Genomic DNA, 65,808 nt, shown 5'->3' with positions numbered 1-65,808 from the left:
ATTTCTCCTCCCTGAAATGCAGTCGGTATTATATATATATAGAGTATGTTGTGTTTTTATGTTTTAAAAATATTTTTGAAAAATTTAAATTTAATTTAATTTATTAATTTATTTTTTTATGTTTTTAGATTATTTTAATATGCTGATGTAAAAATTAATTTTTTAAAAATAAAAAATATTATTTAAATACATTTCTGACTAAAAATATTTTAAAAACAATCACTACTATATTTTCAAACATCTTCTTAGTTTACAGTCTACTAAGGCTAGCTTGTTCTTACCCTTTAGTTTTTGATTTAAAGCAAAAAAAATAACATTTGACATTAATGAAATTTAATTCAATCCTCTAAGAACGTCTTAACTATTAAGGTTCGTGATTTCCAAATAAAAGGTCTCGGGTTTAATTATCTTTCATGAGCCTATTGCTTGATCACGATCTCATTCATTCTACTATATATATATATATATATATATATATATATATATATATATATATATCAATCGAGTGACTTGTGTGTGTATAAATGTGTGTGTGTGTGTGTTAATCGAGTGACTTGTAAATCTTGGCGCAGTTTCTTGGACAAGGCAGCAGTTGTGACAGATCCTGAGGCCGACACAAGGAACCGTTGGAGACTTTGCACAGTAACACAAGTAGAAGAATTCAAGTCCTTTATAAGAATCCTCCCAGTATGGGCATCCACAATTGCACTCTCCATATCCTTTGCTCAGCTCTCAACCTTCTTCATCAGCCAAGCAAACATCATGGACCGAAAACTCGGCTCCAACTTCACAATTCCAGCGGGTTCTGTCCCCATCTTCAGCGTCATCAATGCCCTCATTCTTGTCCCCATCTACGAAAAAGTGATAGTCCCTATCCTCCGTAAACGCACAGGCCATTCCCGCGGCATCACATCCTTGCAACGTATTGGAGTTGGTTTGTTCATTTCAATATTTGCTGTAGCTTCTGCTGCATTGGTAGAAAAAAAGAGACGCCACAGCCCTAACCCTTCAGACATGAGTGTGTTTTGGTTGTTTCCACAGTTCTTTCTAATAGGCAGTGCAGAAGTTTTCTCCTACGTAGGACAGCTAGAGTTTTTCTACGATGAAGCAACCGATGGGACAAGAAGTATTAGTAGTGCAATGTTTCTTAGTGAAATTGGGATTGGAAGTTGGTTAAGTACTGCAATAGTTAAGATCATTGAAAGAGCAACTGGCGGAGAAGAAAAAGGGTGGTTAAGGAATAATCTTAATTTAAGCAAGCTTGATTATTTCTACTGGGTGTTAACCTCGATTAATGCAGTTAATTTGGCTGTTTATGTGTGGATTGCTGTTCTTTATAAGGGTAGGGGTGGTGCAGTTGGGAGTGTGAGAAGTGAAAGTGTGTTTGAAATGGGTGACGGTGTTTTGCTGGAAAAAGAGGATGATAAAGGTGAAAAATTCTAAAGTGTGGCCTTTTAGAACAATTGCATTTGCTTGATTAGATTCCTAATTTCGATGTCTACTGTTTGATTTAATCGTGTATGTTTGAAGACATTAATTTGTTTCACTTTAATGTAATATTTTATTTATAGTCTATTTTCAAACTAAAATTTTAGCGTTTGTTTATTAACGCAACGCACCTTGTGACTGCGATTGCGTTGATAGTTAAAATATAAAAAATAATATTTTTATTACATTGTAACTTGTAGTAAACCGAGTTGCTAGTTTGATGTTGAGTGAAACTCGAGCAAATCATGATAATGCTACTTGCTGGGATTTAACTTTTGGGATCGAGATTTTCTTTTCTGATCTCAATCAGGAAGACTAATTAGACACGAATTTCATTTAAAGAAGGGAAAAGTTGTCGAGATAATATGGATGCCATTCACATCATGATTAAGAGGGCAATAGAGAATTCTGTTCTAAAAATTAAAAAGAATTGCTTTTGGAAAAGTAATATGATAGCTATGGATACTAATGATTGATTAACCTCTTTAATGATGTGATCTTGGGATCCGTTAATCCTCCCTTAATCTTACCTAGAATTTTGTCAGTTTGCTTGTTTTTTAGCCTCGGGTTATAGGAAAGGTCATGTTGTAAAAATGGAGAGGGACAGGCACTTCCAGCTGGAGATTGACTAGAAATAGTCTCCGAACACAGGAGTTTCTATTTGACTGAAGCTTCAGAACAAGGGGTGATCAGGAGCTTATATCAAATTCTATGCTTCGTGGGGAAAAAAATCGAAAATATGTTGATGCCTAACATTATTATCTATAGAATCAAGGAAAATTATTTCATGCCTTTCAAAAATCCGAAGGCATGGATCTGGCTTTGAACCGGATGTTTTTCATATTTATTCGTGTAATTCATGGTATGTAATGTACTTGTAACATCCGGCTCGGGATCAAAACATGAGTATTAGGTTGCGAGCTAGTTTCATAACTTATAAATATATTAAAGAATGATATAAATCATATTTTAGAACTTTACTTATCGGTTTGAATTTTTGAATTGAGATGATTTTTTGATAAAATCAGCATATTAATCTAATTTTTAATTTTTTAAAAATAGAATAAAATAGAATAACATAGTTCTAATAAACAAAAAGCTTTGAATGAGACAAAACCTAAGTCCATATCATGTTTCGAATCGGTCAGGCCACTGAAGTTAGCCGGATAGCTTTTATAAATATACATGTAATGACCATTTCAATTGGACGTAGTTGTGGGGGACCGAGGCAGGATTACTACATGGATCCTCCCGAATCATGACCGAGTCTCGGGGTCAACTGGAAGTGCCAAACGGCCTACATACTGGAAAGCTAGAATTTAACTAGGCAAAAAGCAAAGTCAAATTCGACATGGTTGCGAGTCTGAATTGGCTTAAATAATGCTTCTGGCACTATGGATGTCCTTTCTTTCTTTCTTTTTCCCTATTTTCATGTGCTAATGCTGGGGGATTCTTACATAGCCAAAAGCTTGAGAGTTATTGTAGAGTCAGCGGGCCTAATGGATTGTGCTGGTAGCCATCAAGGTTGGCTCGAATCATCAGTGGCATGCAAGATATTTATAAAATTGCATCAAATGCTAGGGGTTTTTTTCAATGACCCACAAAATAAAAAAGGCTACTTCTTTTCGTGCAAATAGATGTTTTTCTAATTTAGTTGTCCCAAAATGCATGTTTATTATATATATAAAAAAATGATATACCAATTATCCTAATTTCCTACTGCAGTTCCTGATTCCTTTCAAAGCTCTTAATTAGCCATGGACGTCTTGCAACCATCATGAATGCATCAGCTAGCCTAGACAAGACTTAAAATATAATTCTAATTAAGGATAAGTTGCGTTTTCAAAGAAGACTGTTATTGGGTTGGTTTCAGGTTCGGCGATTATCACAATGATCGTTAATTTTATCTCTATCTATCATTAGACTGCCGATTTTATTTTTTTGTAATTTTCTTATGTCCTATCCTATCTTAGAAAATCATAGAAACTTTGATGAAGGGAGAAGGTATAACAACAATATTAATAAGGAAACACAAAAGATTTGATAGAGTAAAAAATATTGTAGATATAAATTTTAAATTCACCTTTTTATTCTTTAAAAAATAAATGCAATGATGATTGTTAAGATTCATAATGCTTTTAAATAGTTTAGAAAACTATAAATCTATTATAAAACAACTAAAATTCTGAAATTATAAAGAAAATAAAATAAAATTGGAATTAAAGCAATAAATACAGAAATACCTAAGAAAATAATAAAATTGATCCAAACAACAACTTATGCGTCTAATTCAAGAAGACCCAACTATCCAAATAATGAAGGAGGGGCTTCTCATAAGAAAATTACTGTAAAATCACATGGAAAAATCTAAACCTGATCCAATAATCCAGTATTTATTAGATTTGTTTCGCTGTTAATCATAAGTATTTATTAAGTAATTCACATAATTTATCAAAATCAAATCTATATATATATATACTTATATTAGATACTCACTCCAATGCTCATACCCCTTAATTTTCATAAACATGGCTGCATCAATCTTGCTTAAGCGATTTTAGTTCTTTCAGGCCATAGAAGAATTTGTAGCATCAGGCTTCCTGCCAAAAAAAAAAAAAAGCATAAACGGTGGTCATGAATACTGAGTTTTTCCTTAACTTCTTTGACGTCAAAGCAGGTGGTCATGATTTATGTATAGGCTCATGCTAGACAAATTTCCTGATTTATTCGGCATAAATACTTCTCCAGCAAACTTCTAACTATTCTCATTGCTTGTCACTCTTTCTGCTGGAGACATCCGTATATAGAATGTCATGAGCCAGAATAGCTAAAGAGATACTGTACTTTTCACTCTTAATCAAGGAGAAGTTAAATAGTTCATCTGATTTTAAGGGAGCCAGAGCTGATGCAACTCGTGCAAGCTTTTGTGTTTTTGGAGTCAGGTGTTTGTGCTTAATTGCTTGAATCCAAGTGTAAATTACTGAAATTCGGTTTCCATATGGCCAAGAGAAACGTCCAAACTCCAAATAAAGCACTTTACCATGTCTCAACTCAAAAAAGATTGATTAAAATCACCACTGATCAAAAGTGGAAAAGTAGTGAAGACTTGGCATGCAAATTCCGCACTCAGTTCTCTCACGTCAATTCTCGTACCCCCTTGTGGAACATGCTGAAATATATTCTTCATTGTCCTGTATGGAGACTAGAGGTTAAAGGGCCTCATCCCTAAATAATGTTCTTGATATTTTACATGTATATCTATCTCTATATACACACCACCATGATCAAATAAAATGATCACTACTTGCGACCAATGTTATTGTTGATATGGGCAACGTTATGATGGCAATATGAATATCAGCGTGCTTGAAAACTGAAAATGGCTATCAAAATTAGTAGAGTGGTGTCATGTCCATGAAGTCCTTCGAGCATTAGCCTTTCATAATCTTCATATCTTAATTTCGTAAAACAAACCATGATTTTAACTTGCAAAGAAAGCATAGGGGATTTCAGGCCTCGAGGGCCGCATTAGTGATGGCAACCATCAAATTTATCCCCTCAAAATCTTACCTATCTCGACCTCCTACTAACATGAAAGGACTGGACATGACAAAAATTTTAAAAGAACATCTCCATACACACACAAGCCATCTTAATTAATAGAGAGGTGCCATTTTTTTTTATGGGATCTTGGCTCTCCAGCAAACTGTGTAGTCAAGAGTCAGGGGGTCTTGCCAGTCAAACATTTTCTGTTGACGAAGGGAGCAGTGGCTGAGTGAGGGAAGTCTTGATTTGGGTTTGAGCCCTGCTGATTCCGTGCTCAGGAGCGGCCTGAATTGCAGCCTTCTCCAATGCCAAGAACTTCTTTTCTTCGCTTTTGCCCCATAGGACCAGGTACAATCCTGCTATGATCAACACTGCCCCGATGATCCTGTACACACAAAATCATTAACAAGTATAAATACACACTCAATGTAATCAAATACTATTCTCTTGTACCCTAGCACTTGTCTCACCTAACTTTACCCCACTACCCTCGTGACCTTGTCCTTTGAGGAACGATAAACAACAAGAACCCCTTTATATGGCAAGGATGTTTTGGTCATTAAGGCTAGTCAAAGATTAGTCAAGATCCCAAATAATGTTGTTAATCCTATGGCTGGGGATGGACGTGGAGCCAATAGAATGCATGACTAATAGATAAATAGAAGATTTCAAAGATGATAATTAAATAAAAAAGAAAGGACCCACCCTCCTAAATAGAACTCTTCTCCTAAAGCAATGGAGGCCATGATAGCGACAACAAGGGTCTGTACAGGTTGATAAACAGCCACGAAGACAGGGCCCCCTCTGTCAATGCACCATATCTGTACAGCGAAGGCAATCCCTGATGCGACCACTCCCTGCAATTTTCCACCAAAAAAAGAAGCTTTTTGCTCATTTTGTTTTCATAACACCCCACCACTCTACATTTTTACTCAGTAACTGTGTTCGACAATAATATTTTTTTATTATTAAAAAGTATATTTTCAGAATAACATCTTTTTGCTCATTTCATTATTTTTAAATAAAATTATTAAAGAATAACGGAGCCAATATTACAAGGCAGGAAAATAAATGGCGTATCAAAGAAGATAAAGATGCATGACTTACCAACATGTCCAAAGGCTACAACAAAGTTAACCTTTTTATTTCTGATCGAAGACTTGGCAGGCTTTTAACAGTCTAAAGTACACACTGGACTACTCTTTCAGTTCAATTTGATAAGCCATCTTTTCATCATTTTTTTAAGCAAAAACAAATTCATTATACCCAAAAGTAAATTAATATTCACGCAGGACAGGATTTCGTATTTAAAAAAAAAAAGAAAAAAAATTATCTAATTATCAAGTGTGACCAGTAATTAAATTAAACCATGACCCTAAATTTATCTTGTTTTCTTTCGGTTGTCATGATTAATGTTCCCTAAAACGAAAACCCAGGAATGCTTAGGTCCAAATTAATTAAATTTGACTAATTTCATGCTGTCTGAATGTATAGGAGACTGAATCTCAAAGAGGAAACAGGGGTGAGATACTAACTGCGTAGAGAATAGTGAAGAGTTCTCCACCAGAGTGGAAAATCCAAGCCTGTGGATCTCTCTCCATGAAGGCAGCAATAATAATGAACTGAATAAGCCCAAAGAAACAAGTGTAGGAGGTGACGGAGAGCCTAGCAGGGTACTTCTTTAGAACTGGTGCCTGCAACACAAGCCACCCAGACCAGGACAAGCAATGGCCAATGAGGTAGAGGCAACCAAGGGTCCAGTTCTTGGCCTCAGCATCTCCAAGTGAAACAAACATTGGTGTGGGTCTGTTTAGATGTTTAGCTGGGCTGTATACCACTGGACCTGTGTATAGAGTGATCACTGAGGCCCCTGCTACACAGCAGATAGTTCCGAGTACTTTTGCTATTCCATCTTTTCTGTTTATCCTCACTTTCTCTATCCTGCATCATCAAAGAAAATAACACGTTTCAGAAAACGAAAATTAGGTGTAAAACGATGCATTTACACGCTCCGCAGATCATATGTATGTGCATAAAATTAAACGTGTGATGCAATAAGAGTCTAAAAGAGAGAGAAGAGAGGGAGAGGGCTTGCCGGAGTAGAGCTGCCATGAGAAAGGTAATAGCAGGGACAGAGTTTTGGATTGCTGATGCGAAGGTGGGTGAAGTGTTCTCCAGACCCAGCAAGTAGAATCCTTGGTTTGCTGTTATTCTGTTCACATGGGCAACAAGAAGTGAAAATGAGTGGTATTTGTCATTGTTTTTTATTTTTATTTTCATTTCAAATTATTTGATATATTTTGGGTCATACCCAACAAGTGCAAGGAAGAAGAACTGAAGGACAAAGTTGAGAGTGAGCGCTGGCCTCTCCTTCCTGATCGAACAAAGAGAAAAGAATAAATACTCCTTGAAAATATATAAAGGATGACTGAAGAGAAAATGAAAGGGTTAGATTAATGGATAGCAGTACTTTTCTAGAAAATATGCAAAGGGAAGGAGCAGAAGCAAAGCGATGATGTTCCTATATACTGGGAAAACAAGCTTGCTAACTCCCATATTTAGGGCAGCCCTAGAGACCACATGGAACCCAGCATAACCAAACTGCAAGGCCAACATGGCCAAGTGCAGTTGGAATCTTTCAGGAACCGAACACCACATTCTCCTTGAAGAAGCTGAACCACCAACGTCAGGCATTGTAAACCAAGACTGAAAAAACTAACCCTAAAAGGATAGATTCAAGAAAGAAGTGAAGGGAAGCTGTGGAGAGCAAAGGAGGAGTTGGGGTGGTATAAATAAGCTGGAAGCGAGTGAGAGAAAAGGGTAGGGAGTGTCATGTGGAAGGCAGTAGCCCACAAGGGCCCTAGTATTTTAGGGGAAGGGCCTACATAGGCCCTTAAAAGACGTTATGTCGACTGTTAATAGCCTTCAAATGTTTTCGGTTGTCTCCCACATTCTTTTCTCTTCCACCATCCTTAGATGACAAGACAACCTCTATTCCACGTAGAGAGGTTAAGAGAGAGATTATTATCTAACAGGTTTTTGTTTTTGGCACCATGCCATTAATGATGATAATTAAGGGAGAGATGAGCCGCAATTGATAGATAGCGCGCACGAGTGGAGGTGGTAGTACCCCATGCGTTTTCATCCCTCATCGAACCCTTCAACCCCACCATATCATCTCCACATCTACACACTTACTAGACCTTTACATTTCTTGTATTTTTCTACATATTATTAAACATTATTTCTAATTAATTAGTATTTTATTTTTTGTGTGCAGGTAATTAAGAAAATCACTTTAAAAAAAACCTTATATATCATTGGCAATGATAAATCTAAATTTAAAAGCCCAAAAAATTATTCCCGAGGCTTGATCTTTCTTGAACTCAACCAAGAGAATGACTCAACTTTTCTCGAGCTCAACTACATTTTGATTCTTATTCTCCCCACACTCAATAAGTGTATAAAAATTCATCAATGACCTACCATATTTTTATCGATTTTAATGTTGTGTTAGAAATGATATGTAAAAGTTCTTTAATAGCCCGCCATATTTATATCTATATTAATATATATACCAGTGATATTTTTTTTCATTAATATATACAACAGAGATATTTATCATCAACATTAATATATATATGTTAAGGATATTCTTTTTTTTTTAATACTATTATGGCAATATTACACTTTAGCCCCTCCAATCCATAAAAAAGACTTATGGACTATAAATAAACCATGAATTCTTTAAACAAAGAATTTGAGATCTTCATTCTCTGTAGCATATTTATTTCCAAAGTATTTCTCTATAATATTATTGTATTTTCTCTAAAAAATTTATTGATTTAATCATTGAAGAATCCATAAATTCATCAAAGTGAACCTTTGCAGGTATTACGTATCCGCCTACAACCATCTTGGCTAGGGAGAATAGATCAGATTTCCAGAACCAAGAGATTAACCGATTATCCAAGACATAAGCTTTGCCCCCAGGCTGTTTGGATTTTTTGGAACCATCATCATTGACATCATCTATAAAAAACTAATAAAAAAGCAGTCAGTTTTTTTCTAATGACATTTCCAAGCCATTCCAGGGCACACAACCATGACACACCTAAGCTAAATTGCTTAATGGATCTACCAATTACAACAACCACTTTTACTTATTCAAAATTCCAACAACTTATTAACCAAGTGAAACCCCTCACTTGTGTTGGTCGTTCAGGTGCAAAATTAGACTTTGCCACCTCAGCAAGTTTTAACACTCGTGGCAGGCCCACCCTCGAAAGGGATTGACCATGGGTCTCTTTAGTGCAATAGCACCACTCTTCAAGGGATGGATCAGAGAGCTCCTTAGAATCCAACATATCACTTAAGGATATATTATCCTTGATAGGAAGTACATTTATTTTTAAATTAAAAGCATTGTCTCTTTGACATACATTTTCTATTTACAAATCTTCAATGAGAGCTTTTGGATTCTTGCACACTCTCATTAGAATGGGTTCTCTCTAGTGCGACCGTATACTTTTTTTGGAAGGAGTTCTCCCTGATACGATTGCACAATCTTCTTTGAAGGGGTTCTCCCTAGTACAACAACTTCACCCTCTATGACAGCTTGAGATGGTCAACCTCAACAAAGCAACAGGACCCCTGGAAATATATATAATTAACACAACTCTCTAGATAGGCTCTCAGACCTTATGTTATCTCCAGAGATGATATCAAATCTCTCTTTTCTAGGTTTAGTCTCTCTAGTGGAGGGCTTTCACTCCCCATGGCATCACTAGGAAGGCCACAAACCTCCAACTCTTAAAAAAAATGCAATAATTCTCAAAGAAATGAAATAACTTGGTCTTCTTAGTACAATAGCATTGCCATAATTGGGTTTCTCTCCGACCCTTAGAAAATTTTCTAGGGATGGGTGTTGACATGAGTCTGTCCCCTTCGCCCCTTAAGAGTTTTCCAAGCATGTGCGTCGATAGGGATTCGTTCCTTTTAGTCTCTTAGAAAATTTTTCTAAGTATGGGCTCACCCTCATCAGATTCCCCTCAACCACTTGAAAATTTTCTAAGCATGGGATTCGCCCTTCATGGGTTCCTCTCAACCTCTTAAAAAATTTTCTTAATATAAGCTTATCCTTGTTGGGCTTCTCCACATATAAGAAAAATTTTATAAGTATAGATATTCCTCTATGGTTTCACCTCACCATCCTGGAAAATTTTATAAGTATAGGTTCCTTCATGTTTCACCTCTACATATTTAAAAAAAAATTCAAACATGGAACATACCTCTACACACAAGCTCTCTGGTATATTAATCGAGGTCTTCACCCCGCTTCTTATATAAAAAAAATTGATAAACTCATCATACCTAGTACTTTTACAAGTCTTTGTATATAAATATCACAAAGATCTGGGGAGCTACTGATAAACTCAGATTTAAAGGCCTAACCCCCCCTCAAAAAAGCAAAACAACAATCTCTATTGGGGCCCGACCAAGGGAAGGACCAACTTCCTTTGAGCTCGACCAAGGACAAGTCCAAACCTTTCTTGGGCTCAATTAAGGGAAGGATCTAACTCTCTTAGACTTAGCTATATTTTGGATCCTACTCTCTCTGCGATCTAACTCTCTTAGACTTAGCTATATTTTGGATCCTACTCTCTCTGCACTCATTAGATATATAAAAGTCCTCTAAGAACTCATCATATTTCCATCGATATTAATGTTATGTAAGAGATAGTGTGTAAAGTTCTTTAAAGGCCTATTATATTTTCATCAACATTAATACATATCTCCATGATATTTTTTATTTTTAATATTATCAAGATAATAATATTACACTTAGTCCATCATCTCCATAAAAAGACTCATGTACTACAAATAAATTATAAATTCTTTAAATAAAAGGTTGGAGATTTTTATTTTTTACCACATATTTATTTTCAATATCTCTCTCTTTAGATGCAGGTCCACCATTGTTAGAAAGGTTAAAAAAAAAAAAAACACATCACTTTGGTAAAGGACCATAGGATAAATAAAAAGTAGCTGCCAACAGGAGGAATCCATCTTTTTTGTTAGCGGTCCTTTTTATATAACTGGCTTGTACTAGATAGCATAAACGAAGAAATAACACTGTAATGTAGTAGTCGGTCTCAGGTAGGAGAATTAAAGGTCAAAATATGATTAGTTAATTCTATAAGAAACTGATCCTACTCTCAAAGGGTCCTAATGAAGTGTTTCCACCAAGGTTCCCACTCCCAGAGCGAGCACAAATATGGGCTGTGTTCTGAGATCAAATTGCTTTAAGAGACATGCTGCCCCCTCTCAATTGAGACCACCATCATTCTAAAATTCAAAAGACGAGGTCCTGCCCAGGAAGAATATGTTAAGCCTTTTCATGTTTATAAAGTGTTTCTATCTGACACCAAATGCTTTTACTACAAGCTCATATGTTCGAAGGCATAAGATATAATAATAAAAGTTGGGTCTTGTAAGAGAAGAACTTGGTCTGACGCTGCCTGCATGAATCGGTCGGACACCGCCCTGACCATTCCAGTTGTGATCTTAATTGCATTTGCCCAGCTTCATTCTCTTTGGGGTCACATAAGTACATGCCTGACAGCTAGAGTGGATTTTGTTAGCACGAGAGAATCTTCAAAGCCTGTGTGTCTGCCTGTTCGAGGTTTGAGTCGACTAGTCGGTTGTTTGACTTGAATTTAAATTAATTAAACACCTTGAGATTTTATTTTCCTTTCATTAAAAGTAAAAGGCAAGAATTTTGACATGGTAATGATGCTTCTGTAGTAGTGATGCTTTTTTAAATAGAAAAAGGTTGAGAAACATGGGGGATCTTTAATTATCATCCTTTATTTGGTATTCGGAGCAGAAAGTAAGAGATCCCAAATATTCAGAATGGTAGGGCAAAGGAGAAATTATAAAAGAGGGTAGTGGACTTGCATTTGTCTATGTTTCTGCCTCGTTATAGGAAAAGTAGAAAGATACCACCTCAAGCGATTGCTTATGGAATTTCTTCAAGATATCCTCTCCTTAATATATATAGACCCACAAACTTGAATATGCCACTACTAAATTTATCTTCCCAATAAATTTAAAAGTAAATTGTGGATGATGTTAATAGAATGTAGCGTTCGGTTATATTTTGTAGATAGAAAAAACAAAAATAAGAAGACAATAAACATGTTTTTTGTATTTTTTTTTTAATGTAAAATTTCTCTCAAAAACCATTTAAAGACATTTATTTTATAATTTTATTTATATTTCTTTAACCTAATACATTTTTGTTTTTATTCTCTCTATTATTTCTATCATTAATATCTCTGCTTTTTCTATTCTCGAACATTAACCAAACACAATATAAAATAATTATAAAGAATTAATTTTACGATATTATTTTACATATGAAAAGAGAGGATTAAAATGGATATTTTCTTCCATGGTATAACCCCATGCAAAAATAGCTAAGAAATTTTTTTTTTCCTTTTTCTTTTTTTATAGGTGACACCAGCATTACATGTGCATATAGAGAGGTAGGGCGTGGTCCAAAATCGCACCACCGGCTAAGCTTACAATCCCTACCCAAGAAACCATACTTTATAATTGTTTGGTACAGCCATGTGATGCTTGCTTGAATCTTCCTTAAACTTCATTATCAGAAACTGATTAAAGATCTGTGATATGTTTTGGCTAACCATGCATGACCTCTACAGTATTTATCACTTCAGCTAGCTAGCTCTCAACAAGGCGTGGAGAGAAGAGCAGATGTATATTAGCTTAAAAGTTAAAAAAATGCAGGAAATTATTGTTAATTGTGGGAGTCAAGTTGGCCCTGTCCTTGACCTTTCTTATATTTGCGTGATTAACTCATCTTAAATAGTAAGTACCTGCTTAATTATGAGTTTTCAAGCACGCAAGCATGCGCAGCTTCTCCTTAATGCGTGTAATTATCCATTATAATGCCCTTCTTAACTTCACTGTAAGGTAAGTTTGTGAATTAACCTTAAAAATAAGGAATAGTAGCAACAAAGATGGTTTTGAGATCCATAATGAGGCTCTAGATAGTATTGACATGGACATAATTATGAAAGCAATTTGATATTATTAGTCTTGATATATGAAAGTTGATTGTATTTATTTTTATTATATGAAAATTGATATATGATAAATATTGATTATTAAAAGAAAAATCAATGACCAAGTAACCTAATAATGTCAAAAAATTATCTCAACTTAAAAGTTTAATTTATTAGGTGAAGCTGTAAGATATAATTTATATTATTCTATAATATACTCCCTCAAATGAAAGCTTTCGAACTTGTAACTTGCACAAGCTCACCGTACTTTATGTTATTCATTAGTTTTAACTAGAAGAGAAAATGAAAATTATAAGATTCGAACTCGTGACTATTTGATCAATAAAACTTCAAGGCATGATTTATATTTTTTTCTAATAAATAATATATATTAAAAAAAAATTAATAAGATGTTTAGGTTTGGCTCTCCACTTAATTGAGGAAATTAATGGAAAAAATAACGTCCTCAACAATTCCATATAGTATATTTATATAGCTCAAAATTTATTTTAATTTAAACACCATGATTAAGACAATACACGAGAGCATTGAATGTCAACGAGAGTGATCATAAGCTAGATGAATGAATCTAGAACTATTTTCCTCACGCCATAACATCATGTTGAGCACTTTGAGGACAACGTGAAGCTTTGTGTTCCCATTAATCAATTTGCATGGACAATGTTGCCTTTGTTTCGATGATTCAATCTCTCAAATGGGTTGCTCTCATTTAAGTCATCTTCAATGTCGTTCCAGCTCTGCTTGAATCTTACCATTAGCATTTGGTTACCATTCAAAAGGTCCAGAGATTCATTCCAGTTTTAAGTGTTGAATCTTTCATCTTGAAGCTTACAAAGCTGCCTCTGATTTTGCAAACACGAGTCAGTAACTGAGTTTCTGCCCCTACTTGTGAGTGGGTCATTGTTGAGTCTTTCACCCGCTCTAGGCAATTAGGCATGTTTTACTGTAGAAGCAGGGACGGGATAGGGATTTTGGAAATGGGATTGCCAAAATGAGATTTAATTTTAGGGTAAATTTGAAAATAACATAAAATAATAATGAGTTTGTTGTTTTTGATTAACTTTTGGGGGGTGCAGAATGTAGATAGCCTTCGATCCAGGGGTATATAAAAAAAATAGAAGTTTATGAGTACTGATATGAAACGTCTTTCAAAATCTGGGGATGCCAAAAGCCCCCACCATAAAGTGCTTCTACCCTTGGAATTTGGATAGAAGAAGGTAAGGAGAACCAACCTATAATGTCTTTCTTTTGATAATGAGACGGGTCTTGAATACAGCTTCCACATTCAGTAAATTATTATTTAGTCCCTATTTTTTTAACAATTTTGTAAGTTATTTTTTTTTCTTAAAACAAAAATCATAAGTTAGTTCCTTGATCAGAATCGACGGTTGATTTTTTGAAAGTATCCAAACTACCCTTTTAAAATTCTTTTTTGGTTTTATTTGTAGCGGGTAAAACTGGAAACTTTGACTAGAAGAAATTAAATTGTAATTGAAAACTAACCGAATGACTCAATTATATATATATATATATATATATATATATAAACTACACATAATTGAACAAAAAGTTCGAGAAGGCACGAGTGGAGACAGGAGAGAGAGCGGTGGAGGTACGATGAAACTGTAAATACAGTGAAAGTGCTTCGATCGTTTTCATCTGCAGGAGCTTATGTAAGTACCCTGTCCTGAGCCCTTGATTTATTTGCCTTAGTCCATATACCATGTCAATTCTCAAATATTCAAACAGCGTAGCATGGACATCAATTTCTTCATCTGATATGATATTTGAACGATAGGCTACATGCACCTTGCGACTAATGAATTAAGTTCTCTCTTTTTCCATAATGTCCCATGAGAATTCAAGAGAAATCTCGATAAATTCTGCGTGTAGGTCTTTGGACACAGACCTGACATGCCGATATTTTAAATCCTGAATTTGACAGTCCGAATCGCGGACATGCCCTGATGAGCATATAAAATCCTGGAACAATGCTGCAGCCCCTTTGATCCCCTTTTTTTTCCCCCAACTTTTCCTGCGAGGATGAGGGAGGGGTGGATTTTTTTCGAAAAAAATCTTCCAAGACACTGAGACCGACTAATATATTAGGTATGTCGCTATGGATAGGTTCTGTTTGCCATCATATCCTCCTTCGAGACGAAGCTAATATCACCAACTCTTGCTCTCAATGATAAATTGCTTTTGGGGACAAAAAAACAACCACATCAGTTATGGAGCTCCATCTATCTCTTAAAGTCATGAGATTGAGATTTAGATTTAGATCCAAACCAGCTACCACCCCTTGGAAAGATCCCCCTAGCCCTATGTGGGTTGGCTTTTTTCTGGTCTTCACTCTCTAGCAGATAGACGCACTAGGGCTTCTTTATTGCTTTCGTTTGGCTCTTTTGGTGCATAAAGTGATTCCACCCACCACGATATCACTATACAAGAGGTTGAGACAGAGATATTTGGTGAAAACAGTTTCACGATGCTTTTTTCAAGACACCCTACAATACATGATTAGATAGGTTCATGTAATTTCACAAATTTGCTTGTGACATAGTCTAGTGAATTTAAAGTACTAAAGATTTTCTGTACCGAAAAAATAATTAAAGGGGTTTGATCAATTTTTTTATTCATTGATGTCTATCGTTAATTTCTTCCTTTTTGACTGGAAATCTTTATTTATGATTACGGCAATTAGTCGTCAAAATTGACTTCCTTGCTCATTTTGCGTGGCTGTTTCCTGCTTTTCGGCTTCTGCTTAGCTTTACCTCTATAAATTGATAAATTTGTGAAACATAAAGAAAATCTTCTTGGAAAGACACCTGATAGTACTAATTAAATACCATATCAATAGATCCACATGCTGGCCTCGGCCTTATCTAGAGAATTTTATATATTTAACATCATAGACATGACCTTCATCAAGCAATCAAAAAGAAATATAAAACTGGAGTATTTCATGAATCTGTAGCTATGCCGGGTATTTAAACCAATGGTGTTGCACCAGCACGCCCCAAAAGGGGAAAAGATGCTCTCCAGAATTCGATTCCTGCTAGAAATTATGTGCATGGGAGATGATTTGATGTAGTGCTTGAAAACCAGATATGGGAATTCAAGTTGCTTAAAGGGGATAATTGTGGAAGGCAACAAATTGTCCCTTTTTTAGCATCTGCTTCTACTGAGGAAAGGTAGGACTTGGGAAAGCAAAACCCTACTCTATATACAACATTTCTCCTTTCAAAGTTATCAATATAATGCAACCGCATCTGTTCATCCAGATTAATCTTCATGCACCCAAGCCGCCATTCAGTTTTTTTTTTTTTGGGTTAAAGAAGTGGGTCTAAGCCCAAAAAACTAGAAAGAAAGAATCAGGTAGGTGTCTTAGCTAATGCATGCCCAACTCCATTCGGTTAGTTAAGGGTTCAGGGTTCAAGGCACTGAAGAGAATGGCCTAAAGTTCTGCGTACTTGCATTAGAGAGATTGCAAAGAAGAAAATAGAGTTCACCAGCACAACTTTGCACTTTATACACATATGTAAGCGAAACACACAATAGTTTCACCACTAATGGAGTTGCGTGATCAGTCGATTCCAATAGTTGCCAGACATGAAATAACACATGGAACATGTAAATCCCTGGATGAAACAAGATACCAAGAACCATATGGACAGTATCCACACAAATACACATGAAAAAGCACAAGAGATAACTTAATGGCTTGTGTGTTTGCTTAGATCAGTCAATTCCAATGGTTGCCAGATACCTAAAGCACAAGGAACAACCATATCCCTGGACAAAACAAAATATCATAATCTTATATCCAATAATAGCCACCAATACACAAGCCTGGTGGAATTTGACCCTGGGACTCCTATCAAAACAAGAACAAAGGAATGACAACTCACAAAAAAAAATGTCATGCTTATCTTGTAGAGCAAGTGTTTTAGCATCTAAGATATATTGTGGCGTGAAGCCTCAAATACTATCCTCAATCAAAACCATCTTTGACTCTCTCTCTCTCTCTCTCTCTTCATTTATTGCTTTTGCACTTTAAGTATCCACGTTCATGGGAGTCACAGGTCTCCATTAACATTCCCTTTAAACTGCACCATTGTGAGAAAAGGGTCCCTTAACTGGGGTACCCCAAGCCCACCATACAATAAAATGTCCAAGGTGGTGAAAGCATTCAATTGCATGCTCATTAAATTTTGAGAAGACGGTATTGGGATCTATGAGCCAAAGAATCTACGAAAATCTTCCATAGGTGACAGAAGATTCCTAGTAGGTCATTCAGGGTCCTCATCACCGTTTGCGTGGGTCTAATAGCTATGCAGAATCAGTGGGCAACACACCAGTGGCTATTCGCGCTCGACAAGAGCCCATTTAGGGCATGAATGTTGCATTCAGCATCCACTTGATAAAGCACTTCTATGTATTCATGAAACATTTTCGATGTCAATGAGATCCGCAAGTTGTTGCGCATGAGTAGTCATATCACAGCAAAACATGCAACTAATTAGCTATTAGAGATGTAATAACCCCTGTATAATCACACGAAAAACTTATTTAGGAATTTACGGAACATAAAAATATTTATGGTCTGCTCTAATAGTAGCATCAAGAATAGGACACATGGCTCTTAAATAAATTCATTAATTATTTTAATCCTATAGGACGAAAAATGTATAACCTACTGGCATTCAAATTTTGCTTGAACTTCTGTTTTTTCCATGGTATACAATTACAGGAATCATATGCTTTTAAGTAGGTTATAGATGATAGTTTTAAAGCATGAGTATTTCACAAGCTTTACAAGCATTCCTCATACCTTCTTGCCAAATTATAGAGAAGGATATGTTCTATTGCATCAATAAAGGCCAGTTTCTCACCATTTGCTTCCATTGTATATGTAATCCATTATTGGTTTCTCCTAATTAAAATTATAGTAATGAGATTGCCCTAGACAATTGATTCCATTCAATAGCAAGACATTGTATGGAGATGAGTAATTTGAGACCTTGTATACATCAAGGCTTAGAATGATAGAAACTTCGATGAATCACCTGAAATGCGCACAATTAATGATGATATTCGAGAAAATGATGACAACACCATCAAACGATTTCAAACTTGCAATGTATGTGTTCATCTAGTGGATGACTATCATAGAACTCTAATTATTTAGGTTCCGTTCATATCATGCTGACACATCATATTTTTCAACGAAAAAGAAGTTCAAACAAAGAGATGCTTTTATGATGAAGCATCGAGTTTATGAGGGTAAATCTCAAGTTCTAAACTATTATAGACTTAATACCAGGTCAGTCTGGAAATTTGAACGGAGAACGTAGCTGATTGTTTCATACATTATTAATTAAGGAATTTAGCATCTTACATTTCAAATTCTTGTTTCTTCCCCTAAATGCCTTGACCATACGTTTATATGATCATATTAGGAAATAAGAATTAATACTAAAAGGGTTCTAGTATATGTTCAATTGCTAAAACATCTGCCCCTAAATTCAATAGCATGGTGCCAGTTTCTCGTTTCTCTGGCACACTTAGAACACTCAAAAGGGAAGAGCAATCTTCTCCAAAATGGGATCAATAATATTGCAATTCAAGACATTATTAATTTAGTATTGGTATTGCAATGCCCAAATATATAGGAAATGATGCCATTGTTAGGAGAAGTATTGAACCCTGCACAAATGCAACGGTAAAAAAGGGCACTTACATAGAGTCTCTTAGGGTTTGGTTCGGAGTGGTATCCCAGTCCCACATCACAGCAGACATCCATCCACTTAGAGGCTATAGGCACAAGTCTTTCTTTGCAGCTACCAGGAACCCAGTATAGAATCTGCAATGTTAACCATCAGGAAAGAGTGACATTATGTGATCAGTAATAAACATCTCAGAATGAAGCATGTAAAAAAGACGGAGAAGAATCGAACGTCGTTGACACTCACACAACTGTATCGATCATTCTTCTAGCAGCCTTAAAAAGAAGACATTGCTCTTATCTTGCTTCCACTCCCATTCACTCATCACGCGCATGATAAAGTTGATAAACGAATGATGAATTGCAGAGGAGCCTACGCGTTACCTTTAGCTTGTGGAAAAGTGAGCCACCGTTTTGGTATTTTGGAGTTGCTGTGGTTTCATGCCTCTTCACTCTTCAGTTTCCTAGGTAGTCAAAGTAAACAGTGGCCGTAGACTTAGTTTCTTAGAGGCGGGCCTTAGCCCAAATCATTTTTTTAAAATGCACCCATAACTCATACAAAAGCCAGGGCTCATTCTGTCTTTATATCACACAACACAGGCCCAGTTTCTAATTTTTTATATAAATTCTGATAATCAAGTTCTTTTTGTTTTAAATAGAATCGGCTCAAGAGCATGATAATGATTTATCAAGTGAATTTAGATTTATCTCAAAATAATATTTTTTGAATTAAAAATAAATAAATAACAATGTTTCAAACAAAAAATAATTAAATAAATAATTAAAATTAACTTATTTAATTATTTTTTAGTTTGACTTGGTAAACAAAATCATGGGTTAATATATTAAATTATTTAATTTTAACTAGTTTAATTTTTAAAATACAACCGGGTCGAGCCATACTTCAAAACACCGAATTAACATAGTAAATTTGATCAAATTTAATAATTAAGCTATCAACTTTTCTAGAACATTTCTTAACAAACAACATTCTCGCCTCCGAAGTAAAAGCGAGGAGAGCAGCAGAATAAATTGATCAGAAAACTCCCAGCTCGAAAATGGGCCTCCAGGTCCAGACCATTGGCCTCTAGTATAATTTGCAAATCCAGCTAGTAATAAGTTTTGCATAAGAGTCTGAAAACCGTTTGGGTATTGGATTAGAGTCTGCAGTTCTATAATATAGGCTGGTTTCATGCATAGTTGCTCAACCCCGCCTCCCAGCCCTACTTGTCGGTTGATTTAAAAAAGATTTTTTTTTTCCTTGTGATTTTTAAATATATTTTTACTTGAAATATATTAAAAGAATTTATTTTTATTTTTGACTTCAACAAATCAAGATTATAAAAAAAAATACTAAAAAATATCAATTTAATATTTTTTTAAAGCCAAAAACACTTTTAAAAAACACTTAAAAAGAGCTGAAAAGTAAATTGTGTCAAATACACCATGCACGTGATTAAATTTATAATAAAATATTGATTTGATAAAATTTATTACCAAACTAAAATTTTAGTAGTGAATTGATAGGCCCAGCCAAACCTAATCGAATCAAGATTAAAAAATCAAAGAAACTGTGGACAACAAATTATGCTTCTATTTCTAGAGAGAGAAGCTGTTCGGCACTACTGTAATCAGTCCATACCGCAGGCAAACGTTCTATTTCGAGTTTCAACTCACACGCCATCCGAATAATATTTTACATGTTGCTTCAGCAAAGATTATGAAACTATGAACAACGGTAATGGGTTTTTATTAACCAGACAGATAAAATGCGATCTCCGCCGATTGAATTTCACGATCATGGTGTTGAAGCACCTTGAGCATATTCTGAAGCCTGTTACTTCCAAGAAAGACATCCCCACCCTCTAGAGAGATGAGGGAGAAACATCACAGCCAAGAAGCAAGTTATGAATTCCTTAGAAATGCTGATTTAGTCACTGCATCAGCATATGTATTAAGATGTGTTCATATGATATAGAATTAGTCTTGACTCGTTAAGTTAGCTCAGTGCACATAAGCCCTTGGTCTACCTGGTTCAACCATACCAAGCTGACAAGGTTTCGAATCCCAGCCCTACATGAGGCCGGGCCCTCTCAATTGCGGGCTCCTAATTTCAGCCAAGAGCCCACGGGAATTTCAGTAAAAGCCCGCCTAGGACAAAACAGATTCCTCCTCTCCTCTCTCAACGCCATTTTCTATCTTGTTTTCTTAACTGCAGTTAAAGCCTATTTATAGGACAAACTACTTGCCCTTGATTGGCTGGTTATGTGTCTAGCCAGGGTATTTTAGGCATGAAAATATATCTTAATAACTTTTGTTTAAAAGCACATTAAAATTATCATAAAAAAATTAAAAAAACATTAATTTAATACTTTTTTAATCTAAATCAACTTTTAAAAAGCAACCAAACACGATTTCAAACACAAAAACAATCTGTAATTGAACATCCAGTTGCATCATCAGGAAGCTTCCTCTTATTTTTTATTTAGCCCAGAAGTTCAACACGACTAACTAATTAGCACTCATAGTTTTAAAATCATTTAAAGGGTGACCCCAAGCGAAATTTTGTCCCCCATTATTAAGTGATGCAAAAACCAGGAAATTTTTCTCTGACAATATCGGATATCTACAGGCAAGAAAAGAACTTAATGAAAATAACATGAAAAGGAGAAAATAAATTATCCGGAAGCTCAATAAGTTACACCAGCTGCCGTGTCTGCAACGATTATTGCGTTCTAACTCTTTTCATGCAACACAGCATTACTTGTTTTCTTAGCATCCAGTCCACATTCGTAATAGCTTAACAATTTCGATTAGGAATTCAAACACAGGAATACCCTAACTGGACATTCACAATGATGCTGGTTAGTGAAGAAGAAATTTACTGGAGAATCAATGCTACAAAAGAGAGATAGATTTGGCAATCAGCTGAACTCAGGCCCACAACAAGCCATCACCAGAGGAGGCAAAAGTCATAAATGACTTTGCTCTACAGTAACACACCTGCAAACTTTAGAAACTTTCTATCTTTCTGAAGGGACTTTCTTTAATTAAGTTTAACCCACAATAAGGAGAATGGAAATAATCTCTCAACAAAGTATGCTTCTATTGCTAGAGAATTAAATATGCAGTCCAGCACTATTTCTATTTCAGGATACACGCCATCCAAATCAAATTTTACAAGTTACTTCAGCAAAAATTATGAAACTATGGAACATAGTAAAGGGTTCTTATTAACCAACCTGATAAAATTGAACCTATGTAAGTCTCCCCCGATTGGATTTCACAATCATGATGTTGAGGCACCTTAAGCACAGTATTTCCAAGTAAGACACTCCCACCCTCCAGCCCAATTTTTTTCTTTTTCCTTTTTTTTTTTTTTTGGTCTCCTTCCATAAAGGTTTGCTACTGACCTATATCTGTCAGGAGAAAAATGGTAAAGTTTTAACCATACAAATATAGATGAGAAGATTAATCAGCACCTGTATCCTCAACAGTTTTCTTATATTCTGGCTTAAGTTCATAAGTTCCTTGGTTTGTTCCTCGCTTATTGTACACACAGAGCTCATTCAGTATCTCTTTCAAGAATTGCTGCATTCAGAGAAAACACCACAGAAATTTCACACATGAATACCCCAGAGCAATATAATGGTATAAATAAACAGAGCCAATTTGACAATCATCCTTCTAGAAACAAAACATATAAGAAAAGGGATTATCATATCTATATAAGCATTAGATAACAATGATGAAAACATAGGAGCTAACATCTATCATGGTCCACAGTTCACACAGATCAACTAATCAGGTACAACCATATAATTTATGAACCATGATTTAACACTTATTTTAGGAAGTCTACCAGACAGCAAGCATCGGTAAAGGAAATGGCATTAGCAAGCATATATTCTGAAGAGCTGTTACCACATCAGAACTTTTTATCAGTAACACCTCTGTTATATAATAGCAAAGAATAGAAAGGCATACCGCAGGTTGATCTGTTTCTTGAACAAGCTGCTTTAAGGCCCAATTTGGTTGTCTTTCAAATAACTTGAACATGATATCTTCCAATTCCCCACGATCCCTCCTGGTTCTCTTAACGTCTGATTGTTTAACTGGTTGTGGTCTCTTCTTATCCTACTCGTATAAAAATAGAAAATAAAGATTACAAATTTTTATTCTTAAGGGTAGAAGGAATGGATCTTTGGCTAATAGCACCACATTATTCTTGACAGAAAAAGTGCTACCAGAGGAAAGCACTACTAGGAAAGTATACACGTTATCGTTTCCCATTACTAAGGAGCAGTATTGTTCATAACTCCATCGTTTAAAGCCAAATAAAAGAGAACTAATTTATGAACATCCTAATATCAACATGTCCAATGGGGAAAGAAAATATACCTTGGAGCTAGATGAAATCAAGCCAACCATTCCAGGCATGGGCCTCATGTGAACTCCACGGTCATTATTAATCACCTTTAAAAGCAACCAAGGAATCAAAACTTCTGTTATATCCAGGTGATTAAATAGCAAAGTAAACAACAATCTAATCCTCTACCTGTATCTGCCTAATCTTAACCATAGATTTCTTAGTCCTTTCACGGCACAATTTATGATACTCCTCAATGTTCTGCTCATGGGGCTTCATATCAAATTTATGTTCCACTTTCCCTTCCATGGCGACCTTCCCTATAAATAATTGAAAAGATTTTGCAAATAGTAGAAATCCAAAACAAGTAACTAATATTAGTGTACAAGGAAAAGTACATATCAGTGCAGAGCATACTATCATGGATTAGATCAAAAACATGTAGATTGCATCTGTTTGAAACATCCAAATTGCATACTCATGAGTAATGAACAAGTGCCTTCAGGAGAATGATGCTCATATACAATAAACATGCATACTCGTGAATGAGAAGTCCCTTATTTATATTTCTGCAAGTTGCAATGTTCAACATCAATCTTCATGTCAAGTATTGTACTTGAGTCAATAATAACAAATGACAGGAGACAGATAATTATTGAAATTGAGTTGAATCATAAAGAATTGAAAATACAAACATCCACAAAAACCAATAAAGGGCAAGCGAGATCCTCAAGAATTGTTTGAATCATGACTCACCAATCAAAAGAATCATAAAATTTCTTCCACAAAAAAAAATAATGTGAAAAATCATCCAGTAGATACAAACTGGATCCTCACCTTGAGGTGTCTCGGAAAAGACGCACATAGGAACAAAGTCTTTAAACATATTCAAAGAATAACTCTTCGGTACATTCCCAGACTCGGTGCGAGCCATCTCCATAGTGAACTGATTACCATTTGGAATCATGTAAGAGAGATGAAATGATGAATTACAAAGATAACATATCAAGCAACCAGATAAAAACTATATGCTGTTTTTAGTTAGATACTCTCTTTTAAAATCATTACAAGCTATTCCGGCCTCAAGAATCCACATATATACAATCATCTGATTTAAATTCCCGGATAAAAAGTACAGATTGACTTTTGCAATCAATGCCTGACAATACAGATGACTACTGAGATAAAGCATCTTATAATTGCAAATTCAAGCGCACCAAGCAATCATCAGCTGATTGAACTATTGAACGCTTCATGATAAACTACAGGTCATATAGTTTAAGTGCTACCTTAAAAAAAATCGTTACACAAATTCCATTGCAGCTTTAGTATCCTCGGATTTATAATTTGCTCAACTCAACTGATATAAGTAAGAATAGTTCACTGACTAAAATAAACTAGGGTTAGAGAGTTAAACGATGAAGCCCTAATTATTAAAAAAAGTCAAACATTGAGCGCAAATTGAGAAGACGAAGAGTACCTGAAGAGCAGAGGGATCGTCAGATTGGAGAGGATCGAGGGAGAGAACGACTTTAGCGAGAGGGGCAGAATCTGAAGAAGAAGGGGAGGTATGAGTTTTCCATGACTTCGCAACGACTACTGGACACTTCATCAACCAAACAGATTTATCTGCCTTTGATGTTTCTAAATTAGCGCTGCTACTGCTGTTATCTTCCTCCATCTCTCTGCTTGATGTGTTTTTTGCTCGAATTTTGTTTTCAGTTTTTTTGAGATTTTTACTGCTTTGCTTCCCAGTCTTGTCTCGTCTTCTATTCTCAAGTCTTCTCTATTGACGCTGTTGTTTTGAGAGGTGAACCGAGGACCCTTTCCTTGAACCGGCTTCGAATTAGGGTCCACGTTCGTTGATGAACTGGTAGCTTTTATAATTTTCGTATAAAAAAAGTTATTTTTTGCTGTAGTTATTTTTTATTAAAATACGAGTTTGATTAAAATTATAGTTAAAATTATTCTTTAACTAAAAAAATAATATGTCCACAATATTTGGTTAACATAATGATTGAAATTAATGTTAGTAATAAAATAATTTAAAAATATTTTTATTAATTTTTTATTTTATAATTATATTAATTTGTATTTCATAATTAATATATTGTAAAAACAATTATGCGAATTACAATACTAATTTTATTATCATGTTAAACTTAAACACATCAATTAAAAAAAATCTCATTAACAAAATTGAGATGAGGATAAGTTATATAAATAATTGATAAAAATTAAAACATATGTATATTTTTAAATTACAGATAAAAAAAACTTAGTCTCGTAGAATTTTTAACTTGTGCAAAAACTGCACAGTATTAATTTCTAAAAATAAAAATTATAATTCATTTTGTAACCAAACAGGATTATGGTTATGGACAAAAACGCATAGCCAAAAGAGCTTATCTCGCGGATACCACTCCACGGCGTTTTTTTGGGGTTGTTCAACCGCCTTATAGAAGTTGAGACAAAATAACCAAACACCTATAGCCCAAATTCATTGGGCTTCAGCCCATCATCGAATCATTAGAAGAGAGGAGGCATTGGAACAAGGTTTCAACTTTACAGCTTCAACAAGTCCTTCAGAACAAGGCTAAATGAGGGATTTCCCAGCGATTACCAACGTGAAGAACAATAAACCCAAACTTCGATTTCTACCAGAGGCATGATCACTGCTCAGATTTTTAGAGTCATATTAACAAACACGTAGAATGCACAAAAATGAGATGCGAACTCAGCTGATATAGCAAGTAATCATCCTTCCATTACATCTAAAACGATTACATCTTTTAGTACTTGGAGGCAAAGGCACTAGACAAGGAAATAGACTTATGATACCTACAAGATACAAACAGAGATAAGAGTTGTCCATCTACCCAGAAATATCTAACATGTCATTAAGCCCTTTCACCCCTGATCCTTCTAGCCAGCTGAATATCCTTAGGCATGATTGTAACCCTTTTAGCATGAATAGCACACAGATTTGTGTCCTCAAAGAGACCCACAAGATAAGCCTCAGCTGCTTCTTGAAGAGCAGAAACAGCACTGCTCTGGAACCTGAGATCAGTCTTAAAATCCTGAGCAATTTCTCTCACAAGCCTTTGGAATGGAAGCTTGCGGATCAAAAGCTCAGTGCTCTTCTGGTACTTCCTGATTTCTCTCAAAGCCACAGTTCCTGGCCTGAAACGGTGGGGTTTCTTCACGCCTCCGGTGGCTGGGGCAGACTTCCGGGCAGCCTTAGTTGCCAGCTGCTTGCGAGGGGCTTTGCCTCCAGTGGATTTTCTTGCAGTCTGCTTGGTACGGGCCATTGCTGATTGAATCGAAAGAGATTTGCAGATAAAAGATAAATTGCTCTAGCTCTTGCTTTCGTTAAGAGAATGATGATAAACGATTGAGATTTAGGCCTAATTTAAGGGGAGGTTTGGTTGGAGTAAGCGGGGATTTGAAATTTTCGTGCTTCGATGGAGGGATTTTGAAGTAGGGGAGAAGTGAGGGGAGTGAATTGGGGCCGTTGATTAGTGATTAATCGACGGGTATAAATGTTTGGATTATCGAGACGAGAATCGCGATCCGCGTGCATTGTGGATGGGCCAATGAGAAGTGTTTCTGAGGCGGGAATTGAATTTTTGCGTTTTAAGAGGCGCGGCTAGTGGAAATTTTGGGCCGTGGATTGATATGGACGGCCAATATTAGCGGAGGGGAGTGACAAGGCTCCCTATCTGTGTGTGAATACGTTGCTAATGAAGTTTAAGCTTGTGTAAGTAAAATTTTAATTTATGAAAAAAAATCCTTTTGAATGTTCGATTATACATACATGTGGAATGACAGTAATTTTTTTTTGTAGATTAAAAAAATAACTCTTGGTTAGTTAATTTAGTGTGAAATACTTTTTTTCAATGATATTTTTTTTAATTTGATAGTAAAAATATTTACATGTCATCAATCAAAACTATATTTTTTAAAAATAATTAGTTATGAATTACCTGTAATTTGTTTTATATAAAAAAGAGTTTGTGGATATGATTAGTGGTTAGTTGTTCATGTTGAAGGAAAAAAAAATGAAATTTAATATACATTTGCAAGAGATTAATCTAATCACCATGACAGAGATGAAAGGCTAATTTTAATCTCTCTCTTTTTCTGTGCAATATGCTAACAAATTTAGTGTTTCTAATTTTGATATGAATTGAATCTCTAACCTCTCGGTTATTATCAAGATGCCTTTACAACTTAAATAGAAGTGCTTTGATTAATGGTCGATATCATATAAGATGATTTTAAATCATTGTATTAAATTATTAATTCAATTCTAGTAAGATTTTTGAGAAAATTATTTGTATATAGGGGTGTTTGACACAACTTTTTCTGTTTTCGAGTGCATTATAGAAGTGTTTTTTTACTTTAAAAAAATATTAAATTAATATTTTTTATTGTTTTTTTATGATTTTGATACGATAATGTTAAAAATAAAAAAATATTTTAATATATTTTTCAAGAAAAATATTATTTTAAAAATCACTATACACAATTATCATAAACACCATACAGCTGTCATTTAATTCAATGTACACCATTCTTTCATTTTAATCTTTAATATTATTCTTTTTTTTTATGGGGTGTTTTTTAGTATGGCAGTATTTGTTTTTTAGAATGATTTTATTAAAATAATATTTTTTAATTTTAAAAAAATATTTTTGATATTTTTGATATTAATATATTAAAATAAAAAATAAAAAATACTATTTAGAACATAATTTCAAACGGACTTTATTCGTGCATGATAATGATTTTGGATTCTTTAAAAGAATATCTCTAAATTTTTCCCTTTTTGATACATCTTATTTACGAAAAGGGGCAAGTGAAAGTCCACTGGACAGGTTGGATCCCATGGCCCGCACATATTGTTTTCTAGTTGCTCTCGTGTTTCACGATTATGAAGGCTTGGTCGGAGTATCAAGAACTTAAATCATCTATAGTGTCTAGATTTGACCTTGGGTTGAAAGCAAACCTGCCCGGTCCATGATTCGAAGCAAATCACCGGTTATTGTATTTTTAAATATAATTTATTTATTTGTGAGATTTTGATATTAACACTTAAACACTTTCTTCGATTCTGCAGTCATATTTAACATTAAATAAGTGAAATTTCAACGAGTTGAGATATCTAAACAAGCTCCATTCTTACTCCCAACCTTCAATTTTTCCATACATTTCTTGAGGATACAAGCCTGGCAGGAGAGGATTTTGCAAACAAGCCCCATTCCTAATTTTGATATTAAAACCAGGGACACTTTTAATTTTAATAATTGTCTTGTCCACTTCGTTTAACCTACCACTCACAGTAAAATTAATAATATAAGTACAGCACACACGAGGCTTGTAGTTCAGTGGCCTTGGCAGGCTTTGTCCTGCCTGAGTGCCCTGGTTCGAGCTCTCGTGTGTACTCAGCACATGAGAGTTTAACTGCTGTGGTCAATTTGTGTGACTTGTTCCGTTCTCGTCCCGGGTTCGACCCTCTATGTGTATGTCTGTCACCCCCGCGGTGCCTTACCTGCTCCTGGGCTTGCAGGATGTCCAGCGGGCCGTGGGGAATAGTCGTGGTGCGCGTAAGCTGGCCCAGACACCCCACGTAAATAAAAAAAAAATCAAAAAAAATAATATAAGCACAGCATTTGATATAAATAAATTTATTATCTATATTGTAAATATATATTATTTAATGTGATTGTTAAAATTCTATCAACGTTCCAACTAGTTAAGAAAAAAAAATTCATCGCAAATAATCATCCTATTCTGTGTCTTTATACAAGCTTGTTGATTGAATCTAGCAACCTTGATAACAGCTATAGTTTCATCTCCACCACCTTTAATTCGATGGATGAGCACTTGGTTGATCAAAACTGATTTCCTAAATGGAAGAACTTGTATTCTTCATCCAGAACAATAAGTTTTAATCTATCAATTTTAGTTAAATACTTGTACAGAAAAGATGTAATAATCACTAGCTCGGAGCTAAGTCCAAGCTTATTAATTTTGCAGAAAATGCAAAAAAAAAAAAAAAGCAGTCAGAAGCATGAAGAAAATTAAGAACAAACATTGTTTGACTCAACACCTGGCTTTTCACGGACAAGAAAGAGGTTAGGATGAGATTCACATACTTTATTTTTGCAAGCACCGCTGACCTAATACAAAAATAAATAAATTATTTGATAGCAATAAGCGATGAATGAAGAAAATAAAGTGAAACCACAAAGATCCTAGCTTAAAAAACAACAATCAAACATTAAATAAAGTTTTTTTTTAAACGTATCAACATATAGATTCGAAGAGAGAAATATTAAAAGGATCAAATGACGTGTTAAAATAAAAAACCAAATGATAGAGAGAGATATATGACTCAAGAGAGAGTTTACAATTAGGGTTTTAATTTTTTGTTTGAGGGTATGATTGCTCGACCAGAGTATTGTGAAGGTCAACTTCTGAAAATCAAGCTAGGGTTTCTAGTTATGTAAATCTCTAGCAACTCCAAAGCTTTTGTTGCTTCACAATGGACGAGGATGGGACACACAAGCACAACTTCACGCTGTAATCTCGTGGGTCCATGCCTTTGTTTCGTGGATGGAGCATGAAATATATTTTCAAGACGACGACGTTTGTGTGTGTGTGTATCATTTACAGACTTCTCTTTGTATTTTCATTTTTATTTCTGTGAATACAAATCTGAATACATACAAATTTAACTATCCCAAACAATCGGCGAAGACGGATCTATAACAAGTGCAAATGGGGCCGCCCAAAACTGAGAACAATTCATAAAGCTTGATGGATTTTTTGTTCTCTCCACAAACATGTTGGAGCTTATCTAATTCCAAGGAGATAATGAGTAAATTAAATGATGAACACTGTAACATAAAAAGAAGAAGAAGGAGGAAAGATATGATTATAAATAAACTTCCCATAATCGTTGAGATTGATTTGGTAGTTAATTAAGAAGATATTTCTTGACTTTTTTAAATTAAATCTCTTCCAAACCATTGTATAATTTGAGGTGTGTTATTAAAATCATCTTGAAATAAAATTATTTTGGTTGATATAACATGTTTCGAAAATACTTTTACAATAAAAAAATTATTAAAATTTTGCAATATCTTGATTCAACTATGTAATAACAAAACATGATTACAATTTCTGCTTAATCTTTTAAAAGATATGTTTTAAGAGCATATCTGTATTAAAAAATATTAGATTGATATATTTTTAGTATTTTTTAATAATTTTAATGTGTTGATGTTAATAGTAAAATAAAAATTTGAAAAATAATATTTTAATATATTTTCAAAAAAAAAATATTTATAAAAAACATCTTCCATCGTAGTATTAAACAAATGTTAAGGCCAAACCAACATTTCTTTATTTTTAGTATGTTTGAGATTAAGGTATAGGTCGTTTTTGTTTGCAGGACACTTGAAAAAATACAATAAAAAAACATAATGAGACGAAATTTGTGCTTAAAAAAAAAACCCAATTACACTCTACCACATTTCGATTCCAAACATACATTTATGCAATGTTTCACATCATAATAGGAATTATTTTTTAAAATATTTTTATTTAAAAATATATTAAAATATTTTTTTAAAAAAATTATTTTTGTTATTAATACAATAAAACAATTAAAAAATCATAATTTTGTTTTTTATACGAAAAAACAAGTTTCCGCCGCAAAAACACAAACTTTCCTTCCTCCACTAGAATCGTCACAGCTTACGTATGTTTCCCTGACCCTAATAAATAATAATAAATATCTTTGAAAATTAGTAAATAAATATTAATAACGGTCACTATTGCGGGCCCAAGCACGAAAAAGACAAGCATCGAAGAAATGCAAGCAACAGAATCAAAGGCCCAATCAGGCCGAGACCATGGAGTGCACGCTTATTTGGAAAACTGAATTAGCCGAGCATTAATAATGATTAATGATCACCTTCACTTCACAAAAGCCAAAATGTCAATTTATTACGATGGAGTGGATTGTGATCTAGGCAAGGAGGGCGTACCTTCTATTTTTCAATATTTTAAATAAATATATTCAATTTTAAAAATATTTTATAGTTTTTTTTTTTATATATATAATTTTGCTTGATCGTTATTTTCTGCTGTTTCTTAATCCATCAACTTGCTCCCGTGACTATACGTGTCACGTTCACAGTGGTAATCACCACACAATATTCTGGGAACACCCCCGCTTACAAATATCTCCTACCCTTACAGTTCCCACTGCACATACATTCCTGTCCCAAGTCCAAACCATGGAACGCTTACCTCTGCTCTTTCTCCTCCTCCTTACAGCCCTATCCTCCACCCTCGCATCCACAGTATCTTCCAGCAATCTCGACGATCCTTTAATCAGGCAGGTCGTATCAGACGGCGAGGATCATCTCCTCAACGCAGAGCATCATTTTACCACTTTCAAGTCCAAATTCGGCAAAAACTATGCGACTCAAGAGGAACATGATTACCGATTTAGTGTTTTCAAAGCTAATCTCCTCCGTGCCAAGAAACACCAGATGATGGACCCTACCGCTGCTCATGGCGTCACTAAATTCTCTGATCTTACTCCCAAAGAATTCCGCCGCCAGCTCCTTGGATTGAAGCGGCGGCTTCGGTTGCCGACGGATGCTAACAAGGCGCCGATCCTTCCTACTGGCGATCTTCCTACTAATTTTGACTGGCGTGACCACGGTGCCGTTACTAACGTCAAAGACCAGGTATCTTAATATCCTCTTTCCTGGCTTTTACTGTCAAGCATCATCGGACCAGTTTTCATGTCTGTCGAGTTTTTCACATTTTCTATAATTATTGTTGTGTTACGTGTTAAAAGATTGGGTTTTCGACAGGGATCGTGTGGATCGTGCTGGTCGTTTAGTGCTACAGGGGCATTGGAAGGAGCTCATTACTTAGCAACTGGAGAGCTTGTAAGCTTGAGTGAGCAACAGCTTGTGGATTGTGATCACGAGGTTTGACTTCGTTATTTTCATGCTCTTGATTCAGTCTTTCTTTCATTTATAACTAATATTAATTTTTATGGATTATTAGCAGTAGTTGTGATTCTTGTAGTCGTACATGGTCTGGGAATTTGTTAAGTGCCCGGAAGACTACAAGGGTTATGATTTTTTTACATGAAAAATGGGTTTTTTAAAAAGAGCTTATTCATTTTCTATCAAAGGAGATACGAAAATTTAGTTACTGTGCTATGATTCCTCGTTATGGTGTCCTATTGGAACCGTTACAGTGTGATCCAGAAGAATATGGTGCCTGTGACTCGGGCTGCAGTGGTGGGCTGATGAACAATGCCTTTGAGTACGCACTGAAGGCCGGTGGTCTTGAACGTGAGAAGGACTATCCTTATACCGGAAATGATCGTGGTGCTTGCAAATTTGACAAGAGCAAAGTCGCTGCATCGGTATCTAACTTCAGTGTTGTTTCCCTAGATGAAGATCAAATCGCTGCCAATCTGGTGAAGCATGGTCCACTCTCAGGTATCTAGCTACTTCTGGCTGTGGGTCTAGGCATTGGCATCTGTTCTCTCAACAACTCCTGTCAAGATTTGTATTTTGCCTATTTTTATCGTGGGAAGGCTAGTTATAAGGTTTTTTCTGCTTTCCACGGTGCAGTGGCTATCAATGCAGTTTTTATGCAGACATACATAGGTGGAGTTTCATGCCCATACATTTGCTCAAAGCACCAGGATCATGGGGTGCTGCTGGTGGGTTATGGAGCTGCTGGTTATGCTCCTATCCGGTTCAAGGAAAAGCCTTTCTGGATTATCAAGAACTCATGGGGAGAGAATTGGGGAGAGAATGGGTATTACAAGATCTGCAGGGCTCGCAACATATGTGGCGTGGATTCCATGGTTTCAACTGTCGCTGCTATTCACGCTACTGCCCAGTAGATTGTTGTGCCCTTTTAGCACATTGAATTAGTACTGTATTTTTAGACGGTGCTGCTGTTGTGTTATATGAAGTGTGGTGTGTGTATTGCAACCCATGTAAATGACTAGAATAATATAAGCCCCCCCCCCCCCCCCCCCCAAAAAAAAAAAAATTTATCTGGCAAAAGCTGTAATGATGTAGGTGGTGTTCCGTGTTCGTAATTTCATCAATTTATGCCAGGATTTACTGTTTAATAGTTGTGCATTGCTCAATCTTATTGCTACTGATGATCAACAATGTAATTTCTTTTACTTGCCTTTAAGTAAATTCAGAATATAATTTTCGGAATAATTTGGACTGATGCGTTCTCATGTGTTGATGACCTCCATTGTTTCCTGCAATTGATTTTAACCAGAAGCGTGTCGTGGGCACGTAATGTGAGGATTTGAAGCTTCAGAAAACATGATCTGATCCCAGTCCCCCACAGACACAACTACTGAAATCTAATAATGTGCCAAGTGGCAAACGTACAAACAAGCGCATTTTGGCGACAGGAGAGGTTGATTGTCCCGATAAATATAGAAATCTGATCACGTTTGGTTCCAGCTCCTCATCTACAAAGTGAGTTAACTGTCAATTGTCAACACTGTTTGCTTTCTTTATCCTCACTGGACAATATTGCACAGCAGTACCCTAACAATCACTGGTGAAGAATACAATCAACTAACCGACAAAATTCTAGAAGCTTGTACATCGTCCGAAATCTCGGTTAAGCTTCTTATTTGCTAACTGGCAAAATTCTAGAAGCTTCATATATCGTTTTTCCTCTATAGTTTCCCTTGAACCTCAACAATCTACGCTCAGGGAATAGGCAGCCACGCCTGCCAGGCTTGTTTCAGCAACCACAAACACCGTGGAAATGGTTGTTCCTGACGAAAAGGTTCTTCTTCCGAACTTGGAATCACTTCCTCCGTTGGCTTTCTTCAACTCTTTGATCATATTCAAAAGAATCGCAAGTTTGCTATATATACTTCAATGTGATAAATTCAATTACCTATCTATGCCCTTGACTGCTCTATCCAGTAAACATATCATTCATCATCTTGACCAAGCGAAGCAAATGAAAATGGATAGAATTTGTATCCATCTCCCACGTAAAATTTGTTTTGAAACTCCACCCAGTGAAGCCTCAAGGCATGTAGGAATGCACTCAGGGTTTCCATCACTAGGAGGACACCGACAGTTGCAAATATAAATACACACAATCCAATACCACGAGCAATGATGCTGTTGTACCTGCAGTCATTCACAGACAATTCATTACATTGCTTGATTAAATCTGAGAGATATCAAGTCACTTTCATCAAAAGCCAAAACATGGTCATGAGAACTCACCCCCATGCTAGAAGAAGGACCTTGTCATAGAATACACTCGATAGTTCTGAATGAGCCAGACTGAAAATCACAAAAACAAAAAACTCATTCAAATTAAACAGTTAACTTTCTGTACTCGAATGAAAAAAGCACCCCACATTCATCGTAAACAAGAGAGGTGTGTCAGGAAGGCCTATAAACATAAGATCTTAACAATCCAATCAATATTAACTCTGCATTTAGACAAGTAAAAGAGAAATTATACAATATACTAAAAGGAATCAATGCTCCAGTTACTATTTACACAGACACATAACACTGTGGATTAAAGCAGTATAATGGTAGAGCTGCCCTTGCCACAGAGAGTTGGAAAGACTGCAGGACGAGGGTGGGGTTATCTTTTCACTAGATGCATATGGCATTGAAGGGATGGTTTGAGAGAAAATAGTCAGCTCCAGTTTTGGTGGGGCTGCAGGCCCCAGACTGCGGACACCTAGCGAACACCTAGCGTTATGGCTGACAAGCCCTGGGCACTGGCTACAAACACATGGTGCTGGGGCTGCCCTCGTCGCTAGCCTTAGCCTTGGGTCCGGTGTCAAGACCCATTTTGCTTGGGTCCTGCGTCAGGACTCGGGTCTCTTGGGTCCTTTGTCGGGACCCAATCCTCTTGGATCTTTTGTCAGGACCCAAGGTTCTTGAGTTTATTAATATAATTATTTGTATTATAAATATTAATATTTTTCTTATAAATCAAAGTATTCATCTCAAAAATATAATTATTTGTGTTATAAATATAATTATTTTTTATTATAATTCAAAGTATTAATATAAAAATATTATTTGTGCTATAAATGTTATTATTTTTATTATGATTCTCTTGGGTGCTCCAGACGCAGAACCTCCAGACGCAGAACCAATTGGCCTTGGGTCCTGCGTCTGAACCTAATTCTGTTGGGTCTGGCGTCAAGACCCAATGCTCTTAGGTCCTTGGTCAAGACCCATTTCACTTGGGTTCTCACAAGGACCCAATGCTCTTGCCTTGCGTCAAGACCCAATCATCTTGGGTCATTTGTCAGGACTCAATGTTCTTGAGTCTTGGGTTTCCAAATATAATTATTTATGTTATAAATATTATTATTTTTATTATAATTGAAAGTATTAATATTAAAAATAGTATTATTTGTATTATAATTAATAAATTTGAAAAAATACTACTATTATTATCATTAATAAATTTTTACTATTGAAGAAAAATCATCATTTTTTTATGAGATTAAAATATATAAGAATTTAGGCAAATAAGTTAAATATTATTATTAGGTATGGTGTTGCAGCCAGACTCGACGCTCTTGGGTCCGGCGTTGCAGCTAGACCCAACACTCATGAATCTTAGATTTTTTTTATATTTTTTATGAAAATAAAAAGTTGGCCCACGCTGCGCCGCGGGCCACCTAACTAGTGACAGCTACATTGTGACGAGCAATCACAAACAAGCATTCAAATAAGGGTGGGAATTTATTTAGCTTGAAAATATAGATCTCAAGTAATTACTAGAAGAACCAACCTGAGGGCCCATAAACGTAAATATGAAGCTGTATTCGACACTGCTCCAAGAACAAACTCTATGGTATGTATAAGTTGGTGAACAAACACCTCGCTGAACTCAAATTCCTCATGGTTATGGGAAACAGAATGCGGCTCAATTTCAGGAGGGTAGTCATTGCTGTCCAGCCGTGCATAGGACTGACCTTGGAACCTCTGAACAATGCATTTAGGAATGATAGAGGTTAACAATTATTTTTACAAATGAGCAATAACAATGAATGCATTTGGGAAAAAAATGAGCATACTTCCTCATGTCGTTTCTTCAACAGAAAAGGCTTTGGAAACATCATCCATGGGACAGCAGCAAGGGCTGATAGGAGCAACAAGATCTGATGGTGAAACATGTTAGCTGGCTTCATTTTCTTAAACCACGAGGGAGAATTTCCACACAATCACTATAAAAGATATTATACCTGAAAAAATTTCTGGCCAATAAAAAGCTGATTGTCATCCAAATCATCAGTGGGACTTAGAAACATGTATATCATCACATGGTATAGATCAGCTTGTGAACCAGTGCACCACTTCACAATTATGAGGAGTGAAAGGTAACCAAACAAGCTGTTTAAGAAAATCATCTGGGGCACGAATTGGTACCTAAAACAATGCAACTGTCGCTAGTTAATTCTGAAAATGAAAATAAGAAAAAGAAGAAACAAGCAGTGAAAAGCAAAAGATATATATCTAAATGCTTCCAAGGTCCCATCTCTCCACTGTAGCAGATAAGGACGGTCATGTTTATAAGATTAAATACTCTAAAAAATTAAACTTGAACGTTCATGAAAGAACAATAACTTAAAACCATCATTATGCTGTTATTCCATAAGGACATGCTGTAACATAATATTTGAAACAATGCATTGCATGCAGGAATAAAGTATATAGCTCACCAGATGTTTATGTTATCTCCAAAGAACTTTGCATTGAAGTAGCTCATTATAATCCCAAGATTCATCTGGGCCACTCCAAATAAAATTGACATCTTCATCTTCATTGAGTTAAGAAAAGGTAACTCGCTCCGGCTACCATGCCATTTGGGATCCAAACCAAATGGATACGTAGCATGGAACTTAACTAGACCAGCAGTATAAGCATCCCTACAATGCAAATAAAGCATAAATCATTTACATGTAAAGTTGAACCACTCGTGCGCATGTAAAGTTGTACTGGTTAATACCTGCAAGACTGGTCACGACAGCCATACGCAGAGCGCCCAAACAGTTCAAATGGAACCGAAAAGAATTCATTGTATATCAACCCCGTGTAGATTGAAAAAATTCCCATCATCATTATCACATAACGACCACTGAAAGCCATTTCCATAATGTCTCCAAGCTTCTGTTGTTTGCAAAAGGAAGTAAGCCAAAGCATGCGACAATTAAGAGGAAGACAGTGCTTGCTAAGACAAACCAACGAGCTGTATCACAATTACCTGACTGGAAAGTTTCTTTTCCCTGATAATAAGATATAATGTTGCCAACAGCAAGCAAATACCATGGCCCCAATCACCAAACATTACAGCAAAAAGGAAAGGGAATGTGACAATTGTGTACACACTAGGATTTGCTTCCTGGTACTTGGCAACCCTGAAAAATTATTTTGTCAGCTAACACCTCTATTTCATCTTTGAAATAGTCAACGAGAACAGTCAATGGGGCAAATTAAATGATGCATGGATTACAGGTTGTGGAATGGGAGGAATGTCTAAGCCAAATGTATCCACTCATTATGCAACATGCAAGGAAAGAGAAGACCTATCCCTAAACTGTTTACACATATAAATTGACCAGCATTGAATTATTGGGACTGACATCCTGCAAAGACAGATAATATCAACTAAATATACTTCGGTCGACCACTACATATCACCTGGAACATACTAACAACAATCAGACACTAGTTTTCTATCTCTCAAACGCCATAATTTCTGTGTTCGAACAAATAATTTACTTAAAGAAACTGTAAGTTCTGCCAATGCCTAACATGGTTGTCACATACTGGTATTACCAGTCCGATCTTAAAGGCATCTAAAAACTTCTAAAGTTATGCTAGAGCCATATAGCCAATTATCCTTCCAAAAATTACTTAAAAAATTTTCAGACACTTTGTATTGTTTGCATGGCATAAGTAACTCACCCATACGCATCTACAATTTCTTGAAAAGCAGAAGTAAATTTGTTTGTTTGGAAAAAGGTAGGTGGTGATTCCTTTGTCTGCAAAACATGGAATATGGCTCCAATTTGTGAGTTGCTGTCTAAAGTCGCTCGCCTTAATCCATTTTGTATCTGCAGAGATACAACGACGAGACAATTTAAAAGATATGATTAATGCAAGATTTAACCAAGTACTGAGTATTATAAGTTAAGGGAACAAACCTGATCTTTTGCAAAAACAGGACACCAACCTTCAGCAACAAGACACTTCTTTGTCACATCCATGTTGAGCATGTTTAAAATGTGGTAAATTGATTTTTCCTTCTTCACCTATATGAGTTGAAAGCGACAAACTTAGTTGACAAAAAAGATTCAGCACAGCTTAACTCAACTTTTATTAATCCAGTGATGATCCAAAGTATTAAGTAAAATGACTTGAACAAACCAGAAAATTCCACTGCTCAAATTCAAAGCCGATGGTTTGTAACAAATTGCTCCGGTGCGCCAATCCAGCATCTATGGTGGTTTTAAGCTCTGCAAGTCTTCCAGACACCTAGAAATCAGTGAATTTACAAAATTTACATCAGAAAACTGGAGAGAAAGATGCTGGTGTACCTAAGAGCACTAAACAAAAACTCTAGGTTCATTTCAAAGTTGGGGAAAATGCAATTTTTTTTTATCCTCAGTTTACTACAAGTGAAACACTATATATTAATAAATTAGGAATTTCGTGCAATTATTTAGTTCTACCTGGGAGTGAGGTTGCTTATGCCTTTATGTGCTTTTCCCTTAAAAGAAATCAAATTAATGCTTTTTTAGTGCTTTTCAATGGTTTTGATGTGCTGATGTCAAAAATAAAAAAACAAATCTGAAAAAATCATTTTTATGCATTTTCAAGCAAAAGGCACTTTAGAAAAGCACCCTGCACCACAATGTCAAACACCCTCTAAAACTAGCTTGGGGATTGATGTTATCTTCCGGCAATTATGCTCTACTGATTTCTTATTAAAGGCATTATCTAGCTCATGAACTTTTTTTCCCTTTCCGAAGCATCAAGGGAAAAATACCTTTCCTGTTAAATTTGACACGTTTTCAGTTTTGCCCCTGAAACTGTTACACATTTATTTATATGCCTATATAAGAACACTCACAAGGCCACAATACCTTGTACTAACAAAATCATGTCCATTGACATAAAGTAAAAGCAAATTAAATTCCTATGAATCTCAAGCCACATTGCTTCAAACACGACATGCTGTACTTGGATCTTCTGTCCCAATAATTGTTGCCAGTTGATAGGGAGTGAACTCCATTCTCTTTCCCAGTAATTGGAGCATGTTTTATGGTTGTCTAGACCAAATGACAGTAAAGTACACGGAAAGCAAGAAAAAGAAAAGGCAATTCATGTTTCTTATGTGTAATCAAGTATGGCAATGAGCAGACGGTAAAAAAAGATAAAACAGAGAGAAAAATAATCCTAGTCCTCCAGAATCCTCAAGAAGAGAAATAAAAATAATTGTTTGCTCTCTAAAATTGACCGACTAATCAACTTTCAGTGTGCCAGGCTTCTAACCTACCAGAATCAGAGGTAAGAAACATGAGCAATCATGAATTATACCTGTGAAATAATCTGAAACTGTTTGTTTAGGTCCTCCGTAAAAGGGTAGCGGTTTGCTCCAAAACCTTCACAGAGTTTAAGAATCTTGTTCTTTGCTCTTTCACCAGAATAGAAGACAACAAATACATTTTTCTCAACCTGTCAAATTGATAAATCATAAGCTTTTCAAAATAAAGCGTGTATATCCAACTCTGGAAATGGAGAGCAGATAAACATCATCCAGGAATCAACCTCATCCCCCGACACAGGATCAACAACAGCATTTTCAAGCACAGTTTGCTTCAAAAAGACATTGCCCCTAGTTGCTCGAAACAAAATCCTTTCAAAAGCCATTGATTTTTCTCTTGCAACAAGACCACTGATATAACCCAGCTTTACTTGCTTTGATGGATCCATTGTCATTTCCTAAAGAATGTTCATTTTTAAGAATCAGTTAGCAGAAAATGACAAACTTTCAGCTGCTATAGTAAAGAACAGGAAAAAATGAAAAGCAGTTACCTGCTCCAACAATAATGATCTCTCAACGGATTGTTCAGTAGTGTTATATAATTCAAGTTCACCCTGCTGAGCTGCAACAATGCTTTGAGCTGAGTGGAAAAGTTCACCAGCCTGACATGAGATACAAAAAGTACCCACCTGTTTCAGAGCTCCATTGGCCTTTTACAGTAAATTACAGAATGCTAATCTCTATAACATTTGAAATTCCTGGTTGAGTAGATTAAAATTGAAAGTGATAGCATATGTTTCAGAAATTTCTCCTGACAGAAGTTGCTGATGGCCAGTTCATCTATGTGTTGAGTTAACGTTTAGTGCATGTGTGTGTGGGAGAGAAAGGCCTATAAGGCTATAAGATGCAAGAGACTCAAAGGCCTCGTCATCACACTGGAGGCCTTGGAAGTAAAAGAAGCCATACCTTCTGCAAGACGAGCTTATATTCTGATAGTTCATTATAAGTGTGTTGTAGCATTTCATTGTTCAAATTTATCTCTATCAGCTCTGATTCCAATTCTCCAAGCGTTACCTAAAATTGCCTCGATATATCACAAGTTATAATTCCAAGGAATCATACTCTAAAAAACTAAACAATCTAAATTAATACCTCCAAATGATCCAGATCAATATCGCCACTTCTTAAAGACTTCGTCGACGGTGACAGCCCAGCCTTCCTCATTTGCTCCTTGAAGAAACGTAGCTTGCGAGCCATTTCTGCACATCTTTTAATCTACACATCATAAAAAATTCAACACCTATCGATTATCCACCAACATTTTCAACATTTGCATAACAGAATTGATCTCTACACTATCAAAACCAAACCTGAGCAGCATACGTCCGCTGGAACGGGCTCTTTTCCGCGTTAAGCTGGATAAAACAGTAAAAAACATACCCTTACTTCATCAAAACCGTAATGTGATAACGAAAACCAAAAAAGAAACTCCAGTTCTTCATATTCAATTTCGTAACCGTAAACACAGAATACCGAAATCATTCAAACTAAAACAAATCCGATCGAGTTCAATCCAAATTAATATCAGAGAAATCACATTACGCGGATCATTAACTAAAACAAATCCTAATATTATTATGGATAGGTAAGCAATTGAACCGAACAACAGAAAAATCTCAAAACAAAAAAAATGCTTACATCATTGAATTGGAAGAGGCCAAGGTCCCCGAGATAAGAAATTGTGCGATACGCTGATTCAATAGGAATGATAAGTTGCACTAATTGCATCGGCTCCGAACGCATCAGATCCATGGTTGGGCCAGAACTTCCGTCGCCCATTTTTCACAGATCGAGAGATCTCAAATTGTGTAATTTATTTGCGTTAATATATATATATATATATATATATATAGAGAGAGAGAGAGAGAGGGGGGGGGGGAGGGAGGGAGGGGGGGGGAGAGGGGGGGGTAGATCGTACAAATTGGAGAGATCTCACCGGACGATCAATTCACTTTTTCGTTTGTTTACGTTACCAATTCCCAACTGACTAGCGTGGTGTGGAACTAGAGATGTTCCGTTGTGTTTCCCCCGTCGTTTTCACGCGCATAATTTGGAAAAAAAGCCCTAAAAAAGATAGACGATGTAGTGTTTCGTGATATTCGTAGTCAATGCTTCTGCTGTCCATGGTTTAACCTTCAACCCTGGACCGACATGGCACAAAATATAAAATAATTACGGATATAATAAATTAACCCGACCCGAAAACCTGAGTTTTAAGCCTATTCGATGATGATTGGTTTTTTTGACCCAGCCACTAGAGCCGCTCTGAAATGAAAATGACATTATTTTTATTATTGTTAGATAAACGTTATTAAGTTATTGTATTGAAAAAAATTCCTCTTATTATGCATAAGTATATTATAAAAAATTTATAAGTGATACATAAAAGCCTTAACAAGTGATGGTTAATGTATAAATGATATGTAGGTTTATATTAGGGGTGATTATTTTCAGTTTGGTTCGGTTTTTATTAAAATAAAGTAACCAAACCGAAATTAAAAAAAAACAAACCGAAACCGATTCAAACTGACCGGTTTCGATTCGGTTTGGTTTTTTAGGACAAAAACCGGTTTGACTCGGTTTTTCTGATTTGGATTTTTTTTAATTTGGCTCAGTTTGACTCGGTTTTTTTCCGGTTTGGCTCGGGTTTTTATACGGTTTCGGTTCGGTTTGGTTTTTTTGGTTTCAGACTTATAAAACCGAACCGGTCAGCTTTTTTAAAATTTTAATCTGTTTTTTTCAGGGTTCGGTTTTTCCAGTTTTTTTTTTAATTTTCTTGGTTTAATCGGTTTTTTTCTCACCTTTAGTTACATAAAAATCTCATTTAATAAATGATGTGGCAAGTGATAAATGATGTTATATAACTCATCCAGTTACCATACAAGTGATTTAAAAAATCATCTCATAATTCTCATTAAATGTTATCTGTATTGGTAAAAAATTGATATATTTTATAGATTATTACTGCAGGGAATAAAAGAAAAAGGATAATATATTAATTTATTCTTTAGATGCACTCTTGTATTCTTTAAGAAATTTTTATTCTCGTATATTCTTTTATTTTTATAACCATTACTAACAGTTTTTAGATAAAGTTAACCTTCGAACTATCAAAAGTAAATTAATTTTTTTTAATTAGAAATCAGTTTGAAAAACTTTTCAGTTATGAATTTGACATTTTAGCTCTCGAGATCTCATCATTACAAATCCTTTTCATATCCATGCGTGCGTATATCCCACAGTTTTATTTTCTATCTAGCCCGTTGGCATGTTTCTAATTTATGGAAAATTCCACAGAATTTATACTGTCTATTTATAATTAATTTCCTCTCTGCATTAATTTCCATGGATTACTATTAAATCTAAATTTAATGAGTTTAAAAGCCCAAAAATTCATGATTTAGGCAGTATGTTTGGGCCTAACTGTTCATGACCTTAGCTTTGAGGAAGAGCTCACTGCTCACCCCTTGTAATCTTAGTTATATTTTTTGATTTTACTATTTCTATACCTTTAGGTTAGGTGTATAAAAAAAAATTTCAAGAATCTACCATATTTTCATTGCATTAATATTAATATAAAAGATATTTATCATTAATTGATATATATATCTTATTAATGCTACCGAAATAAAATAATACTTCAGCTCCTTCTCCTCGTAAAATAATAAAACTCGTGGGTTATAAATATCTCATAAATCTTTAAATATTTAGGTTATCAAGTTTTATTCTCTACTAAATAAATATTTTTAGAGCATCTCTCTCTAAAATATTATTACACTCAATTTCTAAAAAAATATTTGAGCATTTGATAGTCCAAAAATCAATCAAATGAGATTTTTTACAGGTGCTGGCTACTCAATCATATTGGCTTACCAAGTAATAAACACTAATCACATTGATTAGGGAAAATAAATCAGATTGCTAGAATCAAAAAATTAATCGATTATCTAACATATAAGCCTTGTTACTAAAGTACTTTAAATTTTTGAGACATTATAGATAAGCTTTTACTTAAAAAAATTTATAAGACGGGCTCCACCATTCTTGGATTCCTCCAACCACCTAGAAGTTTTTATAAGTATAAGCTCCTCCTCCAGGAATTTCTTCACCTATTAGAAAAACTTTATAAGTATAAATTTCTTTATAGTTTCACCTTACCCTCTTGAAAAACTTTCTAAATATGGATTCTTCCACAATTACCCTTTACGTGCTTGTAAATGTTTTTTTCAACCGTGATACATGCCCCTCCACACAGGCTCTTCGATATATTAATAGTCGATGCATTAATAGGGTTTCCATCCCTAATATCATACAAAGAAAACTTGAAAAACCCAATACATGATATTCTTACAAGTTTTTGCATGTAAATATTACAAAGACTCGGGGTTATTGATAAACCTAAATTAACGATCTTAAAAAACTTCTAAAGACCAAAAAACCCATGATCTTAGACAACATGTCTGGGCTCAACCGCCCATGGTCTCAGTTTTGAGGAAGAGCTAAACTTTCACGGGCTTAACTACATTTTGAATCCTACTATCCCTACACCATTGGATATATAAAAAATCTCTTATTTCCATCATATTGATATTTATGTAATAGATATTCATCTCTTATTAATACTTATGTAATAAATATTTATCCCTCGTTAATGCTATCATAACAAAATAACATTTTAGCCCTTCATATCCACAAAAGGACAGGACTTGTGAGTTGTAAATATCTCGTAAATCTTTCAAGTTTCAAGTTTACAATCTCTATTTTCAATATATATATATATATATATTTAGAGTATATCTTTTTAAAAAATTATTTAGTTAAATATCCAAGAGTTTCCAAATCTATCAAATAAAATCTTTTACAAATACTAGCTATCTTAGACATTTTAGCTCACTAGACTCCAATAGAAAAAATAGATCAAATTGTTAGAATCAATAAATTAATTAATTATACAACACATAAATATTTATTTTAAACTACTTTGATTTTTTTGATACATCATCAATCATCAACATGATTATTTAGGAGAGCATGATACCATGTTTGAAGTTATAAGAACACTAATGAAAAACAACCATTTCTGTAATAGATTATTGTTAATGAATTGTATTAATAGTTGAATTACATTTTACATTTCTGTAAAACACGATTCAAATAAGTGAGATAATGAGTTTTTAAATGATTTTAATATATATTAATATTAAAATTGTATTGCTCATTTTTAAGAGATAATTTATTATTTAATAAATGTATACTTGATGAATACGTGTAGTAAAAAGTTTATTCAGAAAATTAAAATTCTCTCCTCGTCGTTATATTTTTATGTTAGAAACATACTTGAAAATAATAAAAGTTAGAAAAGAAATGTAATTTTTTCTTTATCAAATTACATTCAAGATATTATTCTTTTAAAGAGTTTGCAATGTATCAATATAAACTTTTTCCAAATAATTATTTGAATATAAGAATTACAAAGTAAGGGGCATTATAATTTATATTTATTTATTTCTATTTAAGATTAAAAAAAATTACAATAACATGATTTTATCGGTAAAAGACAACTAGCAATCAATCAGTTCTAAAGCGTTGTTGTTTTTTTGTTGAAAAGTAGTTTCTATAAAAAATAAATTATTAGAAAGTTAATTATTTTTTAATATTTCACAGTATTATGAAAAATAAATTGAAAAACACTTTATAGTGTTTGACTATATCATAAAAAATAACTTATTAATGTTTTATTTTAAAAAAATTTATTAAAAGAATAGAGAGTAGATTTGACAAATAAAAAATTGAAGGAGGATTAAATTGCAAAAAAAATCAATCAAAATAATAGAGACCAAATCTAACATATAAAAAAATTGAATGGTGATGAAATTGAAAAAATAATAATTTCATAAACTATTTTAAATAAAACAAATAGCAATGAAAAAAATAATGATGAAATATGATAGATAAAAATATTTAATTAAAAAAATAGTAAGAAAAGATAAATAATAATAAAAAGAATGAGTATTAAAGTTGGTGTAAAAATCAAATAAAATTAAATTTTAAATAATCAAATTGAATATATATATATATATATATATATATATATATATATAGCAATCAAAAGATTGAGGACCAAATTTAATATAATTAATAAATAATGAGATATTTTTTATTTTTTTACAACTTCTCAAAAATATTTTTGGCCTGAAAATATTTTTTTAGAAATCAACTCAAATCTTTTTTTTAATTAAAAAATATTTTTTATTTACAAACTTGTCTAATAAAATCATTTTTCATGAAATAGTTTCTCTTTAACTTATCTATTTGGCTTTGCACTGCGGTTCTTAGACGCGATAGTTTAGGTTCCATTTGGGAACGTGGTGTAAATAATATTTTTTAAAATTTTAAATTTTTTTATTTAAAATAATTTTTTATATTTTCGGATCGTTTTAATATATTAATATTAAAAATAAAAAAATAAAAAAATTTATTTTAAGATATTAATTTTTTTTTAAAATCAATCATCATTATCATCGTCTCAAACGACTGTTAAGGTGATGTTACCTAAAAGCAAGTATAAGATGAGAATGCTAAGATAGCAGATGAGATCATCTTCTTCTTTTTTACATAGATTTTCTCTCACGCATAAAACACGACCATGCACATGCTTGCTGGCTGTAATAGCAAAGAACTGCTGAAGGGGCCACCTTTTGTAGCTCAAAAAAACAAAGCCACGAAGAAATAAACAGAGCAGATGTGCATGCGCCTGACCCATAACCTACAAGGCCTAGTGAGAAAACGAAACCCCATAGCTCCTTGGGGATGAGTCAGCCTTTTCAAGAGGATAATTTTGGTGAACAATCCAAAAGGACTGCATGTCAATATTGGGTTTGCAGTCCCATCTCAGTCCTTGACTGCCAATCCTGTCTTAGCTGGAGGTTTTTCGTGTGCATATCAGCCACCCAAGATAATTAAAAAAAAAAACTAAATTAAAATTAAAAGTAATTTGCCATAAATTCACTTAATTACCAGAAAAATATTAAACTCGTGTGAAGGGATTTTTTTTGTCTTTTTAATTTTTTTTATATACTAAAATGACTAGTGTCCTTGAAATAAAAAATTATTAGGCTGGTGTCCGATGTTTTCACCTTTTTATTATATTTTTTTCTGAAATAACTAGGTTTATTTAGAAATTATTTAGTAATTTAACAAATAAAAATATTGTTAAAAAAATAGCTAACATATGCATTCAAATGGACAACACCCATGCTTTTTGAGTGGTGTATGTAGTATCGTCCAAACACCTCGTTCAACGACAATATTTCAATTGTCTCAGAGGTTCTTTCATGATGCGACAACGCGTGTAGAAAAAAAGTATATGGTTTGGTGTGATGATTTTATTTTTTTTTTCTCTTTCATCCTTGATTTTCATGTTGACCCTTCAAAAAAATTTCTCCTTCATATTCAGTATATGTTCTTTTGATTACTATATGTTTTATATGAAATAATTTATCAAATTGAGATTTTATTTCAATTTCATTTTCCTTCAATTGTTTTCTCCTTCAAATTTGGTCCCCATTTTGTATATATATATTCCACTAGTTTTTTTATCCTACTTGATTTAATTATTATTCTTTTAATTGCTATTTTTTAACTTTGAAATTTTTTAATTTTTTTTCTGGTTTATCCTTCAATGTTAAATTGGTTGGAAATTGAGTTTTTTGGTTGAGTCTGGGTCTAGGATTTCACAAGTTATAAATTTGAGAAATTGACCAAGGTTAGGAGATTCGTCGAGATTTGCTTGGTTTTTTTTTCCCTTTTTTTCCATTTTCAACTTTCAATATTTATTTAATTAAGGATTGGGCTCTGTTATTTTTTTTATTAGTTTTCTATTAGATTTTTTTATTAATTTTAAAAATAATCTAGGTTATCTCTATCTTCAACATTAAGATGTTTAGCAATCAAACTTCATAGTTTTATTTAATTTGATTTTGATGAGATTACCCTAGCATCATAACCAGATTGTAAATTTTGCATGCTAACCTAGGTTGATCCAAGTCATTTTTTTTATGTTTTTTGTATTATGTTTTTTTTTCAATTTTATCATTTAATATTTTATTTGTTAGGAGTTGAGTTTCGAAACTTTTTCATTTTACTTTATATGATGAAGCTATTACATTCTCATTTAATTTTTCTTAATTACGAGATAAGATTCTCAATATTTGATTTTTTTTAAAATGACCTTTTATTTTAATTTCACCCTTCATCATTTGATTAATTGAGAATCAATCTTCATGCTTTTTCTTGTTTTCTTTCTATGAAGCTATATTAGTCTTATACTGATCATGGAGTTAATGGATTAACATGGTTTGACTCAAGGTTCTTTTTCATTGCTTCAAGAATTTTTTTCCAGTTTCACCCTTTAGTATTGGGTTATCTGGTAATTTAGTTTGATGATTTTATTTAATTTATTTTTGGCGGGGGTTACTCTATTGTCACGATCAAGTCATGTATTTGGTATGCTAACTAGGATGGACTTGGATTGAGTTTTTTTGGTACTTTTTTTTTGTTTTCAATTTTTTCTCATATTTTTTTTTGCTTTTTAGAAATGTTTGCATCATCCTAACATTTTGTTTTTTATTAAAAAAAATTAGGTTAGCCAGCTACGTAGCGCGAATCACCTATCTAGTAAGTATTCATTATTCTTCGAGTTTTTATTATATTTATTATTTATTGTATAAAAAATTTAGATATTCATATTTTATCAATTGATATTTATTATTAAAATATTATTTATTACTCAACATAAAATAAATAATTAATAATATGTATTTGAATATAATAACAAAATAATAAATAACACACACATATATATTGAATTACGTTTAGATTGAACTTCAGGTGAGATTTAATAATATTTATATTGAGTTAAATATATATCCAAGAAAAGCATCTCATTCAAATAAGGATAATTATTTATTAGATTGAGGTTAAATTTACATCTCTAATGATAGCATCTAGGCAGTCTTCATGATTAATGTTTTTTTTTTGGGTATAATTTATTTACGATTAATGTTGTTGAGTATATTTTCTCACTAAAATCCAAAGGGTATTTTCTTATTGGGGTTTATGATCCCTGCTACAAATGCAGAACCAATTTTGCAGCGTTATACAAATGGCATCCTCTTCCAAATCCTAATGGCCCTGTAAAATACAAACGCATGCGTACAATATATACTATAAGGTCAACATCGAGTCTCTTATACTGTATACCCAATCCAATTAACACAGGGACACGCATTATGAACAATGATAATGGCCTGTATATGTTTGGGTCTGAAGCTAAAGATCAAGTGAAAATCGGAGAAGTACTTGTTAATTTGGTATATATGTACGATAAGGGAAACAAACGTTCTACGTTCGGTGAGAGGTGCGCCAACAAGCTTTGGAGTACACGAGGGCGTTCCGTTGATCCATGTAGCAGCGGCGCGCAGTTGCAGAAATGGTGGTGATGGCAAATGCAATTAATGAGAGTGTATGATAAATATAGTGCTGGCGATTCTAAAATAATAATAGTAATAAAGTGCTGGCAGCACCGCTGATCGGGAAAAAAAAAGTGTTACACAGAAATTTTAAAAAATCTAAGGCATTGAGCCCACCAAGACAACAAGAAACCTACTGTTAAAAGCATGTCTTCGATATATAGAAGTGGATTTTAATGATGACAACTTCCTCAATGCTGATCATTTATTCATTAAAGTATCAATAATCATCCGCATTGTGCACTAAACAAGCACAAATGCGCGCATCCTCGTGCTAAGAATTTATGTGATCTCGAATTCATGGCAAGTCTATATATGCAAGAGAAAAGAAAATAAATTACTGTTGTTTTACTGTCAAATATTATGCAAAAGAAGAGGTCAGGAGTGGGCGTGAATTTATGCTTGAAGAAGAAAGGTGGTGGGACTTGAGAACAAGATCCTCTGCCTTTGGTTATTTTGTTGGGGCTATATATACAAATGTCTCCTCAGTCATGAATTTGGTAACCATATCCTCTGAATGCATCCGCCTTTCGGATTCCAAGTAGTCGATTTCACATTGACGAGGACAGGACAGGCATCCAATAATATTTATTCCCTCTTATTTTCCACAGATCTAGCAATATTTATGCATCACCAAGTAAGAACAAGATGCGAGGATTTTTTTTTTTTTTAAAAAGGGCAAAAAATGAAACCCACGATTTACTTTGATGGCCACCTAGATTGCCCCTTTACGTATTTTTCTCTAGAAATTAATTTAATCTTTTAAAATATCGATTATCTGAGTTAACAAGCAGAAGTAAAAAATAAAGTTCATTTGTTTGATCCCCAAGTTCAAAGTTACAAGAAGGAAGGAGACAACCTTTAGTTTCACCTTTTACTTTCTACCGTCCATGATATTAAAATAATTAATGAATTTTATCTTTTTTAAAATATAATTATGATTGTTTTTTAAAATATTTTTTTTAATATTAAAAAAATATTAATTTAAAGTAAAAAAAATAAAAAAAATTTAATTTCTTTTTAAAAATACTTTTGAAATGCAAAAATAAACCAAACCTAAATTTACTTACCATATTTCTATAAAAGTAATTTTTAAGTTAAAAAAAGAGCTGAATAGGGTGAAAATACATATAGATGTCATTTCAATAAAAACCAATTATATAAACACTAGCATATTTGATATATGTAAATTTTAAATAGAAAATAAACGATTCTTTTTTTCTTAATTAAAAAAAGGAATTCAATAATAAGTAGTTGTACTTTTCATTGAAAACAAGAGATACCCCGCTTTATTTGTAATGCAGAATATATATTTATTTATTTATTTGTTTGAATGACGCCTAATTTAATTTTCAAATAGCATTTGACCTAATCGTTGCGATTCTAGAAGAACATCGCATATAAACAATAATAACTTATGTTTGCATATAAACATTGCATATAATTTATATTATTTTTTAATATATATTTTTACTTAAAAGTTTTTTGACTTTAAAATTTATATAAATTTACATTATTTTGTGTTTAATTTTTATCAAATAAATAAGAATAGTAAGATTCGAACTCGTAATCGCTTGGTTATTAAGGTTTTGATACCATGTCAAATTAAAAATTATTTTAATCTAAAAACTTAAACTGTTAGATAATTTAAAATATAATTTATATTATTCTTTAACAATATTAAACAATGCAACATCTTTTGACGCAGGTAACTTGATAGTGAGTCAACTCAAAAAATGACTTCATTTCGCAAGGAAGCAACAAATAATCGAATTACAAATTCTCCATTCCATCTGGCAAGCATCTAATTAACTATTGATGACATATATTGATTGTAAATTGGAAACTGATTGATGAGAAGAGAAAGTCAAGTAACGCAACCAACCATAACACATGCGATTGCTGTACTCTCACGGTATATATATTTCAAATGTTCTTAGCTGGAAATCATGTCGATCTCCCTCGTGCTTTGATTGATTCCTCGACTTAATCTCCTATATGGAGTTGCCTACAATTATACCTTATCATGACAAGTTTGAATACATGGCGCTATAAGCTTAAGACTCACATATATATAGTTTCAAAATGTACGTAAGACAGCAGCTTATTCGATCGATCCTAGCTAGCTAGGCAGGCACACACTGCGACGTTCATTCCAAGTCATGAATCGGATGATCAGATGGATATCTCTTTGAGCTCAAAATGATGATTTAATTATTAATGAGTGAAATTTAAGTGGCTTTTAGATAGTACTGTCATGGTAATAGATATAGAAAATAAGGAAAAAATCAATATTTGTAAGGATTTTAGAGATAATTTATGTGTTTTTTAAGCAGTAAGCATAAGAAAACATCTCCCATCTGTCTTCAATATCTTCGTCTTTTTTATCCAAGAACAACAACCGAACATTATCTTGATGTGCTATAGTTTAGGATTTAAGTACATGGTATTGTTAGTAATTATTCTTTAGCTTTAGGCAAACTAAGCTGGTGATTGGTTCATCCATAATATATTCTCTCTTTACGCTCTAGGTAGTAAATCAAATCATAGATTTTCTCGAGAATCATGCACAGAGAATTTGCTTTCTAATAATAAATAAATAAATATGAATTTCTATCTTTCAGATAAAGCATCTTAATTATTTCTCTCAAAAGACAAAAGATACATCTCTAGTTTTGAACAAGAGAGCATTGCATGCGTCGAATCTAAAATCCCTACCTAAATCGGCCCCCACCCCCTTTTCCCAATATTTGAGGCAACCCCGCCAGGTAGCAAACAAGAGTCGAAAGAAACTGGCGTAGACTATTTAAGTACGGGAATACAGTAGATAGTAATTTCAAAAGTTATGTATCAAGAGCAACTTCTTATCCATCACTATCTAAAAGTTGCAAGCATTTTGTTGTGTTCTAGAGGGTAATAACAGTTATTTTTAAAAATATTTTTATTTTAAAATATATTAAAATGATATATGTTTTATTTATCAGCTCATCAAAACAATTAAAAAATATAAAATAATATTAATTTGAAAGAAATAAAAATTAATTTTTTTTGAAAACTCTAGTTGAAATACCCTCTAAACACCCTCATTGCCTTTCTTCCCTCATTGTCTTTCTTCGACAGACTAGAACTACCAGAATATTTATCAAAATTCTCAGATCTCATTACACGGGAAGGTGGATGACTCATCCTATATTTGATGTATATACTACCACCATTCTATGCTTGTTGAAGAAAATAGCTAGCTAGAAAGCAAGCATCTAGTAATCAAATACTTCTCTAAGCAAGGACAACAGTAATTGAACGAAGAAATATTTTCTAGAGTAGTAAAATCTAGATATCGATAAAAGATGGGAGAGCACATGCCGGAGGTCAGATCTTACAAAACGAGGGAAATTCTAAATTTTCCCGTTTCTTTCCTTTGTACCAAATCTAGCAATCTATGGAAGCATCTTCGATACCTATATATATATATATATATATACACGTGCCTCGACCTATGTCATTGGCCATAGTCTACATAGAACACATATCACATGCAGGAGCATTAACATTTCTGAATTTCTGATAATCATAAGCAACATTTTCCATTCTACCATTTAGGTCACATCCATGCACGTCGCCTCAAGCGGCTAAATATTGCTGTTTTGCAGGCAAGTAGTCGTATAAACGCCCATCAAAATTTTCCATTTACATACATAAGGAAGAATGCATACACATGTAACCAGGCTGAGAGGAGAGCAGTCAAAAAGGAGGACAGAGAGGAGAGAGGGGAGAGAAAGAGAGGGTGGAGCTAGATTGGAGTTGTTCTTTCATCGTGTCACTTGGCTATTAATGGATGAAAGGCTTCCAAAGCTGGCCCTGCCTTTATTTTTCTATCTTCTCAAGAATTTTTACTATATTCATAAAAAAAGGGTTTTAAACTCTTTGCCTAACAGAACAAGAAACCTATTTCTTTCCATTTAAATCCGGCAAGCAAGCCAATAAACGGGAAAAAGCGCATCGAGTTCAACACCAACCAGAAAGCAATCGATTCAATATATATCTCAACCATAAAGTAATCAACAAACAACGAGAGCGATCAGCAAAAAATTTTAAGTAGATTGCACGAATCCACATAGAAAACAAAGAAATAATATTAAGTCATTTCATCATCGATAGGATCAAATTAAATAAACCCATATCATGAAATCTGAATTGAAATTCGAAAAAAAATTCAAAAAAAAAAAAACATCCACATTCTCCTTCCTGGCAATGTTCCATTTCTAATTTCTAAAATCCCTATGCTCTCTCTACTTCAGTTTCGAGTGCATGCATGCTGAAAAATGAAAAACTTCTACTACAACAAGACCACCTATTTATGGAGTTCTTTGACAAATAGATAGGTTTTGTTTAGAATGCAGCTAGGACCTTGGGGGAGCGAAGAATTGCGTACCAGCAATAAAAGCATTGAGAGGAGCTGGATATAGAGAAGATGGATCGAGCAAAGTATTGCCAGCAGCTGGATTGCTAGTGTTTGTTGTAGTTCCCGTGGTGCTAGTTCCTGCTGCTGTTATAAGAAGTTGTTGTGCTCCACTGGAGGAGCTCTCACCGCCTGTACTGGCGTAACGGCCATCTGCACCTTGATCATAGAGAATTCCTCTGAAAACATGGCCTCCAATGTTAACAGCCGTTTGATATGCCAACTGATCATCTGCATCGTCCATGGCGCTTACTTTAACGCAACGAAATATGGCTTCTGAATTCACCTCTGGTGGAAATGCTGTCAATTCCAGCCCTAATTCATCTCAGAGTTGAAGAAAATCAGTTCGAATGAAAGCAAATGATATTTCGAGTGGAATTAAATAAGTGAGACAAAGAAAATAATTTTTTGCTAATTAATTTCATGTGACCTTTTTTTATCGTCAATTTTACTAGCAAACAGTGAAGGAATGAAAAGAAAAGAGAAAAGAGAAAGAAAAGCACGTGGTGGGTGGCTGACTATGGAGATGGACTTGCTCACACACACGCAAATGATACTTGTCTTGCTGGGTAGCAACAACTGAAAGTGCTCTCACAAGAACTATTCCTTAAAGATCTCTAGATCTCTCTACTTAACTTTCTCAAATTGTGTTCGGTTCAGTTTCTTGTAAATCCTCGTCAAAAATCTTTAAAAGATTTGTTTACAAAGGGAACCCCACCATCAAATATTTGTAGTTTTAGTGATTTTTTGTTGGTCTGTGTTTGTATTTTGAGCTCCTACTAGTAGTACTAGCACAGCTTTACCTGACGTGGTAGCGGCTAAACGAGTGCAAGCAAGAGAGGAAGCACCACCATGATTCTCCCTCTGCCTTTTTGGATTCTCTCCTAGAAACTGTTGTTGATGTTGTTCTTGTTGTTGATTATGTTGTTGCAAAGCAGCTAGTTGTTGTTGCCTTTCTCTCCTTTTAGCAGCAGAGACCCAAGTGCTCTTAACGTGGGTGTTGCACGGAAACCCTCGACTCTTACAACAAGTTCTACATCTCAAATGGGGACAGTCTTTTTTAGCTTGGTTTCCACAGTCTTGACAATTCATTCCTCCTCTTAATCCTCCTCCTCCTCCTTGTCGCGTCAAACTAAAACCTGATCTTGAAGAGTGATCATCAGATAAACTTCTTCGACTAGGACCCACTCCAAACGAGAAGCTGTTCATGTTTTGCTGCTGGTGATAATACTGCGGCCATAACTCAAACCCCTTGTTGTTGTAGATCTCCTCGTTTGATGGTCTGTACAAAAACAAACTACTATTATTGTCTTCTTTCTCTTGATCTTGTTTCCTCGACGGTCCTTCTCCCCCACCTAGATAGAACCACCCTGCCATTTCTTGCACCCAAAAGCTGATACCAACCTCAATTTAGAAAAAAAATCCATAGCAGGAAAATGACAGACTCTGGAAATCTGCAAGATCACAGGTTTTGCTTTTTGGGTCTTTTAAGAGTTGAATTTTGGTGGGGTTTCTAGGGGAGTCTTAAATCAGTGGAGTGTTTCTTTGATGGCTGACTATATATTTTATATGACTCGTCGATCTTCTCTTGATCTGATTCTGAGGACTCTCTGGGTCTAAGGTTTTTGCAGCCTTTTTTGAGTGGAGGGTTAAGAAAGAGGTAAAAACTTTCAAGATTTTTGCTAACTGTATAAGAGGAAGAGACCGAGAGAGGAAGAGAGAAGATGGGTAAGCTAGACTACTATTCTTGACTTGTGGATAGAACCAACCAGGCAGGCAGCCTGAGCTAAGGCCAGCTTTCTTGAATTCTCTTTCAATGTTAACGAAGCAATAATGGCACGGAATTAGAGCCCTGCTACGCCGCCATGGCAACTGCACTGCTCTCCCCACTCTGCGACACTTACCTCATTTAAGACAGACCTACTTTCCCTCTCTCTTCTCGTCAATTACTCTCTGGTTCTTTCTTTGTAGCAGGAGCAGCTCTCAGTGTTTTTTTTAGAGTGACAGTAAATAAATATAAAGGATACATGAGATCGAAAGAAAAGAACAAAAGTAAATCTACTTCTAAACCACTTGGGCATTCAATATCTCCCACCTAACAAAAAGTTACAGGAATAAATAAAATATATTTATTAAATAAAAATTGTTTCTATTTAATAAAAATTCTTAGTATAAAATAATTTTTTTAGGACTTTACTTATTGGATATATATAAAAATTATTTAAAAAATATTTTTAAAAAATTATTTATAATTTTTTCTAGATTTATTCAATTTAAGTGGGTGTTTGAGAATGGATTTCAACTTGTTTTTTTATTAAAATTTAAAAAATTTGTTTTAAATTAATTTATTTTAGTGTTTTTAAATTATTTTAATATATTAATATAAAAAAATAAAAACTACTTTCACAATAGGTAAACACTCTCTAGACCAGATATATTTACTTATATTTACTTCTCTTAACCTGTTTTTTATTAAAATTTTAAAAAATATTTTTAAATTAATTTATTTTAGTGTTTTTAAATTATTTTAATATATTAATATAAAAAAAATATTTTAATATATTAATATAAAAATAACACTCTCTGAACCAGATATATCTACTTCTCTGGTCACTTATCTACAGTTGTCTTCCAGTTTCAATGTACCTAGAATCGAAGATGTTTTCAATCTAGCCATTCAATTGTTATCTAACGGCCGGTGGTGGATCCACGTGGCAGAACAAAGGCTTTTGCCTCTTCGTTCTTTGCTCCGGGAAACCTGCTCAGTACTTTTTCTGACCCTTTCGATCCTGTAATTAAGTTTGATTTGATTTTACTCCAATTTTTCAATCTCGAAGCAATCCAATGACACCGTCTCACCTATCCATTAATATTACCTACGAGAGTATATTTGTCACGCTCTAATATTTAAATTATTAGATTGTTAAGTTATTAATGAACCATTAAATGAGCCATTTATTTTATTTAAAATAATTTTATTTTAATATTTTTAATTAAAACTATTAATTAAGTTAATTAATTGAAGAATTAATCTGTTAAATAATTTAAATGGGATGAATTAATAATTAAAAATAAAACTTAATCCGATTTAAAAAAAATTTTATTAGAGTCGCCGAATCGATTAACTGGTTCTAATAACCGGTATTTAAAATCAATGGTTAGAGATGCAGGGTGCAAGTGATGTAACGGTTGTTATTGATCTAAGTTTAGCTGGGAATTTCATGGCAAACTCAGGGGATTGTGTGTATTTCCCTTTTCTCCGTATTATTTAGTTTTGTTTTTTCCAATTTTCTTACCTGTCAATTCCTCTTATGCAGACACTAAAAAATCTACAATAATTTTTTATACATGTGACTCAATTAGATAGATTTTTTTTATATTATTTAGAAATTATTACTTCAAGTTTTATAAATTTTAGAACTATTAAAAATTTATAAAATTATTAATTTCAAAATATATAAATTAACTCGAACAATCATGTTAATTAAAAAAAACCCTACACATAATCATTTTATCATTGACTCAGGACACAAAATTTATTTCGTTAATGAGATACTAGTGTTTTAATTGTTCTTTAAAATGTTAATTTACTTAAAGGTCAACACCTTTGAATTAGAAATGACAAGGCAAGGGTGACAATTCACCCAATCTCTCCTCTTACAAGGATGAAAATAAAGATTTATAAAAATTTCTAGCTATTAATCCTGTGGAGTCCAGTTGGTTTTTTGTTATTTTCTACATGGTGGTTACTAATTACCTAAATTCTACGTCTCCTGATAATAAAAATTAACAAAAAAAAACTTCTATATGTTGTTGGAATTTCCTTTTCCATATTTTTTCCCACGCATTTTTCACTATTTTTCGTTTGATAACATACAAAGAAACAAATAATTGCACATGTAAATGTCCAAAACAAATGGATTCGTGAAATCATTTTTATAAAAATAAATATCATTGTATTGTTCCTTGAAAAAAAAAATTCCTTAATTGAATCAACACGATTTGAAAAAAAAAATTCCTTAATTATTAATTTATGTTTAATAATGTGATGCATGATTTTTTCTATAAATATTTTTTAATTAAAAAAATATATATTAATATCAGTCTATGAAGATCATTAAAATATATTAAAAATATTAATTTAATATAAAAAAAAACACGTTCAAAAACAAAAAATACCGCAATCCTAACACTCATATATGTTGGAAAATCAAGTCAAAATATAAAAGCAAATGGGATGATCACCCGCTAAGATCTAAAACAAAAGGGTTTGAAAACTTCATAATTTAAAAGCAATAATGAGTGTTACATGTTGATGATAAAGTTTCATAATAATTGAACTCTAGTACCTAGAGAACTATCCCTGGCTTCCCATGTCTAATTAAAATTAAAATCTCCATCCATTATGCTTGAGGATGCACAGCTTCTTCTATGGACTCATCACCACAAAATCATCCTTCTTGCAAGAAAATGACTTTAAACTTTCAGGCCCACCTTAGGTCGCTAATAGAAAACTAGTAGTCTCTAATAATTTCTTTATCAAAGCACCACGTGAACCGCAGATTACTAGTCTCTAGTAAATGGATTTCAGTATATATATATATATATATATATATATATATATATTTGGTAATGTGGTGTAATTATTTTTTAAAATATTTTTATTTTTATATTAATACATTAAAATAATTAAAAAATATAAAAAATAAATTTTTTTAAAATACACGTTCCACATCAAAATAAACACTACCTAAATAGAGACTCCCGCGGCCGCTTCTCAGTCCCCACCGTACTCACAACCGTGCCCAGTATCCCTAATCAAAAAGTCCTTCCAGTCTAGTTAAACTAACTAATTAATCCTCGTAACTTTAAAAAATGTATTCTTGATCCTTATTTATTTTCTTCTTTCTTGGTAAATAGAATTAATAAAAGATAATTAATTAAAATAGAGAATTTTTACCATGAAAGAATGAAGGCCAATAAACTATTATATATATATATATTAATTTATAATTACCTCGAATCATATAATAGTTTTTCTTTTGTATTTTCGGTGCGGTGACGTGTATCGAGGTTAGAATTTTATGGATCTTAGATGATAATGCTATAAGCAAATTTCTTGCAAAGTATCTGTGGCAAAAACATGTTGAAAAACCACATGAAGCTTCAAAATTCAGCTGAAAAGTTGAAGTTAATTACTATAATTAATTAGCATACTCACGAGACTTTTGTCTAAGAATTCCAAGTAATGGGTTGGTCAACTTAACTCATGAATCTTAGATCAATTCAAATTTATTCTAAACTGATATTATATTAATATTTATACATAAAACAACATTATTTAAAAAAAACTTAAAAAAATTAAAATAACATGAGTTGACTCGTTAGATCACTTGATTTAGCTATCCTTTTATTTTATTTAAAATAAAATCCAACCCAAGATAAACTCAAGATTGATAGATCATTGTGTTAATTTGACATATCCAATGTAAAAACTATGCTAATTAGGAGTCGAGGAAGGAAGTATCATTGTCCTTACTATTGACCGCTCAATATTGCAAATATAAACTAAAAGCCATATATTGTTTCTACATGAACTCATAATGCTTTTTTTTTTATTCTGGTCATTTAACTTCTTTTTTTCATTTATGACCAAATTGGTAGCCAACTACTTATGATTTATTAAGAAAGGGCTAAATTGAAAAATAAAGGATCAGGGTGAAAAAAATAAAAAATAAGTGGCAATGTCAAAGGTGGCTTGAAATATTCACTTTGGTTCTTTTATTTAATCTCCAAATTCTATCTTTTCAGTCCCTCTAACTTTTAAAAAATTAATTTTGATCCAAAAAATTATTTTTTTAATATCTCGGTTCCTAGCTCGAGAGAGGGGGGAGAGAAAGGTGTTGAATTCCAATGATAAAGAAAAAAATTAACATCGACTTCAACAATAAAAAATGTTGATTTTGATGTTATTGAATTGCATTCAATGAAAAAAGTTTCATCTGGGATGTTCTTTGGCATTCCCATTGCATAAGAGGGCAGACCTCAATTAGGAAGTTTATTAAATTCATGTTGATTTTGAATTTTTTAGACCGATTAAATACTAATTTAATACTAGAAATGGGTGTTTCAAGGGCTCTGCTATGGTTTTTAGGTGTTTTTGACTAGGAAATTGGGTTATAAAGGGTTTTTTTTTTTCATGGGAGTTGATTGCTTGGTTTTTCAGCCTTGGGGGCCAAAAATTAGAATAGCAAACAACATATCACTTGTGTTTTTTTTTTTTTTAAGAAAGGGTAGACAACATGTTATCATTCCCTTAAAAAATAAAAATAAACTAAGCATGTATAGGCCTCAAGATTGCGTGTCTCAATCTTTTTATTCATTTTTTATTTTTAGAATTGATTTTTTTTTCAGTTTTATCCTCTCGAGTTGGATTTTTATTCATTTTTCTTGTTGATTTTGTTTTTAATTTTATTATTTAATATTCAAATAATTTTAAATTGAAAAACATGATTTGTTTTAGTTTGATACTTGTATATTCATCGCGATCTTAAATAAATACCCTGATATTTGGTTGATCCTTGATTTTGTAAGTTTCTATTTTTGTTGTTGTGTAATTAAATAAAAAATTATAAAAAAATTGTTTAACAAGATTGAGTTCTTAACTTGAGTTGCGAGTTTGATTTGTTAATTTTGTCTAATTAGAAATTATGCTTCATAATTTATTTTGATTTACTTCTTAAGATGTTATTGAAGTTTTAAATAAATGTCTTGACATTAAGTTGGTGGTCGATTTTACGAGTGACTATTTTTATTATAATATGATCAAATAAAAAATAGTTTTAAAAAATTTAAACTTGATTAAGTTTATTATTCAAGTCACATGTTTGATATATTAAGTTACAAAAATCCAGATAAATTTAGTAAATTTCTTTTTTAATAATTTTAAAAAAATTATTTTATCTTGAAATTTATATTTAAATCAAATTATATTTTTAACTGTTGTTTATTTCAACTTGCCTTTAAATCCGCTAAGATAGCGTTAGGTCAAAACAACTCTTGATCTGTTTGATTTGAAACACTAACCAGACAACGAGACAGGTACGAAGGTTTTTGGATTGACCGTTTGACGCCAAGTTTTTTTTTTCCCCGAGACCTTGATATTCATTTTTCTAGGTCAAAAATCTTTGTTGCTGCTCGCAACGCAATACAGGACATCTATCTAGTTCTTTGTATATTGCAAATCATAAATGCATTTGTTTATCCATCGCCGACACGGAGCTGTTAAATGTTAAAATTCCCTTTCCATGATTTGTGGTAGCAACCTAGAATAGCCTTATCTCTCTATGAACGGAATATATAGCAATTCACGTTCCTATGCTCGATGAATTCTCTGCTCTTGGCGTTGATCGAAAAAAGTCGGTAGAAATGGATGGAAAGCTTCATTTTAGGGATCAGTGATCATCAGCTAGACGTGTTTTTTAAGAGCCTGTCATGTTTTCTAGACCGTGTTTTAGCAATCAAATTACCATGGCTGTCATATTCATCTAGCTGCAGTTAGCCTGCTTATTATATTAGCTTTCTTTTGTGAGAGAAATATTCATGAACCAAAACAAACTCTGTTTAGAAGAGGTCAATCCTAATAATAATAATAACAATAACAAATATTAATTAATCTATTTCATTTATTGTTCCTATCAACAATATAATAACTCATATAATTGTGGTTTTAAAAAATATATTTTAAAAAAACTATAAATTATAGTTTTTTCATAACTAATAAAGAGTTTTCAACAAAATCTATAAAAACATTATGATGTATATTGATGAATCAAAATTTTTAAATTTAGAATTGGGACAAAATACAAACCACAACCTATATAGAAACAAACAGAGACTAATTTTTTGGAATTGGATTTTATTTGCAGTGCAGGTCCTATTACAGTGCTGTGATGCTGTGGAAGTTCGAGGTAGGTCATACGATACGAGGACTCGAAGAGTTAATGCTAAAGCCCTAACTACATGCATATGCATTTTGTATACATAAAAAAAGAGGAATGTTTCAAACAAAACGTGAAGTAGTGTTTCAAAGACATTAGTGGTGATATTACAGTCCTCATAAATGGACTAAATCTTGATGGTTGATAACTGGAAAGAAATTTAAATTCAAACTAGAGCTGATCAGACCTACATCTGACCATGCACAATCATCAAACATGACCCTCGATGCTAGGATGTGACAATCTCTAGCTTGTGTGTCATGATATCGTTTTCTCTTGAGATTAGGTACAAGCGCCCGCCCACCGGCCAAACTATACTAGCTAGCTCTTTGCATTTGTTGTGTTCTTATCATACATTACTTCGTCATGTTGAATCTAATTTCCTTCTCCCCCCGTACTCCGTGACAAACATAGGGATTGCACAGCTCCTCGAGCAACTCAGGCAACCATGTAAATTAGGCAACAAAGTAATCATTGAAAAAGATTATATTATAATTAAGCATAAAGCATGACAGCCGAATTGAAGAACTTCGATGTTTAATTATGATTAGCAAAACAAACGACAACCGTTTAACCACAGCTAGACAGCTGGTTGGCTGATGGTATAACACTAGCCATGCATCTTCTCAAATTTAGTGAAAGCAAGAACCCGCGGCTAAAGTAAAACCCTTGTTTTTTTTCCTTTTTAACATATCTCATTTTCGGCTGTAGAAAGTAAACATATGTTTATTGGTTTTCGCATGAAATTTTTTATTTGTTTTTAATGAGTGAGAGCTGTGCTGGGTTTTTATTAAGTGATTGGTGTGGTGGGAGAGTCTCAATAATTGTGTCTGTGTCTTTCACTCTCGAGCCTCGTGCATGCATTCTTTTCTCCAGTTGACTCTTCCTCTTTCTCTAATTCCTCTCCTGATCGGCTATGCATTGATACTCAATATTTCTCACACATGGAGCTAGGTTAAGGTAGAGGTGACCCTCGAGGGCACATCATGAATCCTCCATTGAAATCTATGATTTTGGACTTTGTTATCATGGCATCTTTGGATTAAAAATGAAAAACAAAAAAAAAAAAAAAGAAAAGAAAGAAAGCAACCTACTTTTAGGGTAGGTTATATGCCGTAGGAGTACTTGAAATCATTTCTATATATAATAGTAATTTTCTTTTTAACTCTTCTAGCATCGTACGTCGGATTCTAAGGAATCTGTTCACAAAATAAAGAATATAATCGTTCATAGCTTTAAAATTCTAATCTTGTATGTTTCTTTATATATATATATATATATATATATATATATATATATGGAATATTTTATATTCAATTGTAGAGATATTTTAAACGTTAAGCACAATAAAAATATTTAAATATATATAAAAAATGAAAAAAAATATAATATCTTTCCATCAATTTATGTCTGTTTTCCGTGTAAAAATAAATTTGAAGGATAAATTATATATTAAAAAATCTCTTGTGTAACTACTGGTTTCAAGTTATTCCTAACCATTAATCATGCGGCAATACTTGTCTGCCGTTCAATTCGGGAAAGTGAAGCTATAATTGCAATTTGCTTGCTGTTTCCTTGTCAATCTCGAAGGCTTTTCCGCGTTCTAAAGGAAAATGATTGAGAGTGAATGGCTTAAAACAATCGAAGCACATGGTACCCGCTATGAAAGTAAGTCATTGCCGTTCTTGAATTTACAGTTTTATTAAATAAGTTGGTCGATTTGTACCCAAGTGAACTCGAACTCATCTGGGAAGGCTAGAGCTTCATGGCGAATGTGCAAAAACCTAGATCACACGCACTGTCACACCAGATACATTTCTTCACTGTTTTGCCTGGACAACAGATCATTCTTAATTTCAGCCACAGTGAAAATCAGAACATAATGAGTTATGCTTTCTCCGCTGCCTAATGTTATAAGTACACGCAACAAATTAAGTATCAGAAACTTGTTACTAATTGGAGATTAGTATCCTTTAAGAAATTAATCAACAACAGTCCTTTGATAGATAAACTTTTTTAAATTAATTTGGTTTATGAAATATGTAATGGGAATTTTAAATTCAATTTATATGTGAGGTCCTTGGGAGTAACTAATGGACATCATATTAGTTATTTATTGTACCCACTCTGAAAAAAAAATAGAAAAAAAAATTATAAGTGATAATATTCTTATTATTTTTTATGGGCTATGAATTTTATTATCTTTTTTTAATTTATATCTTTTTTTTTTCAAAATAAATTCTAGAAAGTAACTAACATGATGTCATTGATTACTCCCCGAGGGAGACTTTTCAAATTAAATTCTCTTAAGCAATCAAATACCAATAATAATTTGATTTCCAAATAACTAACGATTAAATATTTATAAGCCTTGGTCCGCAGATTAAGTCAAACAAACTCACAACTCTCCACTCCTTCAACAGTTTTATCAAACTCTCAAATTTATCATTGCTAAAGCTTTTAGTTTCGATTCAATCGATTCTGGCGACTCGAAAGATGCATTCAATTCAGAATCAACGAGCAGGGAAACTAGAAGACTATATATGCATACAAAAGTTTCATGGTGTGATCTAGAGAGGAAAAGGAGATGCACTCTTGAATAAATTTGGGTTTGATTAATGCTTCAGTTGATCCGAAAATATATACCTTATTGTCCAATAATAAAAAAAAAAACTGTTCCTCATACGTAGTACTGTAAGTTTTCTCAATTGTTTCTTGCATTAAAAAAGCAATCATCTGTAACCTTTAGTTTTTTTATACACGCCAATTTGTATAAATTTGTCAAATATGTGTCCTTTGCGCTTTGATCCTGGTGTTGGAATTTTACTACAGCTCCTGCCAACTAGGGGCTTGAAGAATCTTGAGGTCCCAGCAAGGCCTTTACTACAAGGTGCTTGTCAATGTCTATGGACTAAATAAGCTTTTGAGAGGCACTTCGGAGGTTCTTTTGTCCTCGTAGACTCGGGAGGACAAATATTGGTTGGTGCCTTTATGTCACAATGGTTCCTCAGTTGCTCTGATTTTCCAAAGCAAGCTAGCTAGCAAATCTTGTCACTTTGGAGCTTGGAGACATGAGCAAAGAACCCTAATCCTGCCCCACCCATCCTTACCCCATGCAGCAGGGCAGGAAGGAGACTTATATGAGAATACGAACCTTTATAAAGAAACCAGCCGTATTGTATCAATTCTTGACCGACCAAAACGCATCAACTGATGATCAGCATAGCATTTTATCAAACCCTAGGCAGTAATTTCTCTTGCATGTTACCCTCCACGCTCTGTTAAATTAAATGGTAGAAAAGTAAGCTCACATGTCGCAAATACGTAGGCCATAAAGATTTGGTACACAAGAGGACTTTGATGTGTGGTCCCCATCGTAGTGTGGGTCCAATTGGGACATAGACAAGGGGCCCGCCTGGCCTTGCATGTGAAAGACATTATAGATATAGTTTTCCATAGACTGAATTTTGTAGAGCATAGGTTTCTGTTTGAGCATATTATTGGTGTAATATCCGTTTCGTAGACATAATGTCTCAACAAAGGTTACAAGACTCAATTCACGTGCCTACCACCGCTTTTCACAAGCCTAAGAAGAACTTGTTGTTGGAAGCTTTGAGCCTTTCAATCTCAAATCTTCAACCAAAACCAAAGTGCTATTGCAAACTACATCGTTTTAAACTCGGCTTAGATCTATGTATTAATCATGGTATCCAAAATTTGATATGGGTTGGATTTAAATTAAATTAAATGAGAGTTAGTTTGATTAAATTCAATTGAATCAACGAGTTAACTCACAACTCATTCAACCTCAAAACTGATTTAATTTTAAAATAAAAAAAACATTATGAGAAATTAAAAACTTTAAAAAACTATATATATTTA

The 65,808-nt window shown here is 33.6% G+C and overlaps 7 protein-coding genes and 1 long non-coding RNA gene across 9 annotated transcripts in view; 2 read left to right on the top strand and 6 right to left on the bottom strand.

The window, feature by feature from the left end:
• LOC133694231 (protein NRT1/ PTR FAMILY 8.2-like) overlaps window positions 1-1,573 on the top strand; it is a 3,800-nt gene extending 2,227 nt beyond the window's left edge. Inside the window, exon 7 of the mRNA XM_062115718.1 lies at window positions 573-1,573. Coding sequence (XP_061971702.1) covers window positions 573-1,443 — 871 coding nt within the window. The 3' untranslated portion in view covers window positions 1,444-1,573. The remainder of the gene's footprint in view (window positions 1-572) is intronic.
• A 3,324-nt stretch (window positions 1,574-4,897) lies between these two features.
• Window positions 4,898-7,812, bottom strand: LOC133694569 (protein WALLS ARE THIN 1-like). The gene is made up of 6 exons (XM_062116125.1): window positions 7,505-7,812; window positions 7,346-7,408; window positions 7,130-7,246; window positions 6,570-6,975; window positions 5,740-5,891; window positions 4,898-5,419 (listed from the first exon to the last, which is right to left on the bottom strand). Exons 1-6 carry the CDS (start codon window positions 7,726-7,728, stop codon window positions 5,227-5,229), a joined length of 1,155 nt encoding a protein of 384 aa, XP_061972109.1. The 5' UTR covers window positions 7,729-7,812; the 3' UTR covers window positions 4,898-5,226.
• Window positions 7,813-15,961: 8,149 nt separating this feature from the next.
• On the bottom strand, window positions 15,962-19,324 carry LOC133694218 (uncharacterized). Of its 2 annotated transcripts, XR_009842245.1 has the most exons (3): window positions 19,124-19,324; window positions 18,892-19,014; window positions 15,962-17,695 (listed from the first exon to the last, which is right to left on the bottom strand). It is a non-coding gene; the product is annotated as an uncharacterized LOC133694218 (long non-coding RNA). The 2 variants fall into 2 exon arrangements; XR_009842244.1 differs by having other exon boundaries at window positions 15,962-19,014.
• A 2,634-nt stretch (window positions 19,325-21,958) lies between these two features.
• On the bottom strand, window positions 21,959-25,095 carry LOC133693300 (transcription initiation factor IIF subunit beta-like). The gene is made up of 6 exons (XM_062114488.1): window positions 24,726-25,095; window positions 24,083-24,191; window positions 23,435-23,565; window positions 23,278-23,352; window positions 22,864-23,013; window positions 21,959-22,467 (listed from the first exon to the last, which is right to left on the bottom strand). Exons 1-6 carry the CDS (start codon window positions 24,924-24,926, stop codon window positions 22,348-22,350), a joined length of 786 nt encoding a protein of 261 aa, XP_061970472.1. The 5' UTR covers window positions 24,927-25,095; the 3' UTR covers window positions 21,959-22,347.
• An 897-nt stretch (window positions 25,096-25,992) lies between these two features.
• Window positions 25,993-26,697, bottom strand: LOC133693920 (histone H3.2). Its single transcript, XM_062115300.1, has one exon. It carries the CDS (start codon window positions 26,554-26,556, stop codon window positions 26,146-26,148), a length of 411 nt encoding a protein of 136 aa, XP_061971284.1. The 5' UTR covers window positions 26,557-26,697; the 3' UTR covers window positions 25,993-26,145.
• Window positions 26,698-31,499: 4,802 nt separating this feature from the next.
• On the top strand, window positions 31,500-33,531 carry LOC133695489 (cysteine proteinase 15A-like). The gene is made up of 4 exons (XM_062117506.1): window positions 31,500-32,016; window positions 32,146-32,265; window positions 32,541-32,787; window positions 32,923-33,531. Exons 1-4 carry the CDS (start codon window positions 31,558-31,560, stop codon window positions 33,198-33,200), a joined length of 1,104 nt encoding a protein of 367 aa, XP_061973490.1. The 5' UTR covers window positions 31,500-31,557; the 3' UTR covers window positions 33,201-33,531.
• Window positions 33,532-33,722: 191 nt separating this feature from the next.
• On the bottom strand, window positions 33,723-41,772 carry LOC133695488 (V-type proton ATPase subunit a2-like). Its single transcript, XM_062117505.1, has 18 exons — window positions 41,576-41,772; window positions 41,248-41,292; window positions 41,030-41,152; window positions 40,844-40,951; window positions 40,429-40,539; window positions 40,162-40,335; window positions 39,931-40,068; window positions 38,758-38,865; window positions 38,535-38,642; window positions 38,296-38,444; window positions 37,592-37,745; window positions 37,337-37,497; window positions 37,050-37,256; window positions 36,573-36,756; window positions 36,405-36,488; window positions 36,119-36,312; window positions 34,576-34,635; window positions 33,723-34,476 (listed from the first exon to the last, which is right to left on the bottom strand). The coding sequence occupies exons 1-18, from the start codon at window positions 41,714-41,716 to the stop codon at window positions 34,272-34,274; spliced, it is 2,454 nt and encodes an 817-aa protein (XP_061973489.1). The 5' UTR covers window positions 41,717-41,772; the 3' UTR covers window positions 33,723-34,271.
• Window positions 41,773-53,626: 11,854 nt separating this feature from the next.
• Window positions 53,627-55,939, bottom strand: LOC133693165 (protein SHI RELATED SEQUENCE 5-like). Its single transcript, XM_062114324.1, has 2 exons — window positions 54,730-55,939; window positions 53,627-54,241 (listed from the first exon to the last, which is right to left on the bottom strand). Exons 1-2 carry the CDS (start codon window positions 55,301-55,303, stop codon window positions 53,868-53,870), a joined length of 948 nt encoding a protein of 315 aa, XP_061970308.1. The 5' UTR covers window positions 55,304-55,939; the 3' UTR covers window positions 53,627-53,867.
• Between the last annotated feature and the right edge of the window lie 9,869 nt (window positions 55,940-65,808).

This window comes from Populus nigra, chromosome 5, assembly GCF_951802175.1.
Source record: "Populus nigra chromosome 5, ddPopNigr1.1, whole genome shotgun sequence".
Taxonomy (NCBI): domain Eukaryota; kingdom Viridiplantae; phylum Streptophyta; class Magnoliopsida; order Malpighiales; family Salicaceae; genus Populus; species Populus nigra.
This window is presented reverse-complemented; position numbering and strand designations above follow the sequence as displayed.

Bases quoted from the DNA above. Each gene is read 5' to 3' on its own strand.
- LOC133695489 (XM_062117506.1), top strand. From the start codon at position 31,558: ATGGAACGCTTACCTCTGCTCTTTCTCCTCCTCCTTACAGCCCTATCC. The intron at 32,266-32,540 runs GTTTGACTTCGT...GAACCGTTACAG, and splicing joins TTGTGGATTGTGATCACGAG to TGTGATCCAGAAGAATATGG. The intron at 32,788-32,922 runs GTATCTAGCTAC...TCCACGGTGCAG, and splicing joins GAAGCATGGTCCACTCTCAG to TGGCTATCAATGCAGTTTTT.
- LOC133693920 (XM_062115300.1), bottom strand. From the start codon at position 26,556: ATGGCCCGTACCAAGCAGACTGCAAGAAAATCCACTGGAGGCAAAGCC.
- LOC133694569 (XM_062116125.1), bottom strand. From the start codon at position 7,728: ATGCCTGACGTTGGTGGTTCAGCTTCTTCAAGGAGAATGTGGTGTTCG. The intron at 7,409-7,504 runs GTACTGCTATCC...TTGTTCGATCAG, and splicing joins TTTGCATATTTTCTAGAAAA to GAAGGAGAGGCCAGCGCTCA. The intron at 7,247-7,345 runs GTATGACCCAAA...CCATGTGAACAG, and splicing joins TTCTTCCTTGCACTTGTTGG to AATAACAGCAAACCAAGGAT.
- LOC133693165 (XM_062114324.1), bottom strand. From the start codon at position 55,303: ATGGCAGGGTGGTTCTATCTAGGTGGGGGAGAAGGACCGTCGAGGAAA. The intron at 54,242-54,729 runs GTAAAGCTGTGC...GAGATGAATTAG, and splicing joins TTTAGCCGCTACCACGTCAG to GGCTGGAATTGACAGCATTT.
- LOC133695488 (XM_062117505.1), bottom strand. From the start codon at position 41,716: ATGGGCGACGGAAGTTCTGGCCCAACCATGGATCTGATGCGTTCGGAG. The intron at 41,293-41,575 runs GTAAGCATTTTT...TGTTTTATCCAG, and splicing joins GCCTCTTCCAATTCAATGAT to CTTAACGCGGAAAAGAGCCC. The intron at 37,498-37,591 runs GTAATTGTGATA...TGCAAACAACAG, and splicing joins AAAAGAAACTTTCCAGTCAG to AAGCTTGGAGACATTATGGA.
- LOC133693300 (XM_062114488.1), bottom strand. From the start codon at position 24,926: ATGGAGGAAGATAACAGCAGTAGCAGCGCTAATTTAGAAACATCAAAG. The intron at 24,192-24,725 runs GTACTCTTCGTC...AATGGTAATCAG, and splicing joins ACGATCCCTCTGCTCTTCAG to TTCACTATGGAGATGGCTCG. The intron at 23,353-23,434 runs GTAGAGGATTAG...TTGCTTTTAAAG, and splicing joins TTAAGATTAGGCAGATACAG to GTGATTAATAATGACCGTGG.